Raw genomic sequence first — 72089 nt, 5'->3', positions numbered from 1 at the left:
TCCTGAGGAAAAAGAAAATGGGAGGCATCACCTTCCCTAACTCAAACTGTATTACAAAATTGTAGAAGCTAAAACAGCATGTTATTGGAATAAAAACAGACCTGCAGATCAATGAAAAGTGTTAAATATCCTGAAAGACCCTCAAATATATGATCATGTAATCTTTCATAAAGGAGCAAGAAAAATGAAATGTCAAAGGAATTCCTCTTCTACCAGTGATGTTGAGAAAACTAGAGAGCTACATGCAAAAAAAAAAAACACTCAACTGCTTTATAATACCAGGTAAAAAATTAAGATCAGTGTGGATTAAAGATCTCCGTATTATACCCTGAATCCACAAGGTATATGAAGGAAAACGTGATCAGAATACTCTATAATATTAAAGCTACAGGCATCTTCAAAAATGAAATACCACTGACCACGCAAGTGGAAGCAAAGATAAACCTAACTCTACATTAAACTAAAAAGCTTCTGTACCTCAAAAGAAACAGTTGTCATGATACAAAGATAGCCTACAGATTGGGAAAAATTATTTATCCCAAACCCATCTGATAAGAAGTTAATATCCAAGATATATAGGGCACTGGTAAAATTTTACAAGAAAAAAGCATACAACCCATCAAAATTGGGAGAAGAAATAAACAGAAACTCCCTCAGAGAGGAAAAACAAATGGCCAAATGACACATGAAAAATGCTCTACATCATTAATCATCAGGGAGATGCAAATCAAAACAACAGTAAGATATCATCTCAGACCACAGAAATTGGCACACATCAGAGAGAACAAAAGCATTTGATAATTTGTTTTCTATTGCTGAGAATGAAGAGATATGAGGTCGAGCGGCCGCAATAGTAGCTGCCTGGTTTTGGATTTCTGTATTTTAGTATTTTAGTAGCTAAGTCCAGAGAAATTTCTGCCAGAAATTGCATCATTGCAATCTTGTACCTCTACGCTACTACTACAAACAATAATAGTGAGTTTTTTGTTGCAATATTGAATTTAATCAAAGTAAAGAGAAAGTAAAGTGAAATTTATCAGCTACACAGGTGGGGTGGGGGGCTGGAAGGCTGGAGGCATGGGGGGAGGTATACTGTGATTCTTGGTGGTGGAATATGTGCACTGGTGAAGGGATGGGTTTTCGGGCATTGTATAACTGAGACTTAAACCTGAAAGCTTTGTAACTTTCAACATGGGATTCAATAAATAATAATAATAAGATAAAATAAAATTCAAAAAAAAGAGAACAAAATCAACCAGTGCTGGAGTGGATGCAGGGGGAAAGGGACATATCTTCATTGTTGGTGGGAATGCCAACTGGTCCACCCCTTTTGGAAAACAATATGGGCATTACACAAAAATCCAGAAGTTGAGCTTCCATAAGACTCAGGAATATCACTTCTGGGTATACCTCAGGTGCTCAAAAACACACAGCATAAATGCCATCTGCACTTCTATGCTTACTGAAACACTATTTACAATAGCCAGAATCTGAAAACAACTTGAGGTCTCTAGAACAGAAGAGTGGTTAAAGAAACATGGTACATCTACACAATAAAATATTATGTAGCTGTTAGGTAAAATGAAGTTATGAAATTCACTTATGAATGGATGAACATAGAGAGTATCAAGCTGAGTAAAATGAGTTCAGAAAGAGAGGAACAGACAGAATCCTGTACTCATTTGTGGAATATAAAAAAAATAATATGAGATTAAAACCCAAGGACAGTAAAAACAAGGGCCAAGAGGATTGGTTCACAATTGAAAACCTGCCACAAGTGCTGGGGAAGAGGACAGGTGGGATATAGAAGGGACCACTATGACAAGGATAATTGGAAATGATCACTCCGGATAAAAAACTGTGTGCTGAAATTTGGTAAAGGAAAAAGAATATGATAACCCCATTAGTATCTATATTATAAACCTCTGAGCACAGAGCCAGGAGTAAGCTCTGCAGGGGTGAGAGCTCTTTATGGCCTAAAATCAAAATAAAATTTCAGCTTACATAGGAATCTTCATAAAGACTTTTCATAGTGTCCCAAACTGGGTGCTATGCAAAATTCTACCAATTGAAGAATAGATATAAAATTATGTTATTTTCTTAAACTAGAATAGTATCCAACAATAGAATGAGAAGAACTAATGAGTGATATTTGTAGCATCTGAGATGAATATAAATTTATGTTAAGTGATAGAAGACAAACACAAGAGTACATATTTCATGATTCTATTTTTATGAAGCTTTGAAATAGGCAAATCTAATCTATTCTGAAAAAAATTCCAAATGGTGTTAACCTTTATGATCGGGAATTGTACGTATCGGAAATTTTAAAAAATGTTCTGTTTTTATGATACTGTGGGTTACTTGGGTAGTACTTGTCACAATCTGTACTATACACTTAAAACTTGCAAATCACTCAATATATACCTTATGTCAATAGCAAAAAAAAGAGTTTAAAAAAGTGAAATCCATTCTAATTTATAACTTGCAAGTTTTCTTTTTATAAAATTTAAATTTGAAAAGGAATTTTGCATAATCCCTGGCACCCACCAACCTCCAAACATATTATTTCCAATTCTTCACTTTTGTAACCCAGATAGATATGTTACTGTTTTCAGAAGCACCATTGCTGAGAATAGCATCTCCTTTTCTTTTAGTAAAGGTGTTGAGGTCGCCCTTGGTTGTGATCAGGGATCAGTTCTGCAGTTTTCAAAAGCCTTTGTGTGGTGTCAGGGATCAATCCAGGTAGGATGTATGCAAGGCAAATGCCTTATCTGCTGTGCTGTCTTTCCAATTAAAAATATAGGGCTTCTTGACAATTTTCTAGTCACAACTTCTTTGTGCTTGATGAAATTTTACTCATAATTTTTTAATATGTATGTATATGAAATAGGTATCTAAATCATTTATCAATAAAATCATAAAAAAACTTTCTCTTTTTTAGTTTTGTGATTCCTACTTTCAGCAACAACACGGTAAGAGGTTCCACAATTCTAACAAGGTAGTGTTTAGAAATAAGTGCCCAATCTGATCATGTTTATTGTGTAAATAAAGAATAAAAGGCCAGGTTATAAAGCTCGATCAAAATGCTACTTGTTTTTTTCTTAAACTTGGGAGAAAAGGAGCTATGTAGCTCTGAAGCTGTTATTGTCCTCAGCTGCAAAGCAGTTATCCACATCAGGATTGTGTTTAATCTCCACACATTATTCTAATAGGCAGCAAAGATGAAAACAACTGAGTTTTTTCTCTGACTCTAAATAAACTGGAAGGGAAAACACCTTGTAGAGTATGATTGTGATAAAAATGTTTGAGAAGAATATGAAGAACCTCAGTCAATTTCAGAGAATTCTAAGATGAGGAAGGGACAAGGTGAAAAATCTGTGTCATCATAGAGTCGTTTTTAATTGAATTGATTGACTTACATTTATGTCTGTTATAATTGGGAGATATAAACAGTCATCACTGTATTAATGTATCACTGGCATCCCATTGCTCATCGATTGCGTGAGCGGGTACCAGTAACATCTCCATTCATCCCTGTCGGTCGCATGGTAGTGTAGCCCAATGACATCTGCTCGATCTAGGAACATGAATAGCATGCTGTTGTTACTGTTTTTGGCATATCGAATACATCACGGGTAGCTTGTCAGGCTCTGCCATGCAGGTGGGATATCTTCTCGGTAGCTTGCCAGGCTCTCCAAGAGGTATGGAAAATTAGTAGGGAGTGTCTTATGATGTGTCACGTGGCTGCTTTTGTGGCTACGCAGTCCAAGAATATGTTCACTCGTATGTGAAGCTTGGCCCAAGCATGTAGGAAACTGCGTGGAGCATGGCAGTGGTTGGGTTGTGGAGGTCGGCTGCCGAGGCTGGGTCCCCTGGGGCATGGAGGGCTCTTATTGGCTCCCATCTGGGGTACCCCAAGTAAAAACATCCTGGCACGGAGTCTGGTGGCATGGTTATGGGGGCCTCATTTTATGTTCTCTTCTGGAAGAAGCAGCCATGAGTTCTGGACAATAGCCGATGAAGAGATTCCACACACTCCGGTTGAACCTCACACATGAGTGATGTCCCACAGAACCCAGGTAATACAGAACTTTGTGACCTTGGACTCTTGGCTAAAAGGGACCCAGGAGCAGAGATCCTCTGCCAGCTTCCCCCAGTCTCAGGTGACCCAGGAATCATGCCCATAAGCCACCTCCTGACAGCGCCAGATAATCTCCTTATAAACAGTCATAGAATTATTATTCCATACATTTGTGAGAAATGTGAAAATTTACTTCCAAATTTACATTATATTTTTGCATTGATTTCTAATCACCAGATCTCACCCTTTCCTTAATGTCCTTTGCTACAACCACACCACACTTCCCACCCAAAAAAAAAAAAAAACAGTGGTGGGGGATTTTTTTTTTTTATTTTCTGCAGAACAACAATAACAAAATAGACTCAGATTACTTATCTCAAGTGAATGCATTAAAAGTGAAGTACCCATCAGGTTAGAAAGCCTCTGAAGCAAGATGTGCTCAATGGCAAAACAAGTGAAAGAACAAGTAGATTCTTAATGGGATCTATGAAAACCTACTTGAGGAATTTATACACATAAGTACTGCACAAAAGTTTGACCCTGAATATATGTTTTCTCTACCAACTTGCCTCTAAACTGAAACCTATACTACTTTTTGAAGTCATCCATATTTACACTAACCAAAGCCACAAAAAACCGAAAGTAAATACCGACTTCTCTAAATCCTCGTAGTTTGTCCCTGCCGTAGCATATTTCAAGTGATGTTTTACATTGTCATTATTCATAAACATATCTCCTTTTCATCTAGGATATAAATTTCTTGAGTTCAGCCTTTTCAGAATAATTTGTTTCTCCATTATAATTAGTATCATAACAGATGCTGTGTAAGGATTAGAATAATTATTTATTTTGGCATTCATAGTTAAATTTCAGTCCTTCAGGAATTTAAATTATCTATCCAAGTACCTAGATAATGCACACATTCCATTTTTGCTCCTATTCCTTGACCAGTACTGTACTTATTCCTCCTTGTGACCATCATCATATTCCCAGAAGAGTGGAAATGGGACTAATGTTTGAATCCACAGAACATGAAACCAGGACAAAATAGACACAGCTTTAGAAACTTTACTGAAACTTTACTGACAAGAATTAGAAAAATACCTACAGGAACTGGAAAAGTCACAAGGAAAATTTGACATCAGTGATTAACACAGAGAAATAATCTAACCAGGACTTAAAATACTCATTGTATCCAATTAAATAAGAATGTTGACTCTCCTTCACTGCTGGTGGGAATGCCGACTGGTTCAGCCCTTTTGGAAAACAATATGGACGATTCTCAAAAAGTTAGAAATTGAGCTCCCATTTGACCCAGCAATACCACTCCTGGGAATATATCCCGGAGAGGCAAAAAGGTATAGTAGAGATGACATCTGCATTTCCATGTTCATTGCCGCTCTGTTCACAATAGCCACAATATGGAAAAAACCAGAGTGCCCGAAAACAGATGATTGGCTAAAGAAACTCTGGTATATTTACACAATGGAATACTATGTAGCTGTCAGGAAACATGAAGTCATGAAATTTGCATACAAGTGGATCAACATGGAAAGTATCATGCTGAGTGAAATGAGTCAGAAAGAAAGAGACAGACATAGAAAGATCGCACTCATATGTGGAATATAAAGTAGCTGAAAGGTACAAGCTTACAATGTTGTGATTCCTGGCAGACATTTCACTAGACTTAGTTACTGAAATACAGAAATCCAAAACTATGCTGCTGCTAGTGCGGCCTCCAGACCTCATATCTCTTCATTCTCAGCAATGGAAAACAAATTACCAAATGCTTGTTTTTCAGCAGATCGACTTTAGGGGGGAGAAACTCCAAATCAATAATAGTGAATTTTTTTATTGAAATATTGAATGTAATCAAAGTAAAGTGAAATTTACCAGTTACACATGTGGGGTGGGGGGCTGGAGGGGTGGGGGGAAGAGGGGAGGTATATTATGATTCTTGGTGGTGGAATATGTGCACTGGTGAAGGGACGGGTGTTTGAGCATTGTATAACTGAGACTTAAACCTGAAAGCTTTGTAACTTTCCACATGGTGAACTAATAAAAGAAAGGAAAAAAAAAAAGAATGTTGACCACTTTTAAAACCCATCAGCAAAACACAAACTTGAGTGTGACAAGTTTTTCCATGTCTCCTTGCCATGCAAAAATTTCCTCACAATAAAACTTTTTAGCAATTTCAGCACACATTATCTCAGTTAATTTCCTTATTAAAGGTTACATTAAAGGTTACCCACAGGTTTTGGGAAAAGTTCCCCATTCGAACAAAATTATAGGATATGAAACATGATTCAATGGGCAGGAGATATGGTATAGAGAAAGAGACTTTCCTTGAACTCAGATGACAGGAAGTATCATATCTGGAGCTCAGGAGTAGCCCCTGAGCACTGCCAGATATGTACCAAAACTAAATAATTTAATAAATATGATATGATACTGTATATATATATATTTTTTCAGAATAAATCTTTTTTTTTTTTGCTTTTTGGGTCACACCTGGTGATACACAGTGGTCACTCCTAGCTCTGCTCTCAGGAATTACCTCTGGTGGTGCTCAGGGGACCACATGGGATGCTGGGAATCGAACCCAAGTCGGCCGTTTGCAAGGCAAATGCCCTACCCACTGTGCTATTGCTCCAGCCCCTGTATACTTTTTTAAAGATACATTTGGATATTTCTCAAACTGGAAGGTTATTAAAGTAGAATTCAATACCTTCAAGACAGAAACTTTCTCCTGATGTAGTTCATAGAACAAAACTGAAACGCAGATACCTAAACATTTTTCTATTCCATAATGAGTAAGTCAACAGACCAACAAAGTTCCTCAATAAAATTAACATAAATCAAACTCTAAATGACTCATGATATTCAAGTAAATGACTGTCTATCAGTCCAGATGATACTTGTTAATTCTGAAGCACTGTGATAATTTACAAAGTTCATTTCACTTTATGAAAGGAAAATAATTTAAGTAAATATTGTATCCATAGAAGGATAAAGAGTAATGTCACCCTGGAATTAGTATGTAGAGGTATAAATCCTACGAGACGTTTTAAAACAAAAGCTATTTTGTTTAAAACAGGTGTAAAACAAAAACTCTTAAATCAAGGAAAAAGAAATGAGGGAAGGGTAAGTAATCCAATGTCAAATGTCACTTCCCTAACATTGTCACTTCTTTATTTGTTATGTTTTGCTTTTGTTTGAGGGCCACACCTGACAATGCTCAGGGTATTATTCTTGCCTCTACACTCAGGAATCACTCGTGGTGGTGTTCAGGGGATTATATGGGATGCCGGCAATCAAATATGGGTGACTGTGCAAAAGGCAAGTGCCTTGCGCACTGTACTTTCTCTCTATGCCCCATAGTCACTTCTTAAAATCATAGACATTGTGGTAAATAAGAGTTTTTATATTATTAATGATGAAAAATTAATCATTAAGTACTCACTCGATTTTCTACATTCCTATAGTGATTTATTTACGTTATTCAAACTGCACTAAGGGTGTTAATGGCCAATTACCTGGGAAGAAAAATAAATATAACACTAAAATGATTGGGAGGTAGCACACAAATATGACTTCTTAACATAGACTACTAAGGCTCTCTTGAGTACAGAAACAATTTTAGAAAAGGTAAATTTTCTTTTAAAAATTAATTAAGAATCCACTAAAATGTCCAGAGAATTTTGGCAACTTTGCCAAAATTAATAATTGCATAGCACCAAGTCTAGATGCTAATGATGTTCAAGAGAAAATGGTACTTGTGTTTGAAAAGGAACTTATCTGGCATAGGAATCCTAATCATTGCATTGCTGAATGTTTGATAAACAGTTAGATAATTGTCATGTCCTTGATGCTAGGAAATTCCTAAAACTCTTTGATACCTTTCATTTTACACAGGGAATAAACCAATTTTAATCAAGTTGCATTTGGAAGGAATAATTTCTAATAGAGAATATTGTCCAATTTTTATTTATGTACCATGTTTTTGACATTTATTCAAATAAGAAGCTTTCCATTTTAGAACACATTTAATAGTAATACAGAATTGATGATATGGGAAACAAATAAATATGATGTCATAAAAATATAATTACATATAGAAACTTTAACACAGTATCAGTTTATAACTGTGCCAATATCATCATGTATAAAACTAAAATCATGGACCAAAGATAAACAAGGTAAAATACAATAGCCATCTGTCCAAGAATGGAACCAGAGCTTTACAGGGGGTAGTGAGCATCCCTTGCAAGATTGGACCAAGTTTGATATCTACCACTGCATATAGTCCCTTGAATCCTACCAGGATCGCTCTCTGAGCTCAGAACCAGAAGTATACTCTGGCGTAAGCAGATGTGCCCCAAAACAAACCAAAAAAATAAAACACAAAGTTTTCAAAGAAAGATCAATTTGTCTAGTTATTTATTGTTTTATGATATTTTTCTTTGTTTCAGGCCACATCTAGATGTGCTCAGGGCTGATCTGGCTTTATGCTAAGAAATCAGTTTGCTTACTTGGGGCACTATACTGGGTGAGGGGAAATCAAACCCAGGTGAGTCCCTTGCAAGACAAGTGCCATATCTACTGTATTATCTCTTTCAGGCCCCATATTATTTTATGGGTTTTATTTTACAAAACTTAAAGCAGGTTTTGAAGTAAAAAGTGATAAAAGGCATGAAGGGAAAATGACTTGAGTAGCAACTCAAGAGTTTTAAGCAAAACTCATATATATCATTGTTCCCATAGTGGATAGTAGGCTTTACAAAATTAAGTAAAATCACTTATATCGTTGCTAAACATGCTATTAGCTTGTCCTATCTATTTAAACTCTTTTATTATTTTTCATATTTTAAATGTACTTAAATGATTTTTAAAGTTTTTGGATAGTGGCTTGAGGTGTTGAAAATAAAGGAAGATGTTTCCTTTTTTATCCATGCACGTTACTTCTGAAAACAATATCTAGGTTCTACTTGAAAAACAAGGATATCTCAATAACTAGACTAACTTAAAAATTATGTTTTATATGCTTTCTGCTCCACAATTATTTATCCTTTAATTATGAAAAGTGGAGGACTGCCTTGTAAGAACAGCAAAAGTGGCTTGCTCTTCAAGCCTGTCTTCTCCCTTGAGCACTTATTTCACTTGCTTTTCTCTGTCTCTTTGCTTGCTTATTTCTGCTCTGGAGAAGCCTGTGCTGTCCCTTGAACGCATTTTCGCCTCTTTTTATCCTTTCACATCTTTCTAAGCAATTATTTTTTTGGGGGGAGGGGGGAAACGGAGGGGTGGGAGGTGGGGTGGATGTACACCTGGGAGTGGTCATGTCTTACTCCTGACTCTGGGTTCAGGGAACAATAATGAGTTTCCAAGAATCTAAATGATGTCAGTCGCTTGCAAGGAAAATCTATATATGCTATAATATTACTTGCCGCGGCCTGCGCGGCCAACTTGAACCTCGGCCGGAGAGAGGGAATGAGAGTTGAGTGGGCTAGTGAGGACTGCATGCAATATGCGGCATACAGCAAGTTTATTGAAATCCAAGCAGGTTTATATAGTCTTAGCTTAGCAATGATCAGCAGGTTACATAAGTGGCATAAACATTATTAAGTGGTGAGAGCATCTTTATTTTTGCCAATCTTACTTGTTTTTCGGTTCCTTCTCTCAGCCTTGAGAAACATGGGAAAGCAGATGTGGCCTTGAGCATGGCCATGGCAGACACGAGCCAATCCTCCCTTCAGCCTCCTCTCAAGTCCAGTTGCCAGAGCATGGTGGCCCTTCAACTTTTCTCTCGAGGCAGGTCGCCAGAGTATGGTGGCCCTTCGACCCCCTTTCTAGGCTGGCCGCCAGAGCATGGTGGCCCTTCGGCTGCCTGTCAAGGTTGGCTGTCAGGGGATGACTCACCCTCATGCCACGTTTCTCCATACTCATTCCTGTTTACAGGAACTAAGGTAGGGAGTGCCTAGGCCCCCTCCTCACCCAGTCCCTGTTTACAGGGACAGAGTCAGAGGGTGCCCAGGTTCATCCCCAACAATTACTCTGGCTCCTAAACAAAATTTTTTCAAGAAAAACTACCATACTTCATAAATAAGAAAAAAGAAATGAAAATCATACAAAAGATATTTAATATTCTTAGCAAAGTAAAACAAGTGGCATGATGATTTTTGGTTTCTCAATTGATGTAAAAGGCCTATTTACCTGATTCTTTAGTCTATTAAATGTTGGTTAGAATTTTCCAATAAAATATAATAAAGAATAGCTTAGTTTTAAAATACTTCATTGCTAAAATATACTTAGAGTTATGTGAGCCTTAGTGAAACTCCAATTTTTTTGTTGTTATTGGAGTGTCCTTTCTCAATGTTAATAGTACATGACTGTTAACTGGTGGCTGTGGCAATTTCTTTAAATAAGACAATGAAATTGGCATGTATTGATTCTTCATATAAGATTTCTGTATAGAATGCAATAAATACTGCTTGATATAATTTTACTCACAGTGAACAGTTTTCCAAAATAGGACTTAGTCCTTTAAAGATCTGATGTGTTTTATCAATTAAGTACATCTACTATTCTGAATTCTATCTTGTCATTTCAAGAATCTTCACAACTTTATGTGGAGTTAAATTCAATCTCAAGAAAATTTTATTTTTGCCTTTGCATAATATGCAGCTCCTTATCAATTCAAGTTTTATCATGTGGTAGCCAAAATCCAGTTACAACTGCATAGCACTAATTTTAGTTTTTTTGCTACCACATGTATTGCTACTTCCTCTACTAAAGTCTTCAAACTTCCTCTACTAAACCATCCAAACGTGTTGGAATCAGTTTCTTCTGAACCTTAATTAATGTTGCTAACTTTGATCACTTTTCATAAAAATAAATATTTGTAAGCATACTTAGAAAGATAAATTCTTTCTAGAAGATTTACTTATTTTCCCAGATCCAACAGTAGAATCACTACCTATAGCAACAATAGCCATAGAAAATATAATTATTAAGTCATAATAATTAAGAGTTAAAATTATTTTTTCAGGATAGACGTTGTGGTATCAAACATAAGAATCAAAATAAATCATCTAAGTCTAATTCCTGAGTGCAGAACCAGGAGTAACCCCTATGCATTGCTCGGTGTGACCCAAAAAGCAAAACAAAGAAACTAAATTTAAAAAACTTGGCACGAACCCTTACCACTATACTATCAACTGGCTCAGCGGAATTCTTTTTTTTTTTTTTAAAAAAATTGAATCAGTGTGAGATACAGTTATAAAACTTTCATGTTTGAGTTTCAGTCATACAATAATAGAACAACCATTCCTCCTCCAGTGCATATTCTCCACCACAATGTCCCCAGTAACCCCCCTCTTTTCAACCTTTCCCCTGCGAGTATACCCTCCCCCTCCCTCCATGGCAGAAAATTTTCCCCACACTCTCTACTTTGGGACATTATGTTTTGCAATATATATAGAATTCTTAAGGTCATTGGGAAGTTTCAAATGGTAAATTTGGACAATTTAATTAGACCCCTTATAAACGAGTCAATCTGTACTTTGAAAATTTGAAGTCAGATATTAACTTCTATAGATATAAAATAACTTGATGACATTATTCAACATAATGCTGTTTCATTCACACTGAAAACCTGTTGTTCAGTATAGCTACCTCACAAAGACATTAGTTAGATCTTTTTGACTTTCTAACTTTTCTACACTTTTTCTTGCACTTTTACACTGCAGAGGTATTTGTTTCCTTAAATATGATGAAGTAGGCAACTACCCACCGCTCTTTTCAATAAGTCTATGAATCCCTTCGTGCCCCCTCCCCGACCAACCCTGCGCTCCCCAACGCCAGCCACCAGAACCAGCCCCGGGGGCCACCTGCCTTAACTTCTGGCTGCCTCGCCTGCACAACTACCTGCTGCTCTTCTCAATGGGTTTGTGGACCCGGGTATTAGCATCTGGACTGGCTGGGGGTGTGGCCTCCACTGTAAGGGGCGTGGCCTCCTCAAAGTGGGCGTGGCCTTATATTTCCCATTCCCAGCACTCTTCACTCACATCCTAAACTTTATTATCTAATTCTGTGCAAAAAGTCCTGGCCACCTCAAACACAATACAACAATAATCCACTGGCCTACTACAATTCCATCAAAAGACCAGTGTATGCAAGAAGTTGTACAAAGCCCAATATAAAAGAACATCTCTTCTAATGCTTCACTAGATGCCTATCATAAGTCACAGAATAATGTCTGAGAGGAAGGACATACTCTAGAAGGAGAGAAGGTTGACCACCACCGACCGACTGAGCTTATTCAGAATTCTTTCCTGTAATAAGAGGTAATAGTGCTAGTGAACTTGAAGGTTTTACCTTTATACAACCACAACAACATGAAGAAATAGTGCAAATATCCACTATGAGTAGAGGACGAGAAAGAGTCCTGAATCCTCAACGGGGGGTACCCACAAATATGATCTCTCCGACAAAGAATTCCGACATGAAATGCTGAGGATGCTCAAGGAACTCAATGAATCAATGGAACAGACATACAAAAAATTAAAGGAAGAATTTGAAGACAATGGAACGGATAACTGAGGAAGAAATGAGAGCAGAAATAAGAAAGCTACAAAAAGAAATGTCACAAATAAAGGATTTGGTAGATGAAATTAAAAACTCAGTAGGTGCCCTCAACAGTAGAATGTCTACAGCTGAAGACAGAATCAGTGAACATGAAGATGAGCAGCAGAACTCATACAGATAACAACAAACAATGGGATATGACCTCAAAATAGCTGTCAGGCAAATCAGAGACCTAGGACATGACTCCAAGAGGAACAACATTAGAATTATTGGAATACTGGAAGGACAGTGAGACAATCCCAGTGAAAAAAACACAGTTAAAGAAATCATTGCTGAAAAGTTCCCAGAGTTAGAGAATGCAGGCATCCATATCCAAGGAGCCAGAAGGGTGCCAGCTAAAAGAAACCCTAATAAAAACACTCCAAGGCATATCATAGTCAGAATTATGGATGATGTGGAGAGAGACACATTATGGCAAGCAGCAAGGTCAAAGAAGGAAATCACATACAAAGGAGGACCCCTTAGATTTATAGCAGACCTATCAGAGGAAACCCTCCAAGCCTGAAGACAATGGTAGAATAAAGTGAAAAAACTCAATGAAATGAATGCCTCACCAAGAATACTTTATCCAGCTAAGCTCTCACTCAATCTCGATGGAATGATACACCATTTTATAGATACACAACAGCTCAGGAACTTCATAGACTCAAAACCAACTTAAAAGGAGAACTAAAAGGGCTCCTGTAAGACAAGAAGAAAAACACCCATAAGAACAACAAACACTTGTAGAAAGATGGCACAAAATCTCATGATAATAATCTCTCTCAATGTCAATGGTTTAAATGCACCTATCATGAGACACATAGTGGCAAAATGGATACAGAAACTGAAACCAACATTCTGCTACCTATAAGAAACACATCTGAACAATCAGAACAAACACAGACTCAAAGTTAAAGAATGGAAAACAATCTTGAAACCAAACAACTCCCTTAAAAAGCTGGGGTGGCCATACTAGTATCTGACAACATAGACTTTGGGTTGAAAAGAATTAGAAAGGACAGTGGAGGCCATTTTCTATTTATCAAGGGATACATACAGCAGGAAGAACTCACACTCCTAAATGTACATGCACCTAATGAGGGACCAGCTAAATACTTAAAACAACTGCTAACAAATTTTAAGGAGGACATTGCTAGCAATACAATAATAGTCTGAGACTTCAGCACCACCCTGTCACCTCTGGATAGATCAACAAGAACAAAACTCAGCAAGAAAACACTGACTCTGAAGGAAGAAATAGAACAGAGAGGGCTAACAGATCTATACAGGGCTTTACAGCCCCAAAAGAAAGAATACACATTCTTTTCCAGTGTGCACGGAATGTTTTCTAAAATAGACTATGTGCTGGGTCAGAAAACATACCTCAATAGAATCAAGAAGATAGAAATTGTATCAACTATTTTTTCAGACAACGATGCACTGAAGATAGAAGCAAATCACACACAGATGTGAGAACCAAATCAAACACCTGGAAATTAAACAATTTAATGTTGAACAATGAGTGGGTCAAGAAAAAAGTCAAGGAAGAAATCAAAAGATACCTGAAAACAAATGAGAATTAAGACACGAGCTACCAAAACCCATGGGATGCAGAAAAGCTGAGTTAAGAGGAAAATTTATAGATTTGCAAGCATTCCTCAGGAAGGAAGAAAGGGTCTACATAGATAACTTGATGTCACAGTTCAAGACCTTAGAAAAAGATCAAAAAAGGAACCCCAACCTGGCAGAAAGAAAGAAATAATAAAACTTAGAGCAGAAATTAACAACATAGAAACAAATAAACAAAAAAAAATCCAAAAGGTCAATGAAACGAAGAGCTGGTTCTTTGATAAAATAAATAAGATTGATAAACCAAATGCAAGACTCACAAAGAAACAGAGAGAGAGAACCCTAATAAACTGAATCAGAAATGAAAAGGGGGACATCACAAAAGAAACTAATGAAATTCAAAAGATCATCAGAGGCTACTCTTGTATGCCATGAAACAATAGAATCTAGAAGAAATGGATAAATTCCTGGATTCCTATCATCTCCCAAAACTGAACCAAGAAAATTTGGAATACCTGAATAAACCCATAAATATCAAGGAAATTAAAACTATAGTCAAAAGTCTTCCCCAAAACCAAAGCCCAGACCCAGATGGATTCACTAGTGAATTGTTCCAAACATTTAGAGAGGGCCTGTTGCCAGTTCTCCTCAAGATTTTCCTGGAAATTGAAGAAACAGAAACTCTCCCAAACAGTTTCTTTCAGGCACATATCTCCCTAATACCAAAAGCAAACAAAGACACCACTAACAAGGAAAACTACAGGCCAATATCCCTAATGAACACAAATGCAAAGAGCCTCAACAAAATATTAGCAAATAGAATCCAACAAGTCATCAAAAATATCATACACCACGACCAAGTGGGATTCATACCGGGGATGCAAGGATGGTTTAACATTCAGAAATCAATCAACATAATCCATCATATCAACAAAAGTAAAGATAAAATCCATACAGCCATTTCAATAGATGCAGAGAAAGCATTCTACAAGATCCAACACCAATTTACGCTTTCTTACCAAAATGGGTTTAGAAGGAACTTCCCTCAAGATAGTCAAAGCCATCTGCCACAAACCCATGGCCAGCATTATCCTCAATGGAGAAAAACTAAGGGCCTTTCCTCTAAGATCAGGGAAAAGACAAGGATGCCCACTCTCACCACTTCTGTTCAACATAGTACTAGAAGTACTTGCAATAGCAGTTAAGCAAGAAAAAGACATTAAGGGCATCCACATAGGAAAGGAAGAAATCAAGCTCTCACTATTCGCAGACGATATGATACTATACCTAGAAAATCCTAACTCCTCTACCAAGAAACTCCTAGAAACAATAGACTTGTACAGTAAAGTCGAAGGCTATAAAATCAATACCCAAAAATCCACAGCCTTCCTATATGCAAATAATGAGACAGAGGAATGTGACATGAAAAAAAAATGCCATTCACAATCATGCCCCAGAAATTAAGTACTTCAGAATCAACCTAACTAAGAAGGTAAATAAACTTTACAAAGAAAACTACAAAGTGCTACTGCACGAAATAAAAGAGGACACGAGGAAATGGAAATATATTCTCTTCTCATGGATAGGAAGAATTAACATTGTCAAGATGGCAATACTCCCCAAAGCACTATCTATATTCTATGCAATCCCTATAAGGATACCCATAAAATTCTTCAAAGAAATGGATCAAGCACTCCTGAAATTCATGTGGAACAAAAAACACCCATGAATAGCTAAAGCAATTCTTGGGGAAAATGGGAGGCATTACCCTCCCCAACCTCAAACTCTACTACAAAGTGGTAGCAATTAAAACAGCATGGTACTGGAACAAAAGCAGAGCTGCAGACCAATGAGACAGGGTGGAATATGCTTACGGACAACCCCAAATATATGATCATCTAATCTTTGATAAGGGAGCAAGAAATATGAAGTGGAGCAAGGAAAGCATCTTTAACAAATGGTGCTGGCATAACTGGACAACCACATGCAAAAATATAGGTTTGGACCTTGACCTAACACCATGCACAAAAATAGATCAAAATGGATTAAAGACCTCAACATCAGACCAGAATCCCTAAGGCACATTGAAGACAAGGTCAGAAAAATGGCACAACATTGAAGCTAATGGTATCTTCAAAGATAACATGCCACTGACCAATCAAGTGGAAACAGAGATAAATAAATGGGATTATATTAAACTAAGAAGCTTTTGCACCACAAAGATACAGTGACCAAAATACATAGAAAATCTATGGAATGGGAAAGTATTCACTCAATACCCATATGATAAGGGATTGATATCAAAGACATACAAGGACATGCAAGGACATACAAGGCACTGGTTGAAATCTGCAAGAAGAAAACATCCAACCCTATCAAAAATGGGGCAATGAAATTAACAGAAAATGTCTCAAAGAAGAAATATGAATGGCAAAATGGCATATGAAAAAATGCTCTTCATCACTAATCACCTGAGAGATGCAGATCAAAAGAGCTATCAGATACCACCTCACACCATAGAAACTGGCACACATCAAAAAGAACAAAAGCAACCGCTGTAGGTGTGGATGTGGGAGAAAGGGACTCTCCTACACTACTGGCCTGCTGGTGAAAATGCTGACTGGTTCAGCTCTTTTGGAAAACAGTATGGATGCTTCCCAAAAAATTAGAAATTGAGCTCCCATTTGACCCAGCAATACCACTCCTGAGAATATATCCTGGAGAGGCAAAAAAGTATAGTCGAAATGACATCTGCACTCGAAGGTTCATTGCAGCACTGTTTACAATAGCCAGAATCTGGAAAAAACCCTAGTGCCCAAGAACAGATGAATGGTTAAAGAAACTTTGGTACATCTACACAGTGGAATACTATGTAGCTGTTAGAAAAGATGAAGTCATGATTTTTTTTTGTATAAGTGGATCAACATGAAAAGTACCATACTAAGTGAAATGAGTCAAAAAGAGAGAGACAGACTTAGAAAGATTGCATTCATCTGTGGAATATAAAGTAACAGAATGGGAGACTAGCACACAAGAATAGTAGGGATAAATATCAAGAGGTTGGCTCCACAGCTTGGAAGCTGCCCTCACATGCTGGAGGAAAAAGCAGCTCAGATAGAGAAGGGAATACCAGGTAAACTGTGGTTTGAGGACCCACTGTCGATGGGAGAAGTACGCTGAAAATGGACTATGGGTCAAACACGATGGCCACTCAATACCTCTATTGCAGGCCACAACACCCGAAAGGATAGAGAGAACAAAAGGGAATGCCCTGCCACAGAGGCAGGGTGGGGTGGGTGGGATGGTGGGATGGGAGAGATACTGGGATCATTGGTAGTGAAGAATGGGCACTGGTGAAGGGATAGGTACTCGAGCATTGTGTGACTGAAACACAAGCACAAAAAGTTGTAAGTCTGTAACTGTACCTCACAGTGATTCACTAATAAAAAATATATATATAATGAAGTAGCTTCTGCCAGCTTCAAGTTTTTATTTTTACAGCTTCCTCAATTTTCTTGACTTCATATAATTTAAGATTCCAGACTTCATAAAACAAATGAAGGAAAACATAGATAAAATACTCTATTCCATAGACTTTAAAAGTTTCTTCAATGATTTGACACCATTGACAAAGGGAGGAAAAAATAAATTAAAAACGGGACTAGTAAGCTTCTTCATTGTGAAAGAAACTTGCTGGAAAAAAAAAGACAACTTACTGAATGAGAGAAAATATTCGCATGAAAGCCTGGATAGACATTGCTATAAAGAAGACTTACAGATATTCAGAAAACCTTGGGGAAAAAATTCTCAAGCTCACTGATTATTTGGAAAATAGAAGTCATTAAAAACAATGAGATATCATGTATATCAGTAAGAATGCCCAACATCTGAAAAATGATGGTGGAGATAAGGAGTAAAAGAAGTCATTCATTCACATAAACAGGCTGAGCCTTTTATGGGAAACAATCTGGGAACTTCTCAAAAAAATGAAAATAGAGCTTCCATATTATCCAATAATTTAAATTACTGGTATCTGTCCCAAGAAGATAAAAGTACTTTTTGAACAACTATTTTTGCGGTGCTATTTACGATAGCAAAGAAATGGAAATAACCCATGTCCAATGACATATGAGTAAAGAGATCACTGTATATATACAGTGTGCATATACAGTATATATGTACATATATACTGTACATATATACTGTATATATATGTATATATATACTGTACATATATACTGTATATATACACAATGGAATACCGCTTCACTCTAACAAGAGATAAGGTTTTGATTTTCATCTCAAAATGAATTCAAGTGAAAGATATGCTAAGTAAAATATGACAGAAAGAAAACTGTAAGTTGATCTCACTTGTATGTGATAATGTCCAATGAAAACAAACCCTGAAACACTGACTCTAGACTAAGATTTCCAAGTACTAGAGAAAGCACTGGAGGCTCTAATGGACAGGGAGAGAGGGATATTTGCACTTCACGGATGATTTGGTGTGGTAAGTGAAACCCCAAATATACACTTGCAATTCTTGTAAATCAATGTTGCCTCAATAAAGTTTTGTGAGGCTTTTTTAAATTTTGGTTTCGGGGCCACACCCAGAGATGGTCAGGGGTTACTCCTGGCTCTGTAATCAGAATTACTCCTGGTTTTGCTTGGAAGTCCATATGGGATGCCGGGGATTGAACCCTGGGTCAGCTGAATGTGAGGCATGCACTCTCCTTGCTGCACTATTGCTCTGGCCCATGTCTCAATCACTGTATCCCATTGCTTATCGATTTGCTCGAGCGGCCACCAGTAACATCTCCATTGTGAGACTTGTTACTGTTTTGGGCATATCGAATACGCCACGGGTAGCTTGCCAGGCTCTGCCGTGAGGCGGGAGACTCTCAGTAGCTTGCCGGGCTCTCTGAGAGGGAAAGAGGAATCGAACCAGGGTTGGTGGCGTGCAAGGCAAACGCCCTACTTGCTGTGCTATTGCTCCCATGTCTAAGTAAAGTATATAAGTAGAAAAACTGTCACACTATTGTTGTACCATTGCAATATACAAAATAACTTTTTCTACTATATCTGAAAATAATTAGAGTTAGATTTTGACACAGGGAACATTGTGACTATTTTAAGTTTTTATCCAGTCAAAACAAATTGTTTTCCAGTCAACAATATTGCTGCTTTGTTTTATTATCATTCAAACTAACTCAAAACTTTCCCTTTGAATTCATGTGTTGGTTAGTTTTTTAGGAGGCCTAACTTTAGATGGATTTGACTTTCAATATGGCTAATGGAGTATTACTATTTGACTTAATTTATTTGATGTGTCTTAGAAAATAGGAAAGAGAAAGGAGAGAAATGAAGGAAATGGTAGTCAGTGAAGCAGTCAGAACATAAGTATTTATCATTTCATGTTATGGAGCAGTCAGAACATAAATGTTTAACATTTAAATGTTAAATTTACATATACATATTGGTATAGTTAATAGTATTCCAAGAAATTATAATATTGATGTTAAATATTAAAGATAAAATAATAATAGCAATGAGAGTATGAAGTAGACCATGAATTGTTCAAATGTGACACAGAGACAGAAAGAGGGTAAATACTATGAGAAAAATTAGTTTCTGCAGATTTATTGGAATAATTCTTATTTTCACAGACCTTAGATGTATATAGTAGTTGACTTAAAATGCATGACAACTTACCAGGTAAATGATAGCTTTCTTTTCTGTGTCTTTCTAGAAAGTAAAATTAAGACAGGTAGTTTTAGGGTAGAGAGAAATAAAGGTTTCAACTCAATAAAATGTTTTAAAAACATTCATAAAATTAAAGATACTAGAATGAGATATAAAATGCTTGATGTGGCAATTAATTCCATGTCATTTGAAATGCTTGAGCTAAGATATTTTTGTGAGTGTTATGCACTAGAAAAAGGCTAGATTGATTTTGAGGTCTCATTCAACCTTAAAATTATGTGATTTTAGATTTAACTCTCTAAAAATGTGAAGCTAAATGTGTTTTTTCCTAATATGCTAAAGATAAATGAAAAAAAGAAAGTGTTTTTTTTTTTTTTGATACTTGCTCTCAGCTAAAACAATGTCCCTGGCAAAGTAATAGTCTCTGCGTTGTGTACTTGTAGAGAAGTGAGGTTAACAATCAGGGTCATATTTTGGAATATCTTTAAGATGATCTTGACCGTAAAACCACAGTGGGGAGCTTTTATATCGTGTCTCTTTTCTGACACTGAACACTTACCTGTTCTATGCCTACAGAGAAGAATAGAACTGCAATCAGAGTCACAGCACGAAAAGTGACTGCTGCCACTGCAAGGCTGACCTTACTATTTCACAAATGAACAATCAGGGAATTTTTATCTAGTTCATTGGATCTTTAGCCAAGCAACTCACGCAAACTTCTTGTAGAGTTTCTAAACTTTGAAGTAGTATATGGTCAAGTTTTTAATATTTTGAATATTTTGGTGTTTATTTTAAATATTTTGTTTAATACCAGAATGACTTGATTGATCTTGCATATAGCATCTCTCTTTGTACATATATATATACATATATATTCATATATATGTAAATTAAACAAGTTTGAATCTCTGGTAATTTATCAACATCAAATGTAAGTGAAGCATCTTACTCTGTTAAAAGAATCAGAGACAAATTAAGTAGAACTTTCAGATCTGAAAGTCAAAAGAAAAAGAAGAATGCTGGCCTTGGGCAATATCTACCCCCCCCCCCCCGAAAAAAGGAAAAATTTATCTTAGTGTTTTGTATTCACTGTCTGATATTCATTCAAAAATGTATTTTATTTCTTCCCTAATTACATAATTTATGATTATAGTAAGAAGCCCTTTTGTTTAGGACACCACATGAAAAGAATTGCCGCGGCTACTTGTAAGTTAGACTTAAAGGGAAAACAGAAAGTTTTCGAAAGAAAACGAAAGACCAATATCAAAGGACAAACTTTAAGCTTATACCCTCTGGATTGAGAGGTTGCATTAAGTAGATGGGGTATTAGTGTCTTCTCAGTCTCCTACAAATGATGAAATATGTGCAGAGTCTACAAAAGAGTTAGTACAATTTCTTCCAAAACTTTTTTTTCTTTTTTGGTCACACCCGGCGATGCACAGGGGTTTCTCCTGGCTCATGCACTCAGGATATACTCCCGGCGGTGTTCAGGGTACCATATGGGATGCTGGGAATCGAACCCAGGTTGGCCACATGCAAGGCAAATGCACTACCCACTGTGCTATCTCTCCAGACCCCTCTTCCAAAACTTTTATAAGAAAAAACATTTCTGCAAAATTTTGTTGAAACAATAAATAAATACATAGAAACAAGCAGCAAACATATAGATGCTTCGGCAGTAAACTCTTTCAAAAACCATCACTAAATCAGTTACGGCCAAAGACATAATTGGCAACAATTGCTTGGATGGTCTTATAAGTTTTTTCTAATTGGAAGTATAAAATTACTAGAGCTCTCCAAATATTTGGAATGTGCATGCAGGTAAGATTATCAGGTGGATAATAAATTCTTTAAGGAGGAAAATAACTTACTTTCAAGGCATTCAAAATGCAATATCGTATTTTCTGTAGTACTTGATGAGCAGATGGTAAAGGATAAATTTAAGCCTATAGAAAAAGCAAGTGCATTTATCAAGGGAAACCAGCTATCAGCATGTAAAATGTGTTGCCCTTTTATTTTTAGTGTGAACTATAATGTAATTTCCTGAAATAGCAGTGCTGTCTCATAAATATCCTTGTAATTATGAGGTTTCCTCTGTGTGTGACCAGAGAAATCTGCGTGGAGAGCTACAAATAAAGAATGCTTGCTGTTTCTAAAGGTCTTTGGTCATTAAAAAGAAAGAAACAACAACAACAAAGATAAAGGAAGTAGCGAGCAAAACAAAGTCAAGTGTACAAAAGCCATGTGTTTTAGAACAGTAACAATGACAGTATTTTAGAAGAGCCAGTTTAAATTCACATAAAGCTTAAGAAAACCTTAAGAAAATTAATGCATGATTCATGAAGTTTGCAAAGACTGAAAGGATGGTAGAAAGATTAGATCCCATTTTGAGTATTAAAATTAGGTCCAAATTTCTTTATGCAATATTGACTGGATACTAGAGACATTTTCTGGCCCTGCAATAATGAATTTTACTATGTGATGTCATTGAATTTCTCATTATTTTATGACCTTGTTGTTGATTATGTATAAACTGAGGATTGAAGTGAAAATTATTAACATAATAAAAATAACTACATATAACAGCATATAATTGGCAGTAGTAAAGTTGCAACAGTAAATGATACCTTATTTAACATAAAATATTTCAAACAAATAAATTTTATTTAATGAAATAAATAACTTGAAATACATATAAATGATTGCAGAATATATTAATTAATTTTATGTATATTTTGCATGTAGATGAAAACAAATTGAGCTCAAATATGATTTAATCTAGTACAATTTAGCTTTATCAAATTCTGGCATATCAAGAATATTAATATTCACAGTAGAACAATATTCACAATGAAACAATTCAAGTAAATTTTTGCTATGTCTTATTTTTCATACCCATATAGAGCTAGTTTCCTTGATATTTTGATATTAAAAAGAGAGCTTTTCCAATTTGCAGTTTATATTCCTTAAATATATGATTTAATTGTTTATGCCCGAATATATGATTTAAAGAGAACTTACTTAAAAGAAAGCAATCCCAGTACTCATTGATTTATATTTGTAAATTAATTAAATCAGTAATGAACTAAATAAACAACTTAGTAATACCTTTGATATTGGTATAATTTAGACAAGAACACTGGTGTTAGAAAGGCAAAAGAGTTGAAAAATGTGGTTAGGAAAGAACTTTTGAAAAGAAAATATTTAAGCACAGACATATAAAGAGAAAGAACAAAAATCGGCATTAGAAACAAATCAAGTACCAAAGGGGAAAACTTTTGAGTTGAAATTTCCCAATTTTCTAAACATATGAAAGACTGACTTGGAAACAGAGAAAATCAATATGTTCCTGAGAAAGATTGCCAGACAAGATTTTATAGGGCTTTGTAGGGCATGCTATGGTGTGACGTTTTGTTTAAAGATTGCACAGCAGGTAGAATGTTTGCCTTGCACACGGTTGACCCGGGTTCAATTCCTCTGTCTTTCTCAGAGAGCCTGGCAAGCTACCTAGAGTATCCTGCCCACACGGCAGAGCTTGGCAAGGTACCCATGGCATATTTGGTATGCCAAAAACAGTAACAACAAGTCTCACAATAGAGACGTTACTGGTGCCCGCTGTAGCAAATCTATGAACAACAGGACGACAGTGCTACAGCCACTATTACTGAATTTTAATACATTTCTTTGGCTACTGTGAAGAGATGGTTAATTAAAGGTTGTAATATGTCTCTTTAGATGGGATTCTGCACCCCTGTTAATTATCTTGGAAAATGAAAATGAGGCTCAATGTGTGTGATGGAGTAACCTTTTATTCTATTTCCATAGAAACAGTTCTTGCAGGACAAAGTGGTAGGAATTGTTTTCATTTTATATTTGCCTACTTTTTCTTAGACAAATACTCATAGTCCCCTGTGATTTATTCTGTGGAAAAAATTTCTTCTTAACATACTATCAATGACAACTCAGTATTATGTAATTGAGGCTACTTTAGTGTAATTAATGATATATTTAATATGTATGCTCCCTATTGACTGACTAACAAAAATCATAACAGCTTAGAAATATTTACATAACAGAGTAAATAACGCCACTCTGCACTTCTTATAATTTTATTATTATAATTTTGTTTGAGGGAGGCCAAACCTGTTTTACTCCTGGCTCTGTGCTCAGGCATCACTCCTGGTGGTGTTTAGGGGAAGGGGGGTAGGACAATATTTGGTTCCTGGGATTGAACTGGACTCAGCCACATGCAAGATGAATGCCTTACCCTGTATTATCTCTGCACCATACCATTCCATCTGCTTTCATTCCATATGCCATGTTCTTCCTCCACAAAATCCCCAAATGTGTAGAAATGTATACAATCCACAATAATAAACTTCCTACACATTTTACCAATATTAACAAGAAATTGTGTGTATCCAGCAATAAAATGTAAATGAATCAATTTAACATTATTCATTTTGGCATAATGATTTATATAGTGTTGAAATGTGACTTTATTGCTTTTTCACAGTCAATTTCTGTAGAATTTATTAATAGATTTGATGACTTCAGGCTTATTTCCTTATCTTCATGCCTCAAAATATAGCCTTAGGTACCTTAGTTTACTTATAGAAAATAGACAATTATCACATACTGTGAAAAATGAATAAGTCATTCTTTTTCTCTAGTTTGTAGTGTCACATTTTGGGACTATGGAACAATGCTATGCTTTTATCCTCACTAACATAGTTAAACTTTTGGCCTGAAAGGGGTGCCTGCCAGGTGTTATGTGGTGAGCCCAGAATGGGAATAAGACCTTGGTTTAGGAAAATCAGAGAGACCCTGGACATGGGACTCAGGCTACACAGCAGAACCCTGAACACTTGACTGTATCACTATTTAAGTATTTGTTGAGAAAAAAAGTATTTAGCATTGTGTTGCCTTTGGGTCCCTACCTATAATTAATTGCTTGAGGCCTGGGACTTCAAGCAAGGTTAACTCAGGGGGTAGTTAGCTACCCCAGGCACCAAGATGAGACCAAATTTCCAATGAATGGAGGTCCTTTCTGGGTGGCTTGGGAGAGCAGATAAGACACGGCGTCCTAGATTCCCTAAAGGACAAGAAGGAACAGCCAAGAGCATCTGAGTTAGCTAAAGCTGCTGCAGAGAGCCATGGAGAGCTCTGAAAGCCATCAGCTGCTCAACTAAGAGAGAGAGAGAGAGAGAGAGAGAGAGAGAGAGAGAGAGAGAGAGAGAGAGAGAGCACGAAGAGCCCTAAGTCAGAGCATACAGGAATGAGAGCCCAAGATTGTGGGTGGCTATAGGAAAGTGCAGGGAGAAACCAAAGGCTGCTAGAAAGAAAAGCAGAAGAGCAACTGCAATGAGACTATAATGGATTCTGTGCTGTTCTGGTTAAACCTCAACCACCGTTCTCACTTCCTACTATGTACAGCTGGTCTCCTACCTTTAACTGCTACGACTCCTGTACCCAGACTCCCAGAAAGGGAATGGGTAGTTGCTCACAAGTGAGGAAGAGAGGAAAAGAGGGCAGAACCCACAGCCAGTTACGAACTAGGCTCTACATATATCATATAAGAATCTGAAAGTCTGAAAGCTAGTGCAAGGAGTACAAGTTTTAAGTAAACATTGATTTTTTGGGGGAGGGAGGTGGGGACAAGGTATGGGTTGCACCCAGTAGTCTTCCTGCAATATATGTGGTGCCAAAGATTGAACCCGGGTAGGTCTTCATGTAAGTGTGAATATACACTTACTATCTCCCCTATGAAATGGTGGAATACTCCAAACAGGTTACAATTTCCCCTTGATCTGCTTATGATGAAAACAATTCACGTAGATTCAACACATTCCATCTTATGTTTGTACTCACTCCTAAGATTTCTCCTTCTTTTTTCTCCCCATGTTTCTCTCCTTATTTGCTTCTTTCTTACTTGAATTTAGGCATACTTAAGAAAATGAAACTATCTGGATAGTCACCTAATATATATTGCAATAAATAAGTATTCTAATGATTCCTGGAAAATTTTCTGCTGCAGCTTAATAATGAGAAGAAAAAGAAATTCTGTTTTTGTAAGAAATGTATGTGTAAATCTCACTGACATATTTATAGGCTCTAAAAAGGCAGTTGGAATTGACATGACAGATGCAGCACTGAAGCACTGTCGTCCAGATGTTCATCGACTTTCCCGAGCAGGCACCAGTAACATCTTCATTGTGAGATTTGTTGTTACTGTTTTTGGCATATTGAATATGCCATGAGAAGCTTGCCAGGCTCTGCTGTGATGATATATGTAAGTTATATTTTTTAAATCATGGAACTGATCTTGCTTTAACTTTTCAGTTAATAAGAATAATTTTGTGTATAGTCTAGAATTTGCATTTTTATTTTTTAAAAATGCTTAATATGAAATGATGGTAATTTTGTCATATTCTTCTGTTCTATTATTGCAACCTGTATCAAACTAAGCAATATTAGCAAGATAAATGGATGTATATTTTCTTATCTCAGATTTCTCAGATAGTTTTCAGAAAAGACATATAAGCTTCTCTACAAGTGAAAAATAGCAAAGAAAGATCTTGTTTACTTATATTTTAAGAGTTAACATTTATAAATATAACATTTCAGTGGCAACTGAGCAAAGATTTCTGGATGTATTTATACATACATAGATTATAATAACATTTATTTTCTTTCAAAATACCAGGTACCCAACCCACATATTTTCTATAATGTCAAGTACCATGTTTTTCTGTATGTCAAACTCCCATATTTCTATGAATTCTTATGAAAATTGAAAGACAAATTTATAGAGTTTGAGAGATAGTATAGGCAAAGCTAGGGCACTTGCCTTGCCTATGGAAAACCTGGGTTTGATTCCCAGCATGGCATACAGTCCCCCGTTCTTTAACCAGGACTGATCCCAAAGTGCAGAAGTGGGAGAATGCCCTGATCATTTCCAGGTGTAAGGTGTAACCCCAAACCACACACACACACACACACACACACACACTCATGCGCACGCATGCACACACTCACACACACAGACAAAACACACAGACAACTCATCTCCACCTCATTCACACACTAATGCCACATACACAAATTAACAACCAAGCAAAGAGATCATTTGTTTATGTAGTACATTTTAAGTAGCAATTTCAAAGATTCTGCCCAGGCCATATGTGAAAGAGGTCCTAAACTTTATCTGTAGATGTGATGTATTTACAGAGATAAGGAAACATTTAACATATTTCCATTTTCTTTTACAACTGAAAAAGAAAAAAAGAGACAGAGAAAAAGCAAAGTATAAGTACTATATTCTAATAACATACAAGAGCTGTATTAAAGATTAGTGAAATTAGATTTCTCTAATAGATATGGTGGCTCCCCTTGTAGACAACTAGCAACACCACAAATCTAATTTCATAGGTTGTACATGTGGTACCTCTCATCAGACTTAGTGAGCAATGCTTGTTCTCTTCCAGGACACATCTTTGACTAGACATCTAAAATGCTTTTGAAAACTTCCCTACTACTCATGCAAGCACATCCTGGATATTTGTGAGAATGGACTTTTTTATCAGGTCAACCTTTACTAGATAAGGGGTCCTGAGAAAAAGACTTCACTCTTATGTTTCTTGGCCAAACAATTCTAAAATGCAATCTTTGAGGTCCTTCAAAAGGTCCCAGTGGGATTAAGATCAAGGTTCCTAACAGCAAATATACCTCAAGAATGCACTTGTGTGGCTGTACAGGCTTACATTTCCATTTCACACCTCTTTAGTTAAGCATTCTTCTTCCCTTCTAAGTCTCTACCAGTTAATTTTTAGGTAATTCTAAGCAGTGTCAGCCTAGTGCCCATGAGAGCTTTTAGACATATTTCATAAAACGTTTGTCAAATTAATGAACAGATCAATGTCATAAGATGAGATAATGTACTTTAAATGTATGCTTAATACTGTAACATAGCCAAAGGCTCTTTAAATACTTGCATTAAAAAATGCCTAAAATATTCAAAAAGCGTTTCTCAAATAATTATGTAAAGGGATTTTTTTAGTCACTATGAGATACACCATCACAAAGCTATTTGTGACTGGGTTTCCATCATACAATGTTCCAACACCCATCCTTTCACCAATATACATTTCCCACCATCTATGTTCCCAGTATCCATTCCACCATCCAGCTACCAGCACCACTCTTTTTCACCTGTCTCTGTGGCAGGCACTTTTCTTCTTTCTCTCTCTTTCTCTGTCCTTTTGTGTATTATGGTTTGTGATACAGGTACTAAGAAGCCATCGTGTTTGTTCAGGGCATTCAGTATTTTTTTATCAGGAAGGCACTGTAAGAATAACTTTTTTGAACTAGGTGGCGGATTTTGGGTGTAGATGTGACTGCTGGGGTTCCAGAGGTAGAGGGAGGTGGGGGAGGTAGCTCACTGACCCCAAGAAAGCCTGGAGATTTCAGTCACAAAACCTTCACACTACAATTTTCAGCGGGTTAATATTTCAGTGAGGTCTGTTCTGAGATGCTGACATTTGGTCAGGGGCACGGTGTTTATTTTGGATTGTGGCAGCTAGCAGCTGCTAGGAGCTCTATTTTGTCAGGTAATGGGATAACCTGTTCCCCTCCAATCTACCTAAGTTTGTTCAGCCTTGTGTGGACCTAAGATTAGCTATGGCTCTAGATTTCCTTCAATATTTATTTATGGGTCTCTGAAGCAAGGCCAATAATTGAGCTTACATGGCTCAACCAGAAATTGTGGCTCTCAAGTTCCTAATTTTTACTGTTTAATTTCTTAGGAAACTTGATCCTGAGTTGTTAGAGTCTGACCAGAAATACAGCAGTGATTTGGGGGTATCAGGAGTCTGGCCAGAGAAACAGCACTGATTTTGGACCCCAGGTCGTCCCAGCACCAGGCCCAGCAAGAACCAGAACCAGAGTCATATTTGCTATCATTTGTGGTCTGGGCACTCTGGATGGGCTACAGTCACCAGTCTAGAAGAACCTGATCAATAGGCACACACCCCCAGCCTTGGTCTCTAGATAGTTGGTGCCCAAGGAGATTTTACTTTATAATATGCTATGGGTGGCATGTAGGATAACATTGGTTTGCCCTTCCTCCCTGGCCACTGGGAGCTTGTGTTTGTTGATTGCCCCCAACCTGTCCATTACCTTTGTCTCCTGATCAGACTTTAAGTTATAAATATTGTCTTTCTCTTCTCCTTAATGTCCTTTGCATGGTTAGTTATTTCACAGAATTGCTTTTTGTATGGATACAGGAAGATAGTTAAAAAAGACAAGCCAATGGCTTGGGAGTTAATTGACTCCAGATAATTTACCTCCCGGACACCTGCTCTCTCGACTTAAGTCTCAGTTGCCCTTACTTCCTAGATCTCCAAAAGCAGGGTCCCAATGAGGTACTGGATGGACCGAGGGCAAGCAGTGAACTATGAGCTACCCTGGCATCAAAATGGGCCTGGCCAAAGTGCCCAAGTGCTTAACTATAAGTTAAGAGCTTGGGCATGGATAAATTCTGTCATGATCCAAAAGTAATAACTAGATTTGGACCCTGCTGGGGTTAGGAATCATTGATCTGGCCTGAGCAATAAAGTCTATGGTAAGATGTCCTCAAGAGAGTCTATAAGCCTAAAAGTATCTATTATTGTGTCCACACAGAATGGTAAATATTAAGAAGGAGAATTAAAGATGTTAATTCAGTTGCAGGTCTAAGAAGAGGAGAAACACACCCGAAGAGCTGTTTTGCCTTTGTAGGCTGCAGGTAGTCGAGAAGTCTGGAAAAACATTTTGATCACGCTTCCCGTGGGGAGGTGTGGTTGGGGAAATGTGAGAGGATAAAAAAAAGAGCGGCCCCGGGGAGAAAAGGGTTGGAGAAATGGATTGATGGATGAAATGGAAGGGACTGATGGATTGTGGGATTGATTGATTGATGGGTAGATTGTTGGATGGTTGGATTGATGGATTGGTTGAAGGAAAGGGTATTGAAGAAGAGACAGTTGTGGTGTACGGAGACAGCAGAGAGAGAGAAAGATAGAGGAGACAGATACAGCAGGAAGAAAGAATTGTGCCATTAGACAGAGACACAAAGAGAGAGAGAGAGAGAGAGAGAGAGAGAGAGAGAGAGAGAGTTGGAGCAAGCAAACGATTGAGAGAGAGAGAGGGAGGGTTGGAGCAAGCTGGGAGAGATAAGAGATTGAATAAGCAGCCACTAATCAGCAACCAGCTTGGTCCTTGTTTTTCCTTTGTCCGTCCAAGCCAACAGCCATCCAGTGTGGCAAAGCAGCTCGAGAGCACCTAACACGGCCTTCGAGAGAGAGCCACCTAGGGAGCCCAGGAACAACCTTTCACATGTAATCCCCATGTGCGTGAGGGCTTACACAGCCCTGCGGTTTTCACAACTCCACACACATGAGCATGAAATTTTTTACAGTGGCACAGGCTGGTAAGGGGAAGAAACGGTGGCAGGGCCATCCCACCATGAACCATGGTAGCTGTGCTGGCTTTTAGTCTTAGCAGTGCTTCTGGGCCCAGAGTGGGTGCCAGGCCAGTTGCAAGTTCCTGGGTACACTCAGGAACCCAAGCTGGCCTCTTGTGTCAGATACCTGCGGTCGTACAGCAGTTTTGTGGCCTGTACCATGAGCACAGGAACAATGCTTCCGGGCCCATTAATACTTGTTGGGTCATCTGGACTAGTAACTTCACTGGGCCACCCAGCCACTCAAGTGAGTTGCTTATGGTGGAAACTTGAAGCACCACGGCAGTTCCAGGAACCAGGCTAGCTTTAAAAAGTGCCATTAGGCCTGCTCCGTGGCTAAGAAGCTGAACTCACATGCTGGGGGAGAGGGCAGCTCAGATAGAGAAGGGAACACCAACTAAAGTGTAGTGGAGGATCCACTCAGGATGGGAGAGGTGGGTTGAAACCAGACTACAGATTGAACACAATAGCCACCCAATATCTCCATTCAAACCATAACACCCAAAAAGAGAAAGAGAACACTAAGGAATTCCCTGTCACGGGGGTGGGGGGGCAGACAGGGGGGAGACAGCACGGGGGGAGGGACCCTGAGGCCATCAATGGAGGAGAATGGGCACTGGTGGAGGGATGGGTACTGGAGTATTGTGTAACTGTAACATAGGCATGAAACTCTGTAACTGCACCCTCATGGTGACTCATTAATAAAGAAAAAAATAATAAAAAAAAATTTAAAAAGCAATAGGGAAAAAAAGTGCCATTTTAAAGAACTGACATTTAGATTCATTCCCTTGAAATTATGCAGAGTTTCTGTGCCGTCACGCCCCGAGGTTCTGAGAGCCACCACTGCTTTAGCTCTCTTAAGCACCTGCGTCTTACCGCTTCCATCTTGATTCCTCCCTGGTGACATTTTCGATTTGAAAGAAACTTAAGTTTATCTAGAACAAAATCCTTTCCAAGACAAGAATTTCTCTCCAAAATAACTCATGTTAAACAGATATAACTCAAAGCCTAGACTTAGAGTGTGTTAGTATGTGTGTGTGTGTGTAGGCGCACTTATTCACTCACGTGAGCAAAATTGATGTGCACAAATCTTTAATAAAATTCTAAGTTAAAAAAAAATGAACTTAGTAGTCCATGTAATATTTATAATAAAAATGAAACTCTTTACATAAAATTTTATTCTTGCTCCAAAACAAAATGACATTTGCATAAGCTATATATTATTATTTCTCATATTTTTAATTATGTAATCCTGAATTGCTAGTACTAAAAGAAATCACTGTAATAGAAAAGAAAATTAATTGATTTTGAAATAAATTTCCCTGTACCACAGAAATAGAGGCACAAATAAACAAACACGTGAAATCTTAACTATCTCTATATGTAATTCACTAAATGTTGAAAATAAACTGCCTTACACAAAGTAAACACTTAACAATTCTGACTGATTGAATGAATTTAGGCATATTTCTGAAGGAATGTAGGGAAAGGAAGTGAAAAATGAAATCATTAAATGGATGCTTCATTTAGCTCAAGCAGAAGGTCCTCATGTAGACACAGCATTGCAGATGTCTGCCTGCCGAATTTGCTTCTTAAATTCATGTAGAAAAAAAGAATGATAATATTTGTTATTTATCTTCCCTTAAAAACTCAAAACTTTTCATATGCTAAATATTAGTTCTGTACAGTGTGTTAGAAAGGAAGTATTGTCAGCATGGAAACTGTACAGATGTGCTGTAGTGAGATTGTTCAGCTCTGGACCATAAAAGGAGTGTCACACATACTCCCTAAAGATTACAGCTATGAGGCCACATAGATCAAAGTTTATAATAAGTCTTAGACCTCTTACAAATGGTACAAAACCATTTGGAAGAGGTTGTCTCCTTATACTCTTTCTTTACTTGGGTTTCTTTTTTTAAGGATGAGGTTCTTTCTCACTATGAGAATTGTGAGGCTGATTTCTTCCTTTTTTGTGGAATGCCTCAGCATGCCAAACAATTTCTGGTGTTAACCTTTGCAATGGTGTCTGGTGAATTTCTTTACATAATTCTTACTTCCATACCTTCACCTTCCTTAATTCTAAGTCATCATTTTGCATAGATTTTCCACAAAGATTATTCATACAGTATTTGCATCAGTTTGAACCTTTGTTGAGACTTAGAGGGTCAGCAATGAATGAATCTTTAATAAATAAATAAATAAATAAGTTAAAAAAAATCAATGAATCTCTCATGTTAAGAAGTTTTCAAGCAACAATTAATTAAACCCTCTTCTGTTGTCATCATCTTTTACTTTTAGCATATATTGAAATAATTAAAGAAATGTGCTGTCAGATTTTTAACATCACTATCACTGTCACTGTCTTCCCTTTGTTCATTGGTTAGCCCGTGCAGGTGCCAATAACGTATCCATTTGTCCCTTTTGCATGCTAGTGTAGCTCAATGGTGTATTGGGGGGCTCTTTCAGGATTAGGGGAATGAGGACCATTGTTGTTACTGTTTTGGACATATCAAGTACACCATGGATAGCTTGCCAGGCTCTGCCACGTGGGCGGGGTACTCTTGGTAGCTTGCCAGGTTCTCCAAGAGGGACAGAGGCTTTTGGAGCAACCTCTAATCGCCTTAATTTATAGAAAAATATGTGATGTATTAGTGAGGAAAATACAATTAAAAGTCATTATAAAATGTTCATGATTTATCGTTAAACAGTAGGCATTGACAACAAAACTAAAGTTACTTTGGGGGAAGGGTGAGGGTAAGCAAAGTACTGAGGGGATGGATTTAAGGAAAGTGGGGGGTGCTAAAAAAACCAAGACATTAAGAAAATTTAAATATAAAGATGTAGTAATTGGAAGAAGCAGGTAGAGAGATAGTACAGAGGATAATTAGACACTGTATTGCATGAACTAGGCACTGCATAAAGTTGCAGAACACTGCTAGGAGAGATCCAAGAGTGTAGAGCCCGGAGTAGGGCTTGGGCACAGCCATGTGCTCCCTCTAACAATCCTTCCACCCCAAAATAGATTGGGGAACAAGAAATTTTCTAGGTCCTAAAAAATTGGCTTATTCATTTCTAAATTTGTAGGACTAAAAGATTAAAATAGTCTAAATTCTTTCACTATTACAAAAACATTTTAGAAAGTTTCATTTAGTGTGATGTTTTGACATTATCATTTTACCTATCTATTTCTTAATCCCAATCATTTTCTTTATTTAATATTAGGAAATTTGCTAATATTAACTTCCTCTGACAATATCTAGATTTCTCAAATGATAGCAGTCCCAACATTTAAAAGTTCAACTCTTTCTTCTATAACTTGATATACATTTAGTCTTATTTACTTGTTTTATCTTTTTTGCTTAGTCTTTTTTTGTTTTTTGTTTTTGTTTTATTGTTACCTTTTTTTGTGTGTATGTATGTATTTTTAGTGAATAAAATAGTTTTAATTGAAAAAAGTTTTGAGAAATTTGAGGGGAGAGAAAGACTGAAAAATACATGTGTAAGAAAGAAAACAGGCTTATCTAAAGAAGAAAAGTAAAAAAAATGGCTTTTGGGAGAAGATTATATATAATTTATCCAAACTGTCTTGGCCTAGAGTTCTCTGTGTAGATAAACATTAAGTTAGGTGTTTAAGAGGGAAAGTTTTGAACTTTTGAAGGTCGTTTCGTGCTCTTATTATGACCTTTGCCTCCAGTCTCCAGTAGTGTTTCATTTTCTGAGGAGTCAACCTTTCTCTGGTTGGCAGCTGGATTTCCTTAAATCCAAAGAGCCCAGGATTTGCATCCCAAAATGATATGTTCTTCATACCTTTGAACTATATCATAACCGGGCAATTTTTCCTTACGCTTTATCATTTTCCAAAAGTTCATTACCACTCTATCTCTCTGCACCATTCCCCACCTCAAATTCATTTTTATAAATTTCCACATGAACTGTTACTCAGAGACAAGTTAATATAACTATATGGTTTGTTATCTGAGCATACTCATGCAATAACAGATGTATAGTTCCTATTACTAAAGGACTATGAAGAAATCCCATTATTGGTCACTGATCATGATACATCTCTGGCATTTACATTGCTATTTGTGGAATAAAGTATGAAAAATAATTTTGTATTCCTGCAATAAATTACAGTTATTAAACCATGATAACTATAATTTGTATCGTGGTGTTGATGAGCTAGTTATTTGATGAAACTAATAGTGGAAACTGAACCCCGTGCATAGTGGGACTGTGTAAAATGAGGACTCTTTGTATTATTGATAGTGGTGCACTTTCCTAGATAATTTAATTGTTTTACTATATAGACCAGTATTTGTCAATAGATTTTAATGAACACAACATTTCTAAGCAACATAGGCAATTTAAAATAGCCACTCTAGAGCCAGAGAGATAGAGTGGAAGTTATGGAATTTGCCTCATAGGACTGACCTTATATCAAATCCCTGATACTACATATGGTCCCCAAACACCAGAGAAATGACCTCTGAGCACAGATAGAGGAGTAAGTCTTGAGCACTGTTGAGTGCTACCTCCAAAAGACAAATAAAGTATTTTCTAAGTGAGATGATATGTAAAATTAAATTTAATAATGTTCTTTTTTACCCAGTATATTTAACGTATCTTTAAAATTAATGTGTAAATTATTATTATGATTTTATATTATTTTTGTATCCTAATACTATGAAATTTAGAATGTATTTAACAGAGGACTTTTAAAATTAGACTAACTGAATTTCAAATATTTGTCACTCATGACTAAAGTCTACCCAATTGCACAGCATAGATAACACATCATTGATAAATACTTAACAATTGTTTTCCTCTTTGTGATGGATTTTCAAGGATATGCAGGATTTTCAAGGATTTTCAAGGATACTGCTCCTTTCAAGTATACTGAACTGGTGACTGGATGTTGGAGAGTAGCCACTTTCCTGGCATAGGACATGTAACCTAATTTGTTCCTTCATTCTATTCAATTTAAATTAGTGTTGCCAATTTTGCACATATTTGTGTGTCATTTGTATTTTTTTCATAATGCAAGACATAAACTGATAAGTATATTAACAACAATAAAAATTAAAATTATCTCTGAAATGCATAATGTAATAAGATAAAATGTATTTATTTTGCAGGGCAAAGAGGGAGGTTGGTTCACACTCAGCAGTGCTCAAAGTCTACTTCTGGGGCTGGATAGGTAGTACAGCAGCTAAGGCACTTGTCTTGCAAATAGTCAATTCAGATTTGATCCCTGATATCTCATATAGTCTACCAAGCACCACAAATAGTGGTCCAGAGTCAGGAGTAACTCCTAAGCATTGCCAAGTGTGGCCCCCAATACAAATAAACAGACAAAAAAGTTAGTCCTGACTCTGTTCAGGAGTCACTCTTGGTGCTCAGGTATTTTAAGGGGATCTATATGTAGTGCTGTGGCAGGTCATATGCAAAGCAAATTCCTTAACCCCTAAAACATCTGTCTGGAACCTAGAAAAGTTTACTTTACCAAAAATTACAAATTAAACTATTTAATTTAAAATAAACAAAATTTGGTTTTCACTCAAAAGTCTTAAAACTAAAAAACGTTTGCATTTGTTTGTTAGATGAACATAACTAACAACAAATTTATTTAATCAAAACAGATTGCATACTGGCCAGTATATTAATCTTAAAGTAAAAAGGAGAAGGTAAATACACACTAATAAGAAGATATTAACTCAATTTCCACTTTCCAATTTTACAGTGCTAAATTCTGATAAATGGGATCTAATAATGAATGTCTCTGATTAATTGCTTATTAAACAAAGATGTTATTCTTCTAGTTCTGTAACATAAAAGTCAAGATGAATAGAGATAACTTATTCAAATTTCAAGGGTAACCAATATGTTATTCAACCAGATCTTTTAGATCTTAGAAAGAAGTCTAAAAGAGGAACTGTTTGAAGATAAAATATTAAATCCTGATAATTCTGTTTTCTTTTCCTTCCTCAATAAATGCAGTTTTTCCTTACCTGTTATCTCACTATATGTTTTAAAAAATGTTATAAAAATCTTTTATAAAAGGTAAAATCGTGTGTACTATTTATAAATTGACAAATTGACAAATTTCTAGACAGTACACGAGTTTACTTATTTAATTCAGCTAACAGATTGTCTTTTTTAATGGGGGGGGGGGGGTAGGCATTGGACTATACCTGGTGGTGCTTAGCTTTTACTCCTGATTCTGTACTCAGGGAACACAGGAAGGCCTAGGAGACCTTATGGCATGTCAGGATCAAATCTGTGATGTTCAAGAGCAAGGTTAAGAGTCTACCCACTGTACTCTTTCTCCAGCCCAAGAGGTTGTCCTTTTATTAACACTCAGGAACATTCGGGCATCCAGCGCAGCATCCGATAGCAATGCACTGGGACTGCGAACTGGTCTACAACTCTGTGCTGCTGGGGGTGGATTTTTTTCCTCCCCACCCTGTCTTCCTGCACGGAAAGCAGCGGCCTGGTGGCACCCACGTGGCAGGCACCATCTTCTGTGACTCCAAACCCAGAGGTATTCGGTTTTTACTTTGGGGGCTCCCAGAAACTCATGGGAAGGGGGCGTAACCGGCATGCCCTCGGCCCAGATAAATCCGGAGCCGCTGAGCGCAAATCGGACACTCTGCGCCTAAAGACTTTGAATTCAGAGACTTCTTACAGCAATGCACTGGGACTGTGTGAGCTGGGCTATGTAATTTCTGGCAGAATTTTCCTCGGACTTTATACAGAAATCCAAAACCTTAACATTTATAATTGTCAGCAATGTGAAACGGTTCCTTTTGAACAGGTCTGACTTGGGTGGGAAACTCCAAATAATAACAGTAAGTTGTTGAAATGTTGAAGGTTTTTAACGTAGCAGCCACCTCTCTAGACTGTGAACTAAGCAAAAGCCCCACGCTGGTAGACGCGGCGTGGTGTACACAATACTATGAGGCGCGGGAAGGGGGATGAGGGGGGAAAAAGGAAAAAAAAAAAGAGAGAGAGAGTTATGTACTTGTAGCAGTGGGGCTATAAATCTCTTCATTTTCAGCAATGAAAAACTAATTATCAAATGTAGTAGGTCTGTCTCTCTTGGTTGGAAACTCCAACAGCTATAGTGAGTTTTGTGTTGAATTATGGAATGTAATCAAGGTAAAGAAAAAATTAAGTGAAATTCATTAGTTATACAGTAGGGGGTAGGGGGTGGGGGCAGGGGGTATACTGGGGTTTCTGGTAGTGGAATATGGGCACTGGTGAAAGGATGGGTGTTTGAATATTGTATAACTGACATATAAACCTAAGAACTTTGTAACTTTCCACATGGTGATTTAATAAAAGTTTAAAAAAATATATAGGTCAAAGTAGAAATTAAGTTTTCATATAACAATGTTAAACAAAGGCTTTTTTATTTTCAGCAAATACCACATGAGAGACAGAGGTTCTGCATATACTTCCTAATTTCCATTGTTACTTTTTATGTTTATTTTTTTTTAATTTTTTTTATTGAATCACCAAGTGGAGGGTTACATAGTTCTCAGGATTATGTTAGTTATACAATACTCAGACACCCTTCCATTCCTTCCCTTCACCAGTGCCCATCTTCCATCACCAACCCCCCCAGTATATCTGCCGCCCCCTCCCACCTCCCCAGTCCCCACCCTTGTACGTGATAAGTTTCACTTCGTTTACGCTTTATCTCGATTACATTCCATGTTTCAACACACAACTCACTACCGTTGCTGGGGTTTCCCCCAAAAAAGAAAAAGACAGTCCTATTGCCAAGGAAGCATTTGATAGTTCTCCATTGCTAAGAATATAGAGATATTAAGTCCCGCTGTTTGTTACATAGCTTTTCTTTTTCCCCCTTGCCCCGCACCACCGAGTTCATGCCTGTTTAGTAATCGCTACGCTGTCTGACAAAGGGAAAAAAACCGAAGAGGATGGTTATTTCCTGTCATCAGCTGGCGTGGGGCTCTGGCTTAGTTGATAGTCTAGTAGAGTGTCTGCAAGCAGTTTCTGGAACCAAAGGTCTTGCGCTGGTATCGGCTCCGGCTCGAGATTCCACCAGCATCCCGCTGTTCCATGTACATAATTTTTCCCCTTATATCCCATTCCCACGCCACCAGGTCTGTTTGCTTAATGGACATCACACTATGTTTGACACCACGCCGCGTTTCTTCCCGAGAAAGAAGGATATTTCTTCTCAGCCGGCGTGGGGATATAGCTTAGTTCAGTCTAGAGAGATGGCTACCACTTTGATTGCCTTCAATATTTCAGCAAAAGACTTACTATTCTTGTTAGGATCTCCCACAAAAGTCCGACCCATTAAGAAGGAACCATTACATATTGCTGATACTAAGATGACATTAGGTCGCACGGCCGCGGAAGCGGCAGCGCGGTTTTGGGTTTCTGTATAAAGTCCAGGGAAAGTACAACCAGAAATAACATCACTATAAACTTTTACCCTTTTATGGTGCTCATAAGATGGAGAAACCTAGAGAGGTTCGGCGTCTCCATTTTGCACTCAAAAAGCCGTGGACCCTGCGCTGTGCTCGGGAGGAAGGGATTGAGAGAGAGAGAGGTTAAAAGAATTGGGGAATTCCCGGTTTCCACTCTCGCAGCCCGCCGTGGGGTCTCCGATCCCGTGCTGGAATTAGTTCAGAGGGCTGCTTGGAGTCCAAGGGCGCGCTTTTGGGTTCTTCCATCATGCTCTATCCACAGCACGGCCCAAAGGCCATTGTTACTTTTTAAATGTATTAATAAATTTATTATTAACGGAGGAAAAAAAACACTCAGGAAACAACAGAGAAACTTTGCATTTGTAATCTTGATGTGAATGTCTAGTTCATACTCAGAGAACATATGCATCTCAAGCCTTAGAAGTCACTAAAGTCTATCTACAAAAGGTAAATATAATGGTCATAAAGAGGTATATGTTTTAAGTTTCCAAGTGTAAATCACAAGACCAACTGAGGTAGCCCAAAGCATGAAAATTACATCCCTTTGAAATGCAAATCATCAGCTCTTTAGAGTTGGAGAAATTGAGGCACTACCCAGATGCTGAAATCTATGTTGAACCCAGCACCCAGAGAAGGATGGACCCACACAATAGGTGAATAAATGGTAGTCTAAAGGCTGTGATAGAATATAAAAGGACCATCTACAGTGCAAGATTTTCCCTGTGTCAACTCCCAGATAAACTCTTATCTATGACAGCTCCAGGCCAAGAGAATTTGGAGAAATTTGTTTATAAACTCCTTTCTGAAAGCACTCTCTCTCTCTCTCTCTCTCTCTCTCTCTTTCTCTCTCTCCCCCCACCCCGCATTCCTCCATCTCTCTAAACTTCCTTTAAATAAAAACTACTGTTTCTTAACCAAAAAAAAAATCAAATCAAACAAATGTTAAAAACATATATCTAGTCTATAAGTAAGAAAGTCAGAGAGTAAGCATGGGGCAAGTACACTTAAGATAATAATACCTCTTACATGGAGGTGTTGATGCTTGAGTGTATCTACCAAAGATTATGGAAGAGTAGGGCAAGACTGATATTTCTAGGGGTAAAATATTTTCACCATATTGTTCAAATGCAAGTTTTTCACTTTCATTCTTGTTGTTCTTATTTAGAAATGGTTAAAATCTAATAAAATAACTAATAAATAAATGTTTTAACAGCACTTGATATAGATATTAGATTTAGTGATTAATGGAAATTGGACAATAGACAACATAACTGAATATATTGTTAATTGTATTCAAAAAAAGACAATTAAAACAATGCCTTAAGATGGTTTAACTTTTTATCATACACACACACCCATGTACACTTCATCTTTCTGGATTTATTACTTTTAGCTTTTCTAGAGTTCTATACAACTTTCACTTATTTGGAGAATTGGTCCTATCATTATGTAAACCTAGCTGTAAATGAGCATAGAAATGAGAATTTAACTGGATACAGTTAAATTATCATTTAATTGTAGTTAAAAGTGCAGTTTTTTCTGTTGAAAAATGACATCATTTTGTTACTAAAAAGTAATAGTGGATAATAGTTGATAGTGGATAGTCTCTACCTCAATCAGCATCTTTAATTATAAGACAATTGCAAATTAATTCTAAAATATATGGAGAATGTAATAACTTTGACGTTAGTTTTTCCCTTTCCATCTATATGTATATATACTGACTCTATCTCTACACAGAAATAGAAACATTTATACACAGTAAATATCCTCAGGGTTAGCAGCAGATTAGTTTCTAATACTGATACTTATTTTACTCAGTAATGAACATGTGAGAAGTTGTTGTACTAATCTATTTTATCTTTCTACTTTGGAAATAAAATTAGATTGATATTTCTTAACCCATTGAATTGTTAGAAATATGGATAATGTCTTATATAGCATTTGAAACAAGTTTCCAAGTAATTTTAATGATAAGATTTCAAAGCTAAAAGGAAATAGCTAGATCCTAAATTTGTCCTCCAATGCAGTATAATTTTCCATACATATAACAAAATTAATTAGTGAGAAAATTTGTACAAAGAATAATTTAAAACTACCAAATACTCTGATTACTCAAGACCATATGCATTTGCAATGTTTATTTCAAATTTACTCTTTCATATATTTTATATATTTAGAGATTTTCCTAGAGACAGTGATAACATTATACTAAATGTTCAATTTTATTTAGTGAAAATAAATAGCATAGTTACTTAAAAGTAATTTTAAATATCAGTGTTGAGATAAATAAATTGAATTACTAAGCTGGGGCTTATATTTTTATCATGAATGAATTAGCAAATAAATTAGATTTTAGTTTTTACATACATTACTTGACTTGTATCACTTGTCATCCCATTGCTCATCGATTTGCTCGAGTGGGCACCAGTAACGTCTCCATTCGTCCCTGTCACATGCTAGCGTAGCCCAGTGGCATCCGCTCACTCCAGGAACACAAAGAGGGTCTTGATGAAGAAGTCTGACCATCTTGTAGGTGGATGGCCAGGCATTCTTTTGATGTCCTGTGGAATCCAGTTGGTAACAGCTCTAGTCCAGTGATCGTCCCCAAATCGCATTACGTGTCCGGCCCATCTGATTTTCGATGGCTTGGGAAATAAGGCACCCCTCCTGATTCTTGATCATTGACAGAGGTCAGAACTCCAGATTACTTCTCTCACTTGAGTGAAGCGTGATACTCCAAGTATAGCTCTTTCGAATCCTCTTTGGGAGACCTGAATAGCGCTCTTATCAGTACATCAGTACTGATGTACTCAGTCATCAGGATCCTCCTCGAGCTGTATTATGGATTCACCACCAGGATCTCACCATTCTACAAAGAAATGATCACTATGTAAAGAGAGGGATTCGTCAGGGCAATACCAGTTCACCAAAACCCTTCAGTGCCACCCTCAAGAACATCATGCGACGACTAGAATGGAAAGGAATGGGAGTGAAGATAGATGGTCAGCATCTACACCACCTCTGCTTCTCTGATGACATCGTTCTCATAACACCAAACATTAGCCAAGTGGCACAAATGCTGGCTGACTTCGATAGTGAGTGTGGAAAGGTCAGACTGCAGCTGAATCTCATGAAGACAATGTTCATGAGAAACGAACTAGTTCCTGAGGTTTCATTTGCTCTCAATGGAACAAACATCTCCGAATGCAGCAGTTATGTGTACCTGGGTCTCAACATGATGAACGACCTGGCACCTGAGCAGCACAGGAGGAAAGAGTGGTGTCAAAAACCTTCAAGAGCATCGAAAAAGGTGTTAAGAGGATGAAGAACCTCCAGCTCCAGGCACATCATTTAGACTCCACGGTTCTTCATTCACTAACATACACCTCAGAGACTTGGGCCCTATGAAAACAGAATAAGAATATTTTTTACATGTACATAGCATAAATTATTGATATTATTATAGACTCCTATAGGTATCTTAAATGTCTGATGTCTTTTTGTCTAACTGATAAAACATTAAGGGAAAGAAAAAATTAAAATTATTTTGTTCCTTTTTCCTTGCAAGTTGTCCTACAATCATTCCTTGTTAACCCATCAGGCAGCCAAAAAAGATATCTTCATTGAGTACAATAATATCCCTTTGCACTGTTAAGGTTATACAGCCATTTTACCCACCACAGCACACAGTATACATTTGATACTACCTTAACTCATTAGATCTCTTCCCATTTTATTTTCCAACTTAGAACTGAATTTTCTTCCAATACCTTTGTTTTTGTTCACTTTCTTAAATACTGCATTGGTTATTTAGGTATTATTTATGAAAATCTCTCAAAATACTATTAATAAATTTAAGAATGAGGGACAGCATTAAGATTTAATCTCTACTGATTGATGAATCTACACTTCAGTTAATACTAAATGAAAATATCTATATTCTTGGCCCAAAAAATGTTATTCAAAGTGTTTATCAGCTACCCAGAGACCTCATACAGAAATTCAATTCTACTGACACCATAATTTCTGCTTTGTGAGACAAGTAAAGCCCCAGTCAGACCTCTCAATCCTCTGATCTATAAATGTGAAATAATAAACATGAAATAATAAATGTACATTGTTTTAAGTAACTATATTTATATTCATAAATAGAAATGTTTCCATTCTTTTCAATGACCTGAAAAGAGGATTTATAATTTTTCACTCCCTCTTCCCTTTGCTTTGGCCAGTGAAGAGAATCAGAATCATTTCAGAGGGTGGAGCAAAAGCAGGTTGAGATATTGCTTTTTTTAGTTACTTTGTACTAAGTTCCCTTAAATTAGTGCATCTTTCTATTAAAACCTACTCCTAAATTAGAGATATAGTATATTGGAAGTTTACTTGCCTTTCGTTGCTGACATGGGTTTGATACCAGGCATCCAAGATGATTCCCTGAGCCACACAAGGAGTGTTCCCTGACTGCAGAACCAGAAGTAAACACTGAGCACTGCAGGGTGTATTCACTCCCTTGCTCCAAACCCAAAAGAAAACTAAACTACAACTACTTCTATGAAGGAGGCTTCTTTGGGTTTCCACATTGTTCTTTATTCTAACATCATTAGACAATGGGTGGTGATGTTTCCTTGGTTCTTATACTAGCTGATTATTCCATCATTTGCTAATGTCCCATAACACTGCCCATGTATTTGTAGAGTACTTAAACTCTGGTCAATTTTACAACATTTTTGTGTTCCAGATTTCTTATCTAGCTGAGAACACCTATTTGGCTTCAGTTTTACACCAAGGATGGCAGAATAGACTAAAGAAATGAGAAGGTATTGAGAAGAAATGAGAGGATATTAAGAAGAAATGAGAAGATATTGGGGAACAATCAAAAACTTCTCACTAAATTAATTGTAAATGTCACTATCAAGGAAATTATATCTGCTTTGGAACATAATCTATTAATGTTAGTTTTTATTGCTTCTCTAGCCTCCTTTTCTTTGTCTCTGTCTCAAACTCTCCCTCCAACCTCCCTTATTTATGTAAGTGCATATAATCATATTAGTATAGGAATAAAAATGGACTATCTGATATTTATAAGAATTTGCATTTTCCATTGTGGAAAATGATGTTTTGATGTTTATCATATGCTAAGTCAAAAAACAATAAATACCAAATTAACAGTCCCACTTAACTGGTTCTGGCCTCTAAAAATGAATGAGAAGTTGAATTAAATATATCTTGAAGGATTTTTTTTCTGTGCTCACTTTGGTAACATATACTAAAATTGGAATGATAAAGAAAAGATTAGCATGGCCCCTTCGGAAGAATGACATGCAAATTTGTGAAGAACCTAGGCGAAGTTACTTTATGTATATCCTATATTATAGGTATCAGTGAAGCCAGGCCTCACATTTCTTCACTTCTCCACAACTCACTGTACAAAGACATACAAAAACATCCTAACTGTAGGCTCCTAACAACACAACAACATATAAGAAACAACTACAAACTGCAAAGGTTGCAATGGCAATAAATGCAAAAGCCTAACAGGCTTAGTGAGTGAAGTTGCTAGTTCAGGTGACCCAGTCAGTAATAATGAATTATACAACCTCTAGGATAAGGAATTTAGAATAGAACTGTTAAGAATGCATATGGGGCACAAAGAAACAATAATATACAGTGTCAATAAAATATAAGAGGATATATAAGAGCAGAAATGAGGATAACAAATGATTTTTGCTAGAACAGGGATTCTGTAGGGAGAAGGGAGGTGAATCTATCAGACAATGAGCATCTCCCTGAGTTAAGGAGATAGATCTGGACTCTAGAGACAGTCAAGTTATCAGGACAGATATTTGAGAGTACACAGAAACATACAGTAAGATACATACAATAATCTGCAGAGGGACTCCTTTGAGTTCCCCCAAGAATTCTAACAGACATATTTACCTGAACTTGTGTAAACAAACACCCCAAAGATTTGTAAGGAGCTCTTTAGAATTTATATAGGACAAGAAACATTTCTTTCTTTCTTTTTTCTTTTTTTTTTTTTTGCTTTTCGGGTCACACCCGGCAATGCACAGGGGTTTCTCCTGGCTCTTGCACTCAGGAATTAGCCCTGGAAGTGCTCAGGGGACCATATGGGATGTTGGGAATCAAACCCGGGTCAGCCACATGCAAGGCAAACACCCTACCCACTGTGCTATCGCTCCAGACCCAAGAAACATTTATTTCTACCAGTTAAAATGGAAAGCATGATTTATGGCCAGTCAAGTATAAATGAAAAAGCTAGAGAAAACAGCAACAAGTATCATCATCAGGAAGGATAAAACTGAAAATTGAGTCAGTGGCCTCAAAACAAGGTATGCAACGTCATCTATGAAAAAGAGATAGTAGAAAAAATATTGATGAAAATTAGAACTTCAGATTTGGTTGACCACATCAGAAAGAATAAACTTATAATCAAATTCAGAGAAGAGGAAAGAGGGAAAGGAGAAGCACAACTGGTCAAAAAGAAAATTAATAGCTGAGCTTTTTATTTATTTGAAGAGAGAACCCAGCCCACTGATCCATGAGGCCCAAAAGATGCCAATCAAAATAAACCCAAACGTAATATAGCAACACAAAGATACAATCAAAATGACAAAAAACAAACAAACACAGAAATAAATTCTGATTTAGGAACTAGCAATTATGATAGAGGAGAAGGGTAGGCTGGAGGCTTGTGGTATCTTTCAACCCAGGAAGCTGGTGCTATGGCAGAATGCTGTCTAGGCATTGGTCCATTAACTGTTTTTTATCTCTGCTCTTTCTCCTGGAAGACTCCCCTTGACAGTGCTCATTACAAAGATATTTGTCCCAATATGCTAAAGCCCATGGATGTGTAAAAGTCTAGACCAGATAGATTAAGAGAGTTAGACATTTGATCAAAGACTGTTGTTCTCCTTCTTATGATCACTATGGCTAAACAATAAATACTGTACATGAATGACAGTGAGGGCTCTCAGTTTATGAAGCTATTAGGTCCATAATCCCATACCTTTTCTCTATTATTTCTGTCTCTTTTCCTAATCCTTTCTGGCATTCCTGCTTCAGATCTGTACACTCAGGGCCAATTCCCAGCACTTCATAAAAAGTAGTAAGAGAGAAAGAAAAACTTCATATAAAAGTGCTGAAACCTAAAATTTACCTCATATTTCATAAATGCAGTTCTATATGCAAAAATGGAGTCAAGTGATATATTTCAATTGTCTAATTTAAAGAACCTCCAACCATGAACCCTCTAATCTGTAAGGTTATATCTTTAATTTGACCGGTTGAAAGGAACTTTTCAGGGACTAAAAAGATAAAACAGGTGTTAAAACCATTGCCTTACACGTGGTCAACCCCAGTTCAATCTCTGACACCACATATTATCCTCTGAACATTACCAGGAAGGATCTCTGAGCTCAGAGTAAGAAAATAGACCTAAGAACTACTATGTGTGTTCCATAATTCAGATAAGCAACATTAGAGGTCACTTATCTAAACTAGTTTTACTAAGAATGTGGAATTATATCATGTAAAAGCAAAGTTTGATTGGTAAAAGTAACCAAAACCCTCACGAATGAATAACAACAAAATCTTTTATGTTTATAAACTCAATAGACTTAACCCTCTCATTAGGAAGCAGAGAGTGAGGGATGGATCATGAGACAAACACCCATTAACTGCTACTTCTGCTTGTATAAGACACAAACTTTCATGATAAACGTAATCTAGGGTGAAAGGCTGAAAAACAATCAAATAGGCAAAAAATAGATGCAGAACAGCTGAGATAGCTATAGTTGTATCCGACCAAATAGAGTTCAAGGTAAGAAAAGTAAAGAGAAATTGAGATATTGAGTGACATAAGTGTGGACATTGTGTACTGGTTAATGGACCAATAGATAGAGGGGAACTAACCTATATATGTAGATAGATAGATGGATAGATAGATAGATAGAGAGATAGATAGATAGATAGATAGATAGATAGATAGATAGATAGATAGATAGATAGATATGAAGCGTTTTGAAGTTTCTGAGAAACTTTTAGACATTCCCTCATTTGATATTTTATGTATTTCCAATTATGACATAGAGTTTTTTTTTTCATTAATCTTACTATTTGCCATGAAAAAGACAGAACTAATGTCAGGCTTTGAAGGGTCTGGCATGTAGGGTCAGGATTGTAACTTGTATCCATCACATAGCTTTATAAAGATATACATTAAGTATTTTTTTGATTAAAATAATAATGTAAAATGAAAGACAGCTTTTTTTGCATCAAGAAAATTTTCTTTGCAAACATGAAATTAAGTTGTTTTCTATAAAATTTTTCAAAACACTGAGCTTATATATATATATATAAAGTTAAATATCTATTGCTTGATAATAAGGTAACTAACATTGTTAACTTTGACATTTCCCAGCCACAGTATGTACAGTAATGAATAATCAGACCTTTTAAATTTATCACTCTAATGCTCCTGCTTGACATGCATATTAAATATGAGCTTTGGTCCTGTGAGCTTAATTATCATACGAGTAACAATGACACTAAACAATGATGTTTCATTACTTACCACTGCTGCAAACTGTTACTTGAAAACATAAAAAATTATAGCATATAATTTTGATAATATAAGGATTGTATAATCTCCAGGCAGCTAGGGAGGCCCCAAGTGGCTCTCCTCCTTGCAATCGGGTTCGAGGGTCCTCAGGCCGCTCGCCCAGCCAGGGCAGCCCGTGCCATGGGGCAGATGGAGGAGGAAACAAGGGCCAAGCGGGTTGGTTGATCAGTTACCATTTATCCCATTCTCCCCACACGCCTATTCCAGTCTCTTGAGTCCCCCATTCTAGTCTCACACTGCCCCTCATTCCTGTCTCCTGTCTCTCCTGCTCATCTCTCTGTGCTCTATCTTGCACCCCGCTCTCTCCCGACTCCCACCCTCTCCTCTCTTCACTCCCCAGCACTCTGGGCGGATGCTACACCCAGTAGCAAAATCAACCTAAGAAAGCCCTTCCTTTGCTCAAGGGCAAAAAACCACTTAAGGTGTTTTTCTCCTTTCCTCAGTCCAATAACTCAATTAACATTTTAATTAACATCTTAATTCTACTTCTTAATATTAGTTATTTTTGTATGGACACAGCAAGAGATATATTGAGGCTTGTAGTGCAGCTCTCCTGGGAACATCTTGCCACAGACTCAGACTACAGTGCTCAGGCCAGATTAATCATTTCTAACCCTAGCAGGGTCCAAAACTAGTTATTGCTTTTTGGATCATGACAGCATTTGTACATGCCCAAGCCCTTAACTTATAATTAAGCATTATGGCACTTTGGCCAGTCCCATTTCGAGGCAAGGGTAGCACATAGCTCACCACTTGCCCTGGGTCCATGCAGTCACTCGTTGGGACCCTGCTTTGGGGGATGCTAGGAAGTAAGGACAACTGAGGCTTAAGTTGAGAGAACAGATGCCCAGGAGGAAAATATCATTTGAAGTCAATTAACTCTCATATTACAAAAGCATAGCATTAACTGTCTCTTTGTGCCCATACAAAAAGGACATTGCTCTGAATTAACTATGTAAAGGACTTAAGGAGAAGAGAAAAACAATAGTTACAAGTAAACAGAACACAAAGAAAGAAGTTACAAGTAAACACAGAGGAATGGGAGCACTGTGTTGGGAGTAACCCAATAAACCTAAGCTCTCTATGGCAGGGCAGAAAAGACAAACTAATGTTATCCTACAAATGACAATAAATAATACAATAGATTTTTATCAATGCTTTAGATTTCTAAGTAAACAAATAAAAAAAATAATAGCTGGGGCTGGAGAGGTAGTACAGCAGGTAGGGCACTTGCCTTGCACGCAGCTCTGATTCTCTCCCCAGCATCTCATATGGTCCCCTGAGCATTACCTGGAGCAATTCCTGAGTACAAACCCAGGAGTAACCTCTGAACATCACCCCATATGATGTGCCCCCCCCAAAGTAAGTATTGATTTACCTTCTTTTTTTCTACTTTATCTTCTTTGTTTTCTACTTCTTATGTATATATTAAAAATTGAAATATTGCTGTCAATATATTTTTACTGATGCTAAGGATAAGAATGTTTATGGGAAACGTATAAAAATATTTGTTTTACTAAACAGAAACAGATCTAACTCTTGTAACTAAAACTATAAATGCATAAGATATATTAATGTTAGAAATATTAACATTGAGTGGGCCAGAACAATAGTACAGCAGGTAAGGCTTTTGACTTTCAGACTCTGGTTGAATTCCCAGCACCCAGCATGATACCTGAGCAGTGCCATGTGGTCCAAAACCAAAACAAAACAAAAAGATTAACCTTGAATCCTTTGTAAAAGCCAAGTTTTTTTCCTGTATATTATATTTTTATCCAAATCACTGGGGGGAAAAGTCAAAATGCAAGAAACATTTTCTTTTTACAATTGAAGAATACAGAGACATTGAACAACTTATTTAAGATACATGGAATTATAAAATCTTAACATTACGCTATAAGCAATGCTCCTGATTTTGACAGCAAAACCTGATGCCCAAAGAAATCCATTTTCAAATGCTGGGTATGTATCATAAGTGTTCAAATGCCTTATCATAGTAAACAAGAATTTCACATAAAGTCCAAAATTATTTATACACATGAGCTTAATATACAAGCAGTACCTGAAACTTTGCCATGACCACATTTGCTCAGCCTTAAATTGGAAAGGGGAGAAAATATTTATTTATATTACATTGAAAGAAGGTAGAGCCAATTACTGTGTCTCCGGGGTCACTGACATTTCTTCCAAATGAGCAGCATTCCAACCACACATTTAAAAAATGGTCTAAGACACTACTTTTCTAAATCATCTAACAATGACTTGTTCTCAAAACATACAATCTCTTAACCATACACTTAAAAGATGAAATAAGTTGAATCTTATCAGACAGTATTTTTAGAGCCTGTGATACAACTTTTAACAGAATAGCTGGCTGTTTAATTCTTACATAGGAAGCTAAAATTGCAGTCTTTAGGCAAGAAAAACACTGAATAACAGTGATATCAATATATGATGAAATGGAAGAGGAAAACATGGCTAATATTCAACCCCTCAATTCTAAGCTAAAGTTTGGCACTATCATTAACCATATTTCTATTGTCCTTTCAAGATTATCAAAAACAATTTTTATCTTTGCATTAATCCTATGCATTCTCTTATCTTACTTTATAGAATCTCAAAATGTCCCACCAATCCTTATTTTGTCTTCATATTCCATTCTTTCTTATATTATTCACAGTATTCCTAATGCCTGACTTATTCAAACTTTTCACTCTGGTCTTGAGACTTTTATGGAGAGAAGATTAGGTGTTCCCAAGTAGTGCTTATGAAGTCCAAAGGCCATTCATAGTACTACTCAGTCAACCAAGGCAATAGATCAATATTAGGATCCAATGAGACTGTACTACCTGGGCCCAAGTTTCAAGGGAGCACCAGTACTGTTCCAGTAGTTCTTATGGTCCTCCAGGTACACATCAGCAATATTCAGGGACATGTGATGATGTTTGGAAAATAACACAAAGTTCTATAAACTTCCAGTTAATTGGCACCTTCCCCCTCTCCCACGAACTAGCATTTCCCCACAATTTTTAAAGCTGTGATTTGTTTGTTTTGTTTTGTTTTGTTTTTTAATTTATTTTTTAGTTAGTGAGTCACCGTGAGGGTACAGTTACAATTTTACCCGTCTTCGTGCTTGTGTTTCCCTCATACAATGTTCAAGAACTCATCCCTCCACCAGTGTCCATTCTCCACCACCAATGAACCCAGTATCCCTCCCACCCTCCAATCCCATCCCCCCACTCCACCCCACCTCTGTGGCAGGGTATTCCATTTTGCTCTCTCTTTCCTTCTGGGTGTTGTGGTTTGTGATAGGGGTATTGAGTGGCCATTGTGTTCATAGTCTACTTTCAGCACACATCTCCCTTCCCACGCGGGCTCTCCAACCACATTTTACTTGGTGTTCCCTTCTCTATCCAGGCTGCCTTTCCCCCAGCATGTGAGGCCAGTTTCCAAGCCATGGAACCAAGCTCCTTGTATGATATACTACTATTCTTGGGTGTTAGTCTCCTACTCTGTTATTTTATATTCCACAGATGAGTGCAATCATCCTATGTCTGTCCCTCTCTTTCTGACTCATTTCATTTAGCATGATACTTTCCATGTTGATCCACTTATATGCAAAATTCATGACTTCATCTTTTCTAACAGCTGCATAGTATTCCATTGTATAGATGTACCAAAGTTTCTTCAACCAGTCATCTTTTCTCGGGCACTCGGGTTATTTCCAGATTCTGGCTATTGTAAGCAGTGCTGCGATGAACATATAAGTGCAGATGTCATTTCGACTATACTTTTTTGTTTCTCTAGGATATATTCCCAGAAATGGTATTGCTGGATCAAATGGAAGCTCAATTTCGAATTTTTTTGAGAAGCGTCCATATTGTTTTCCAACAGGGATGAACCAGTTGGCATTCCCACCAGCAGTGTAGAAGAGTCCATTTCTCCCCACATCCTCTCCAACAACAGTTGCTTTTGTTCTTTTAGATGTGTGCAATTCTCTGTGGTGTGAGGTGGTATCTCATAGTTGTTTTGATCTGCATCTCCCTGATGATTAGTGATGAGGAGCGTTTTTTCATGTGCCTTTTGGCCATTCATATCTCTTCCTTAGAAAAGTTTCTGTTCATTTTTTCATCCCATTTTCTGATGGGGTTAGATGTTTTCTTCTTGTAGAGTTCAACCAGTGCTTTATATACCCTTTATATCAACCCCTTATCAGATGGGTATTGGGTGAATATCCTTTCCCATTCTGTAGACTGTCTTTGTATTTTGGTCACTGTATCTTTTGTGGTGCAGAGGCTTCTTAGTTTAATATAGTCCCATTTGTTTATCTCTGTTTCCACATTGTCAAAATGGCAATACTCCTCAAAGCATTATACAGATTCGAGGCGATCCCTATAAAAATACCCATTAAATTCTTCAAATAAGTGGATCAAGCAATCCTCAAATTCACATGGAACAACAAACGCCCATGGATAGCTAAAACAATTCTTGGGAAAAAGATGATGGGAGGCATCACCTTCCCCAACCTTAAACTTTACTACAAAGAGGTAACAATTAAAATAACATGGTACTGGAACAAAGGCAGAGCCACAGACTAATGGAACAGGATGGAATATCCCTACACACAACCTCAAATGTATGATCATTTCATCTTTGATAAGGGAGCAAGAAATGTGAAGTGGAACAAGGAACACCTCTTTAACAAACGGTGCTGGCATAACTGGACAACCATATCAAAAGAATGGGCTTAGACCTCGACCTGACTCCATGCACAAAAATCAGATCAAAATGGATTAAAAACCTCAACATCAGACCACAATCCATAAGGTACATTGAAGACAAGGTTGGCAAAACCTTCCACGATATTGAAGCTACAGGTATCTTCAAAGATGAAAAACTGTGATTTGTTAATTATTTATTTTGTAACATATAACCCCTGCTCCTTTAAATTATTTCACTATCCCATATGGAAAATGTCTAGCCCTGAATGAACAGAATGAGTATTCTGTACCTCTATCCAGTCCAGAGTAGACAGACATTCTAGAGATGTTGGATGGCCCGGCCTCTACCACAGTCAAGAAGATAAGCCTCACCTCCCACCTGCTGCTCTCCCTCATGTGCCAACACCTGTGTACACCCCAGGCCTCTGATGCTGCTGTCCTTCAGCCTTCTGTGCCAGCATCATCCAGTTGAGAAGGTGACATATTGGATTATTCCCTCATGGTCGGCACAGATCCAGAAGTGCTCTTTCTCCACCTAGACTCCAGCAGCTACCTGCAGCATCCTGAGTAGCCTAGCTTCTACTGCATCTGGGCAGGTCACGCTTCACTTCTTGGCCCTTTTCTCTATCTCATTCCAGCTCCAGTCCCATCTTCTACCTGAACCACAGTGCAGTGCAACATCTCTACTCATCACACCTTATACTCATCACCCTTATTCGTCTGTGCTAAACCCACTGATTCAGGGGAGCTCAGATTGCTGCCAAAGATTTCATGAAATTAATGCCTTATTCCTAGCTCTTACCCATCTCAGAAGACACTTGCAGTCATCAGAAATCAGTCTTAAATTGCAGGTAGAGAGCCAAGGCCATGATGGCACTCATAGTAGCCACATAATTCTCACTGGTCCTCAAAATCACAAACCAGTAACAGCAGAGTCCCTGGGCGAGAATCAGCAGGGAAGAAAAAGAGTAACACTCAAACTTATCCATGAAAGATTCTCACAGAACTGGTCTGAAGATTTAACGTCAGAGCACAGTAGATATAGTGAGGAAGGAGTACAGAAGGACATCAAGCCTCTGAGTCAGGGAAGCTTTACCAGTGCAAATTACATTGAAGTTCAAGACCCCTCAGTCATAAAACTAACAAACTTGCAAAACAAAATAAGTCAATATCTATTTGATATCACTTTCTCTTATAAGATAACTTTCATTAGTATCTTGTATGAATAAAATAGTCTTTTTCTCCTTACCTTATATTCACTCCAACTGATTCCTCCACCCCTCTCAGAGAGCCCAGCAAGCTATCAAGAGTATCTGCCTGCATGGCAGAGCCTGGCAAGCTACCCATGGTATGTTGGATATGCCAAAAACAGTAACAATAAGTCTCACAATGGATACATTACTGGTGCCTGCTCAAGCAATAGGATGACAGTAACAGTGATTCACTACAACATGAATTCTGTACCTCATATTTCACCAATATAATTATTTATATTGTCCCTAATTACCTCTATAGGGGTACCATATAAGATGCAGGGGATTGAACTTGGGTTGGCCCCATGCAAGGCAAATCCCCTACCTGCTGTATTATTGCTCCACTCCCCCATAAACTTTTTTTTCTGGTTCAGTTACATTTCTTTAAAGTTTCATAATTTCTTCAGCAAAAAATTGGTAATATCTGATAAAGTTAACTTAAAGCTCCCCACAGCTTTGATTAAATTTTAGCTTTCTTTCTAAATATAAAATCCTAACTTCCTTTTTTCTTAACCGCCTACTTCCTATTTATTAAAAGAAAAAAACTAACAGTTTAAATTCTATATCTACTCCTTTGAAATGTAACTTTTCTTTCAGCCTTCTATTAATTTTAAAACATGGGTATATCTTCTCAAATACCAGAGAGCCATTCCTTTGAAATGTAATCATCAAAAAGTGTTGTATTTCCACCTCCCAGTCTCTGTGTGAATGTAGGAACCTAACTTCTGATGTTAGCAATTAGCAAACAAGGATAGCCTAATAACATTGGCTGAACTTTTACCCTAACATCCTCCGGTACTTTTTCACAAATTTACATCTATCATTAAAAACTCTCTTCCACCATAATGCACAGAAGGGAGGTGAAGTGAGAAAGAGAGAGAGACAGACAGAAAGAAAGAGAGACAGAGAGAGAGAGACAGAGACAGAGACAGACAGAGAAGCACCTGCACAGAAGCAGGCTTGGGGTGGGGACATGAAGGGGGAGAGAGAAAAAGAGAGAAGAGATATTCTGGTGGGAAACATATGCAGGTGAAATGATGTTGTTGGAACATTGCATGATTAAAACCCAATCATGAACAATTTCATAACTATGTATCTCGTAGCAATTTTTTTTTAAAAAAGACAAACTACAAACAAAAACATCTCTTGCCTTTTGCTTCAAAACAGTTGTTAAAACTCTTTCCCCTAACGCGTTCTTAACATTTTGTCTCTACTTTACACATACACCTCTCTAGACACTAAGTCCAAAGATACTATTTTTTGTTGTAAGAGTTGAAGCACATACACATTGATGATGAAAATCCTCAACATATTTTAGAAAATGCACACATTTTGTAAATCATACAATTATTTTAGTTAATGCTGTGTAATAATGAATAAGTTATACTTTTCTGTTAATAGTGTTTCAGGAAGATTTTAGGGAGTTCTTTTCTGCCCCACAATGTACCACTGGATCATTACATTTAATCACAAGCCTTCAAATAATACACCTATTTTTAGAGTTTAATTTAAACCCAAACAAATAATTCAATTATTTTTAATACTTTCGTTAACTTTTTGGTTTTAACTTTCTATTTGTTAGAGCTAGGGTTTTTTTGTTTGTTCTTGTTTTTACTTTGATCTACTGAATTTTACTACACAGCTCCTGTTATAATTTGGTTTTCTGACTTAGTTTGTTACAATTTAAAGTACTGTTGCAGGCACGAAGGTATAGTATGGGCAGATACAATGTTGGAGAAAACATTGCTTGAAACTTAAATCTGCTAAACTGCATGGAAATCTTTGATGCAAAAGACCCCTCAGAGGACTGAGAAACCTTTTAGATGCTGAATCCAGACCCAAGGAGGGGTGGATCTCAGAGAGGAAAGGCATCAAGAAGGCAAGGACAAAGCCTCAATAGGAACTTAAAAATGAACCACCAGAAGTTCAGTGCTTTTCTTTAGGAAAAGCCCTATTAATTCTTAGTTGTGTAACAAATTTGGAACAAAGATGATTATCAGTAAAATCCATTCTTTAACCTTCCCCATAAATCTACTTTGGGCTCTGCCAATTCTGTAGAAGTCACTATTATCTCTTAAATACATATCTAAATCTACCTCTCTCCTCCTCCCCAATAAATGTGTTTTGTTTTACTATTCATCTCCTCCAGAAATTTTTTTACTGTGAGGTTAAGGCTGTGAAATTAAAAATCCTGGGTAAGCTTTCGAACTGACTTCCCTTTCCTGCAAAGAGCAACTCCTCGCTCCAGCCTGAGTCCCTGTCTCCCTGAAATATACGATGGCAGGGAGCCTCTCCCACATTGTGCAGAACAAATAGACCAGCTACAACTGGACCACCGCCACCAAGTTTGGCAGGTCTGAGCGTCTGTGTGATACAGAGCCCATCTGCAGACATGCATCAGTCCTGCATTTCTCAGGCACTTTCCCGAGTGACCCACATGGGAAGAGGGTAAGCAGTGTATTTCCCTCTCGAGGAATTCCTTAGCAACCCTGGGAACCCTACTCCTCCACTGGCAGAACTCTTCCACCATCAGTAACATTATTATCTCTTCATAGATCTGTAAATGTTGTTATTACCATTATGTTGAGATTTCAAATTTGATGAATAATGTTCCTCTATAATGTACATTATTGCTTTCTTTGATCATTTGTACTTTTATGTTTCTTCTATTTATTTATTTATTTATTTATTTTTGCTTTTTGGGTCATACCCAGCGATGCTCAGGGGTCACTCCTGGCTCTGCACACAAGAATTACCCCTGGCCATGATGTCATTAATATTGTATAAATTATGTATCTTTTTGAAAACATGAAAAACAATAGCCTTTAAAAAAGCATACATAAGATGTGAAATCAGCAGAAGGAAGAAAATTAAAAACATTAAAATGGAAATAAATGAAACAGAATTCAAAAAGATAAAACCAAACATTGATTAAACAAAGCTGAGTCTTTGAAAATAATTAAAATCCACAGACCCTTAGCTAAACTTACTAAGAAAAAAAATAAGAGAAAGCTCTAATAGATAGAAAAAAAGAAAGAAAAACTCCAGTGAAAGCCACAGAAATATAAAGACAATATTATACTATTGCAAGCAGTTTTATAACACCTATAGAGAACCTAGAAGAAATGAAAAATTTCTTAGAATCATAAACCTCCCAAAACCAAATCATAATAAACAGAAAACTTGAACAGATCAATTATAGGCAAGAAATTGAAATAGTAATCCAAGAAAAAACAACAAATGGATAACATCAAACTAAAAATAAGTATGATTACTTTTTAATGAAAGAAAGTATAATTAAAACATATAGGCAATGTACGTAATGAGAGAAATTTGCACACTTTATATCTGACATAGTATTTGCATACTTTAAATCTGACAAAGCACTTAATATCAAGGTATATAAAAAAACTCACAAAAGTCTAAGAAGAAACAACTTCATTTAAAAGGAATAAAATAAACTGAAATTTCAGGGGCCACAGAGATAGTATAGTGAGTAAGGCACTTGCCTTGCATGTGGCTGACTGGGTTCTATCCAAAGTATCATCACATATGGTTCCATGAGTACTGCCAGCAATGATTCCTGAGTGCAAAACCAGGATTAATCCCCCATTATCACCTGGTGTAGACATAGCACTGTAGACCGTTGTCCCGTTGTTTATCCATTTGCTCGAGCAGGCACCAGTAACGTCTTCATTGTGAGACTCGTTACTGGTTTTGGCATATCGAATACGTCCTGAGTAGCTTGCCAGGCTCTGCCGTGCAGGCAGGATACTCTTGGTAGCTTGCTGGGTTCTCTGAGAGGGACGGAGGAATCGAACTTGGGTCAGCAGCATGCAAGGTAAACGCCCTACCTGCTGTGCTATCGCTCCAGTCTATAAAACAAAATAAATAAATATTTTACTAAAGAAGTCATTTTGACATATGACCAACAGATACATAAAAAACATTCATTATCAGTTATCAAAGAAATTAAATCCAAACAAGACATTACCTCATACCTCTGAGAACAATAGCCTACATCAAAAATACCAGACATCAAGTTGAAAGGGTGTTAGAGCAAAAGGTAGCTTCATACAAAAGATAGCTTCATACATCATTGATGATCATGTAAAGTGGTTGAGTCTCGATACAAAACAGAAGGTTATGAAAAATGCTTAAAATAGACATACTGTATAATCTAACAATTCCACTTTTAGGTATCTTAAAAAAATTCATTTTTTAAAAATATATAAGAACATCTATGCTCATTGCAGCACTGTTTTTAAAAACCAATATATGGATGTAAACCCAAGGGTACAATAAGTACAGAGGGATAAATTTTAATCTTTAATATTTGATACCATTATTAAAATCTTGATACCAAAATCCACTGAAGGATGATATGGAAAATAAAATATAGACAATAAACATATACAATAATTTTAAAAATATTTTAGGTGATGGAATTGAAGATGTTGGTTGTATAATTTGTGGGAAACCAAAGTTGCAAAAGGAGCCAAACTAAATACAAATCAAAAAAGCAAGTGGAGTCCATGTCTTATTAGACATCAATAATCATTTTGCATTATTTAACTTAGTACTATATTAATGCAAGTCTTGATCAATGGAACAGAAAAAATAAGCTATACAAAAATTCACAGCCATGTATAAAACATGACTTGCTCATAACATGTAATAAACATGATGATATGCAGTTAGTATACAGAAGCTAATATTAAGTTGAATTTGATATTAACAATATAAGATAGCAAAAAAGAAAACTTTACCGCTGTATTTCCAACAAGATAAATATTTATAGGACCCTACATAAAACCAAATCTGAACACTGTCCAAATGATGAATTATGAACAAAAATTGATTTCATATAATAGCATATCTATTTGACCGGTATCACCCATGACATTTGCTAAATTATATTGATAACATATCCAAACTTCAGATGGATCATTTGTGAAAACCACCAAAGGTACTTTGAAATCTTTTAGCTATATTTCTCATCGCATCAATCAATTGCTTTCCCTCCTATCAGGGACTCTTGAAGACTCTGTGCTTACTTATCCTCAAAATGCCTAAACAGAAAACCTTTGCATAAAATAACAGACAATTTACTTCTGACTAAAAATCTCCCTCCTAAAGAACCCCACACCACCTCACTGCTAGAACTTTATTTTACCCTATACTTTGAGCAACATAATCATATTACATTGAAATACCAAGTAAACAGGGACAATCAATCTATTAGAAAGGTGACCCAGTAATAATTATCTTGTTATGACAACTATTAGGTGAAATGAGCTTTTTCCTAATTCATCTTTAAAATAATTCATAAATCACTGGAATTTCTAAATAACCAATCCCCAGGGCCAGGGAAATAGCAGAGTGGGTAGAACGCTTACCTTGATGCAGCCTACCTGGTATCCTATATGATCTCCCATGCCCCATAAAAAGTAATCCCTGAGCACAGAGCCAGGAGAAAACCCGGAAAACTGACGGTGTGATTCCAATATAAATATTTATTATATAGATGTATAAATATGCATATATATTCACACATATGTGACTGATACTGCCCAGCAGTATCTGGTCACCTTGGTACATGAAGCGAATTCAATGCAGTTTATGACTGATGGTTAATAGATGTGACTACCTGCTAATGGCACAGAAACCAATTTTATTCAGGATCAACAGTGATTATATAGAGACAAACAGGATGCAGTACATGCAGGACAAGGGCAGGTGGCAAGTGGGAGATGAAAGGTTAGATTAATGATTACATGGGGAAGCAGAAACAAAATTATTTTTCTAGGTTCCATCAAATCAGTTATTTGTCTATATTCCATTGTTGCCAATGAGTTATTTGTCTATATTCCATAAGTGTCAACATCCCACATTCCAATCCCAACCACGAGTGATTGCCAGTCATTAATCTATCTGGAAAGTGTCAGCCCCCCTAGCTCCCCTCTGTCATCCCCTGTTGGGGTCCTGGGAGTGTCCTTTCAGTTATTTAATGGTTAATAAAAGAATAAGCTCAAAGATTACTTTTTTAAATTTAAATTGAAAATGTATTTTAAAATAAGGAATTTATCAGTAGAATAGTATAAAATTAATGTAAATATTACCTGAGATTATGTTTAAACTTCTTTTGATAATTTAGTCAATAATTCCCATTTTTTGTGCACAAGTCATTTTGTTAATTTCATATAAAAGAAAATCACGAATCACGAAATCACGATATCCCGTTAATCACCGATTTCTCGGGTGGGCTCTGTAACATCTCATTTCATCCTTTCCCTGAGATCTTAGAAGTCCATCTCAACTCAGCCCTCCTAACGACGTTGCACTGGGGGCTCTTCAGGGTCAGGGGAATAAGATCCAGCTTGTTATTGGATTTTGCATATGAATACACCATGGGAAGCTTGCAAGGCTGTCCCATGTGGGCAGGAAACTCTCAGAAGATTGCCAGTTTCTCCCAGAGGGAGAAGTAGGCTAAAGATATATCTGGGAGCTTTCTTTTAAGTCTCTCTTTGGACGTTGGCCATTGATGGGATTACACACACCTGGGTTCCTCTGCCGGTACCTTCATGCATGAGGCCTGTCCGAACATGTGGATAGGGGCCTCAAGCATGGCTGTAGCTAGGTTCTGGTGGTCTTCGGCAGCGGGGAGCTCTGCTCGGGGTGGGGAGGGAAGCTGGAACCCATCCCCTCCGAGGGGCCCCAGGGAAGACAGCCAGGCGTGCGGGCAAAAGACTCTCTGTCCATATAAAAGAAATGAAACTTAAATGTGTTTGTTCACTCACTGCTTTTCTAAGGAACATGCCAGGCTTTTTATGCATCCTCATGGCCATTTTGATAGAGTATAGGTATTTATAAAATAAATACAATATTAAAAGTACTCAACATGAGGAACGACTTGGCTCCAGAACTGTGCAAAAGGAAGAGAGCAGCGTGGAACACCTTCAAAAGCGTTGAAGAGGTTGTTGTTTTTTTTAATTTAATTTAATTTTATTTTATTTTTAATTTAAATTTTATTGAATCACCATGTGGAGGGTTACATAGTTCTCAGGATTATGTCAGTTATACAATACTCAAACACCCTTCCCTTCACCCGTGCCCATATTCCATCACCAACCACCCCATTATACCTCCCGCCCCCTCCCGCCCCCCCAGTCCCCACCCTTGTAAGTGATACGTTTCACTTCATTTACGCTTTATCTTGGTTACTTTCCATGTTTCAACACATAACTCACTATTGTTGCTAGGGTTCCCCCCCCCCAAAAAAAAAAGACAGTACCACTGTCAAGGAAGCATTTGATGGCTCTCCATTGCTGAGAATGTAGAGATATTAAGTCCCGCTGTTTGTTACATAACTTTTCTATTTTTTCCCCCTTTGTCCCGCGCCACCGAGTTCACGCCTGTTTAGTAATCACCACGCTGCCTGACAAAGGGAAAACAAACCAAAAAAGATGGTTATTTCCCTTCATCAGCCGACATGGGGCTCTGGCTTAGTTGATAGTCTGGTAGAATGTCTGCAAGCAGTTTCTGGAATCAAAGGTAATACGCTGGTATCGGCCCCGGCTCGAGATTCCACCAGCGTCCCGCTGTTCCAAGTACATAATAATTTATTCCCTTGTATCCCATTCCCACGCCACCAGGTCCGTGTCAGCTTCATGGACATCATACTATGGTTAACGCCACACCGCGTTTCTTCCCGAGAAAGAAGGATATTTCTTCTCAGCCAGCGTGGGGATATGGCTTAATTCAGTCTATAGAGATGGCTACCACTTTGGTAGTCTTCAATATTTCAGCAAAAGACTTACTATTCTTGTTAGGATTTCCCACCAAAGTCCGACCCGTTAAGAAGGAACCATTTCATATTGGTGATGATTAAATGACAATAGGTTGCGCGGCCATGGCAGCGGCCTAGCGGCTTTGAATTTCTGTATAAAGTCCAGGGAAAGTACAGCCAGAAATTACACATCGCTACAAACTTTAACCCTATTATGGTCCCCCCAAAGTCCAACCCATTACAAAGGAGCCATTTCATATTGCTGATGATTAGATGACATTAGGCTGCCGAGGCTGCGCGGTTTTGGGTTTCTATATAAAGTCCAGGGAAAATTCTGCCTAAAATTCTATCGTTACAATCTTTTACCCTTCAACAAAAAACTCAGTACTATTGTTTGGAGTTTCCCCCCACGGTAAGCCCTGGCAAAAAGGAACATTTACACATTGCTGACAATCAAGAGATATTAGGACGCAGCCTCGCGGTTTTGGATTTCTATATGAAGTCCAGGGAAAATTCTTTTGGTAATTGCATCACTCGCTGGCAGCGCCTGGGCCAGAAGCTCCGAGCACACAGTTTGGAGGCATTTTGGGGGCGCCGCTCGTGTCCAAAGTGGTTCAGTTGCCTCCGGGGTCGATCTCGCGCGGGGCCGAAAAGGAGCGTCCCCACATGGCTCTGTGCTTAAATGTCGGCCGGCACAGGGCGGATCCGGTAGTCCCACCCCATCGGCTTTCCTGGGCTTCCTGCATAGTCTAAAAACCGGCTATTGCCTCGCTGCGTTCAAAAAGAAAGAGTTGAGAGAGAAAAGGCCATACCCCGCTGGCAGCGCCTGGGCCAGAAGCTCCGAGCACAGTTTGGAGGCCTTCTGGGGGCGCCGCTCGTTCCAAAGTGGTTCAGTTGCCTCCGGGGTCGATCTCAAGCGGGGCCGGAAAAAAGCTGAAGAGGTTGTTAAGAGGATGAAGTACCTCAGGCTCTGGGCATATCTTTTTGGTTCCACCATTCTTCCTGCATTAACATATGCCTCAGAAACCTGGACCCTAGGAAAACAGGATGAGAACTGAGACCGCTATTTGGGTATCCCAAAGAGGAATAGAAAGAGCTATGCTTGGAGTATCACATTTCACTCAAGTGAGAGAAGGAATGCGGAGTTCCAACCTCTATCAATGATCAAGAATCAGGGATGCTGTCTCGTGTCTCATTTGCCAAGGTGTCAAAAATCACATGGGCTGGACACTTAAGGCAATCTACAGATGACCGCTGAACCAGAGCTGTTTCTGACGGCATTCCATAGGACGGATGTCAAAAGACCGAGTGACCACCCACCTACGAGATGGTCAGACTACTTCGTCAAAACCCTGAACGAATGGTTTGAGGCTCTTCCTGTTCCTGGAGCAAGCTGATATCACTGGACTACACTAACAGGAGACAGAGATGAATAGGGAGGTTACTGGTGCCCACTTGAGCAAATTAAAGATCAAGGGGATGACAAGTGATACAAGTGATAAAAAGTAATGTAGGCACCTGAGACCTTTGCTTTGCAAATAGCCAACCTGCGTTTAACTCAAAATTCAACATTATAGTCCCCTGATCCTTACTAGCTTTCTAGTCGCAGAGGAGGTTGAATATCAGGTAGGGCAGGCCCAGGCTAATCTAGATGCCAATCTAACAAACCTGGACACGGACACACAAACTCTTTAGCAGGCCCACCTGAGCTCATCATCATGCCTCAAGAGTCATAGAAAATGCTCCTGTTTTCTTCCTTTCTTTTCTTGTTTTTGTTTTTTATTTTTAAATTTTGTTTTCTTCTTGGCTATAGTACTAGTTTACAAGAGTAAAAATATTTTATGTTTCAGAGGTACATACTATGTCCACCATTCAAGTGCAAATATACCCCCACCATAGCACATGGAGATTTGGTTTTGATTGATGTGCAGCTTCCATTTATTTCCTGTCTTTTTATTTGAGCACTTTAAAATTTTATTCTACCCCCAATCCTTCCTTTATCAAATAAGAACAGGTTACTTGGAACTCAAAGTGACCCCCAAAATACTTGTCACAGCAGTTACTACTTCAAGGATGAATTAATCCAAGGCTAAATTAATTTTATCCAAAGAACACAAAACATTACCTTCTTACTATTGTTCAGTAAAATAACCCCTATTTTAACTGACAGTGAATATGAAGACAAAATCATGCTACCCTTAACTACCACTAGTTACCCTGTGACTTTGGAGAAACTTCATAAAACAAAATCAGTACCCTGGTACTGTAGAAAAGAACATGGAGAAATGAAGTCTTAGTCTTACCTACATACATATATATAATCTATAACTGTATATAGATATGTATACATACATATCTTTGTGTGTGTGTCCAATTTTACATTTAATTACTGATGTTTTAGTTCTGTAAACTAATAAACTTATTTGTAGTTTATGCCTGACTGCCACTTTGGATAGGGTGTGGATTTTGTTTTGTTTTGTTTAAAGGCTTTTTGCTTGTTTTTTGTTATGTTGAACATGGAGTACCATTAACATAGATCATTTGTTAGGATTATGAGTAATCAATTTCATTGTATTAGGTTTGAGGAAGGAAGTTCATATGCAGGTAAGATTCTATTATATATTAATTCAAACTAAAACTTCACTCCAGAGGAAAACGTGTTTCAAAAGTTTCTAGTATGTGTTATTTATGCTCTAGTAAAACATAATTTCTCAACTCTAATATTATATATTATAAATAAATCACTTGTATAACTTGTCATGCCGTTGTTCATCAATATGTTCGAGTGGGCAACAGTAATGTCTCCATTTGTCCCTGTTGCGTGCTAGTGTAGTCCAATGGTGTCTGCTCACTCCAGGAACACGAAAAGCCTCCAACCATTCATTCAGGGTCTTGACGAAGAAGTCTGACCATCTCATAGGTGGGCAGTCATGCGGTCTTTTGACATAGGTCCCATAGAATCCAATCAGTAACAGCTCTAGTCCAACGGTCATCTGTAGATTGCATTACATGTCCAGCCCATCTGATTTTCAATGCTTTGGCAAACGAGACAGAGTCTCTCATTCTTGATCATCTATGGAGGTCGGAACATTGGATTCCTTTTCTCACTTGAGTGAAAAGTGGTACTCCAAGCATAGCTCTTTCGATTCCTCTTTGGGATACCGGAATAGCATTATCATCCTATTTTTGTAGGGCCCAGGTCTCTGAGACATATGGTAGTGCAGGAAGAACGATGGAGTAGAACAGAGATGAAGTTTCTTCATTCTCTTAACCAATTCTTAGACTCTCTTGAAGACATTCCATGCCACTCTCTTCTTCCTGAACAGTTCAGGTGCCAGGTTGTTCGTCATATTGAGTTCTCAACTTAGGTACACGTAACTGCTGCATTCAGAGATTTTCGTTCTGTTGAGGGCAAATGGAACATCAGGATCTAATCCTTTTCTCATGAACATTGTCTTGGTGAGATTCAGCTGCAGTCCGACATTTCCACACTCACAGTTGAAGTTGGCCAGCATTTGTGCCGCTTGGCTGATACTTGGTGTTATTAGAATGATGTCATCAGGTGTTTGGGTCTGATCTTGACTGGACCGTGTGCTATACACATCTTTACCAACAAAATGACATGTCGGGTTTTGGAAGGGAGAATGCTGGGAATGACATACCCATCATGCGTAATTTAGTATGTGGGCAGGTAGACGTGGCTATCGAAGAGATCCGAGTAGAAGTAGTGGATAACTACTACTTATCCACTACTGGAAAACTACTGGAAAACTACTACTTTTCCACCAATGGAAAAGTAGTAGTTTTTCCATTGCCCTTCTGGAAGATGAGATAGATCCATCAGGACGTCGGAGGGCAGTCATCTTGGTCTTCTAGTTGGCGAAGAACAGGCAGGGGTCGAGAATAATTTTCTTGGCTTCTGCTGTACCGGCCAACACTGCTGCTTTTCTCTCTTTGAGGTCTTCCTTTATCGCTTCTCTGCACAGCTTTGTAAGCTCAGATGTTAGCTTATGATTGCCTGAGGCTCACACCAGACCACGTTGGCGAATGAGCTTCCAAAGACAGGTGACTTTTTGTGGCTTTCTCTATATATATATATTCCTCGCACAATCACGGAGGTGCTGAACCAGTCAATAGTATTCCTCGTCAATGTTGTCAACAATGGCATCTTCCCATATTGCTGCAATAGTACCAAAGAGCTCTCAGTTGGTGGTAATTCTGGGAGTTCTGTTCTTAAAGTTTGCAGCCCTTTCTCCCTGCTCTGTGACATAGACTTTTGCACTAAGGAGACCGTGATCTGATCCCATTTGGAATTTTGGGACAACAGAGACATTAGTCAGGCAAAACTGTCAATTAAATATGATGTGGTTAATTTTGTTGTGGAACTGTCCACCGGGAGACTCTCAGGTCCAACATTTAGATTCAGCCTTCTGGAACTGTGAGTTACCATGGATGGTCCTGGTCAACATGATGAACTCAGACAGTCTCTCACCCTGTTCATTCCATTCTAGGCCATAGGTCCCAATGTGGAGTTCTTTGGGGACCTTCTAGGTCCTATCTTGGTGTTAAAATCACCGACAACAATGACCTTGTAGAAGGTGTTGTCTTCTTTATGTAACTTCTCCAGTTCCATGTAGAACTTCTCAATTTCTTCTTCATCATAGTTGATGTTGGTGCATAGATGACCTAGATAGAAACTGCCAGCAATGAGCCACACCTATTCAAACATAAGCATCCGATTCGTGTTGTTAGGCATTTGAATGAAGTAATAATCATGGTCAAGTTCGTGTTGACAAGGACACTGACACCACTGATGCCACTGATGGTTCTATTGTCACATGTTCCAAGGAACAGTTCTTTTCTAGTGTCAAAAACAGCATGATGTGTTCAATGCCTTCTCATCTCTGTCAATTCAATGATGTTGTACTTTGTCTTCTGTGCTTACACCATCAGGTCCTCGATGGATGCTTCCAATGCCAGCATATGTGCCTTGAAAGTGCAAACATTCATTTTAGTCCTTCTTCATTTTGGTAGCCTAGTTTGTCCCTGAGATTTTATCAGCCTCTCCTTGTTAGTCCTTCTCAATGCTGCCATATTGGGGGCTCTTCCAGGGTCATGGGAATGAGCCCCATTGTTGTTACTGGTTTGGGCATATCGAATATGCCATGGGTTGCTTGCCAGGCTCTGCCGTGAAGGCGGGATACTCTCGGTAGCTTTACTGGTTCTCCGAGAGGTATGAAGTCTTTAAGGGTGGCCTGTAATCACCATTATAGGTGTTCTATGGTTCACACCATATTTTAACCCCATCAAATATGGTACGTTAATGATGGAAAATGGGTAGGAAGTGTTTATGTTGTGTCCAGGAAGCATCCTGGAGCATGGTGGCAGTTGGGTAGTGGAGGTTGGCTGAATTATGAATTGTTATGAATTTAACATTTTATTTTATACCTAAAATATTTTTAAAACATTGCTTGTTATTTGGATCATGGTTAGTCTGTTAAATAAAATTTTTAGTGATATATACATGATTACAAAGAAAGGTGCTTTCATTAAAAAAGAAAAACCTACCCAAAAAAGCAAAATTAAATAACAGAAACATTTGGAAACATGGGCTAGAGCAATAGCACAGCTGTAGGGTGTTTGCCTAGCACACAGCCGACCCAATTTCAATTCCTCCGACCCTCTTGGGGAGCCCAGCAAGCTAACAAGAGTATCTCGCCCACATGGCAGAGCCTGGCAAGCTACCTGTCGCATATCCGATATGCCAAGAACACTAACAACAAGTCTCACAATGGAGACATTACTGGTGCCTGCTCGAACAAATCTATGAGGAACAGGATGACAGTGTCAGTGACTTGGAAACATAAAACGCTCGAGTGAAAACAAAATGTCAGCTGGTGTTCAAGTAGGGACAAAATTAAAATGTTATATTATAAAAATATTATACTCTGCACATTAAACTTGAGTTAAAAATGTTTATTTAGCAATAGGCTCACTTTTTGAGTACATGTCATTACGGTCCATTAAATTTCAACTGTACTTAACTGTTTATACCTATTAGAAAATTACACTTTTATATACTTGAGCTGAAAATAAAATTAATAAAATGTTTTGTCTATTAACACATATAGGCAGTTTAATCATAGTTTTTAGACCCAAATCTGCACTTTCATATAAATAAATTGTCAGAAAAGCTGAGATAAGTTCAATCTAAGCAAAATTTAGGTTTCTGTGATCAGAGAGATAGGGAAGAGGTTAGGTGGATGTCTTGCATACAGCCAACTCTGGTTACATCCCTGATATCACATTTGGTCTGATCACTACCAAGATTATCTCCTGAGCACTGCAGAATATAGAATGCTCATACATCCACACACAAATGGTCTCTATTTTTATTTGATCCCTTGTCTGTGGTCGCACCAAAGAGTGCCCTAGGCCTATTCCCACCTCCTTTCTCTGAGGTTCCTCTGGGAGTATCAGGAGTCCCTGTGGTGCCAGGGATCAAAACAAAGCCTTCTAAGAGAAATAAAACGTATGTTCTAGGGCATTGAACTATTTCTCAGGCTAAAAATTCAGATTTCTACTCAAAACAGAGGACAACATAATGTTCCACCCCCTCAAAAAAATTCACATGATCTTCCTACTAGGGGAGAGGAGATCTACACTTTTAACCCATGTGTATTATTTAGCTCAGGGCAGCACCTAAATAGGCAGAATGCATCTGATGCTTCTTTCTCCCCTTCACTCCTTACAGTCTCCTGAGCCCTGCCAGGAGTAATTTTTGAGCATTTAAGCAGAAATTAACCTGAGCCCAACCAGGTATGTTCCCTAAGAAACAAAAAAGAAATGTCAGTTTGCTCTTTCAGGCCAAGATAGTTCAGACCTATTTGTTAAAACAGTTCGCCATCTGATTAAATCAACTGCTCTACTATTTTGCTGGCAACAAACTGGAAAAATGAGCATGAGTAGAGAAAGATGAGACAGTTCTCTTACATTCCAGAAATAATCACCAGAATGACATCAAATGCAGGTGGATATTATTGGCAGTAGAATAAATATCTGTTTACTACTATTTCACTTTACCTTTTTTTTATATTTTGGAGATAGAGTCTCATTGTGAATATTTGTGTATCCCCTGAATTATCTGGCACAAAGCTTGTCTTTTGGGAAATACTGAAGATTTGATAAATTAATAGTGAGCAAAATATACTAAATTAGGGGCCGGAGCGATAGCACAGCAGGTAGGGCGTTTGCCTTGCACGCGGCCGACCCGGGTTCGATCCCCGGCATCCCATATGGTCCCCCAAGCACTGCCAGGAGTAATTCCTGAGTGCAAAGCCAGGAGTAACCCCTGAGCATCGCTGGGTGTGACCCAAAAAGCAAAAAAAAACAAAACAAAGTATACTAAATTATATTCTAATTGAAAACTATGTGTTATAAATAAACATAAATCCTGGGGCAAAAAGTAATGGTATAAGCCCTAATCAAAACTAATTATTTAGAAAATGTTATTTCTCCTCAGTTATATAGCTATATGTAGCATTGTAGCAATGTCATCCTGTTGCTCATCAATTTGCTCGAGTGGGCCCCAATAAAGTCTCCATTGTGAGACTTGTTACTGTTTTTGGCATAGCGAATATGCCATGGGTAGCTTGCCACGCTCTGCCATGTGGGATAGCTGTATGTATGAAAAATTAATATATAATCTTTTATATTTATTTTCTCACCTTTAAGATAAATGTTTATATCTATTCACTTGCACTCATTTGACATAGGATTAAATGAGGTACCTACTAATGAGTTCAAAGCCTCATTGCTCACACAGCAGGTGATTAAGTATGTGTAGTTGATATTTAACTGGAAGGCACAATATTCTTTTTGAGCCATTTAAGCTAAAAAATATTCTAAAAATATTTGGTTTCTGTTTTTTCTTTGTAATATTTCTTTTATTTTGTGTGTGGGGGGGAAGTGAGGGGTTTGGCTTCAAGTGGCCAAACTGTTTGTTACACCTGACTCTGCATACACCTGACTCTGCATGCAGGGGTCATAGCTGGGTGAGTTGGGGATCATATGTGGTGCCAAAGATCAAACCCAGGCACAGGGCAAGCACCGTAACTGCTATACGATCCTTCCAGTGTCATTGTTCTGTGGTATTTCCAAAAAGCATAAATAGAAAGAGACTGTCTTTTTGCAAATATACTAATATGCTATCACACTTTCCTTTTCTTTTTCTTTCCTTCCTTCCTTCCTTCCTTCCTTCCTTCCTTCCTTCCTTCCTTCCTTCCTTCCTTCCTTCCTTCCTTCCTTCCTTCCTCCTTCCTTCCTTCTTTCCTTCCTTCCTTTCTTCCTTCCTCCTTCCTTCCTTCTTTCCTTCCTTCCTTCCTTCCTTCCTTCCTTCCTTCCTTCCTTCCTTCCTTCCTTCCCTCCCTCCTTCCTTCTCTCCCTCCTTCCTTCCTTCCTTCCTTCCTTCCCTCCCTCCTTCCTTCCTTCCTTCCTTCCTTCCTTCCTTCCTTCCTTCCTTCCTTCCTTCCTTCCTTCCTTCCCTCCCTCCTTCCTTCCTTCCTTCCTTCCTTCCTTCCTTCCTTCCTTCCTTCCTTCCTTCCTTCCTTACTTCCCTCCCTCCCTCCCTCCTTCCTTCCTTCCTTCCTTCCTTCCTTCCTTCCTTCCTTCCTTCCTTCCTTCCTTCCTTCCTTCCTTCCTTCCTTCCTTCCTTCCTTCCTCCTTCCTTCCTTCCTTCCTTCCTTCCTTCCTTCCTTCCTTCCTTCCTTCCTTCCTTCCTTCCTTCCTTCCTTCCTTCCTTCCTTCCCTCCCTCCTGCCCTCCTTTGTTTCTTCCTTTCCTTCTTTTTTAAAATTTATTTTTCAGCCCTCCATTGCTGAACGCCCATGATACCAGAGGCCATCTAACTATTCTCAAAACCAGCAGCTTCTTGCAGAAATGCCTCCAGACTGTGAACTAAGCCACGGCCCCATGCTGCTCCAGAAGGGGAAAGGTTTTTCTCTCTCAGCTTTTCCTTTCCAGGGGAGAGGGGGTGGCATGGCGACAACCATCTTATAAGGCCCACTAAACAGAGGTACGAGCTTGCAATGATGCAATTTTTGGCAGAAATTTCCCTGGACTTAGTTACTAAAATACAGAAATCCAAAACTGGATTCATATTAAGCTAAAAATATTATAAAAATATTTGGGTTTTGTTTTTTCTTTGTAATATTTCTTTTATTTTTTTGTGTGTGTGGGGCAAGTGATATATCTCTTCATTCTCAGCAAGGGAAAACAAATTATCAAATGCTGCCTTTTCAGCAAGTTCGATTCTGGCGGGGGGACGGAATTCCAAATAAGAATAGTGAGTTTTCTGTTGAAATGTTGAATTTAATGCAAGTAAAGAGAAAGTAAAGTGAAAATTATCAGCTACACAGGTAGGAGACGGGAGTGGGGTGGGAGGTATACTGGGGTTCTTGGTGGTGGAACATGGGCACTGATGAAGGGACGGGTGTTTAAGCATTGTATGACTGAGACTTATGCCTGAAATCTTTGCAACTTTTCACATGGTGATTCAATAAAAAAAAATTTAAAACTTTATTTTTTATTGAATCACTATGAGATACAAAGTTACAAAGCTGTTCATAATTGGGTTTCAGTCATACAATGCTCCAACACGCATCACTCCACAGGTGTACATTTCCCAACATAGTGACTCCAGCTTCCATCCATCACCTCCCCACTCCCAGACTTCTCTCTCTCTCCTTTGTGGCATTATGGTTTGCAATAACAGATCTGAGGGGTTATCATGTTTGTTCCTTCACCTACATTCTGCATGCAGTTATTCTCCAGAGTGCTCCTTTCCAACTATTTTTGTCATAGTGATCCACTCTTTGTACCAACTGCCTTTTCTCCAAGCACTTGAAGCAAGGTTTCAACCATGGACCAATTCTTCTGGCCCATGATTCTACTGTCCCTGGGTATTAGTCTCACATTACATTTTTTTTGTACATCCCACAACACGGGCAATCATTCCATGTCTATCCCTCTCCTTCTGACTCATCTCACTCAGCTTAATATTCTCCATGTCGATTCATTTATAAGCAAATTTCATGACTTCATTTTTCCTAATAGCTGCATATTATTCCATTGTGTAGATGTACCAAATTATGGGGAGAATAAATGAACAGAAACTTCCTCAAAGAAGAAATACAAATGATCAAAAGAAACACGAAAAAATGATGAACATTGCTAATCATCAGGGAGATGCAGATCAAAACAACAATGAGACACCATCTCACACCAGTGTGTCAGAGACTGACACACATGAAGAAGAACAAGAGCAACCAGTGCAAGTGCTGGTGTGGGGGGAAAGGAACTCTCCTTCATTGTTGGTGAGAATGCTGACTGGTTCACCTTTATTAAGAACAATAAGGGTATCCCTCAACAACGCTAGAAAATGAGTTTTCACATAATCCATCAATACCACTTCTTGGTATATACCCTAGGGCCCATAAACACACAGCAGAAATGGCAACTGGACTTCTATGTTTATTGCAGCACTATTTACAAACAAAAATCTGAAAATAACCTGAGTGCACAAGAACAGAAGACTGGTTAAAGAATCTGTTTTCCTTTCTTTTTTTTCTCACAGAATTTATTATGGTGGGGTGAGATGGCATGAAAACAGGAACTGGCATGAAAACATATACTGCATGAAAGCAGTATCTGTGTGGTGTTGGGGGAGAAACTCCAAGTCT

The 72089-nt window shown here is 37.8% G+C and overlaps 1 non-coding gene across 1 annotated transcript; it reads left to right on the top strand.

Moving 5' to 3' along the window:
* The first annotated feature begins 44193 nt into the window (after window positions 1–44193).
* LOC129400502 (U6 spliceosomal RNA) lies at window positions 44194–44304 on the top strand. The gene has a single exon (XR_008627734.1). It is a non-coding gene; the product is annotated as a U6 spliceosomal RNA (small nuclear RNA).
* Window positions 44305–72089: the final 27785 nt, after the last annotated feature.

This window comes from Sorex araneus, chromosome X (genome assembly GCF_027595985.1).
Source record: "Sorex araneus isolate mSorAra2 chromosome X, mSorAra2.pri, whole genome shotgun sequence".
Lineage (NCBI taxonomy): Eukaryota > Metazoa > Chordata > Mammalia > Eulipotyphla > Soricidae > Sorex > Sorex araneus.
This window is presented reverse-complemented; position numbering and strand designations above follow the sequence as displayed.